Source organism: Carex rostrata, chromosome 19 (assembly GCF_964058835.1).
Source record: "Carex rostrata chromosome 19, lpCarRost1.2, whole genome shotgun sequence".
Taxonomy (NCBI): Eukaryota; Viridiplantae; Streptophyta; class Magnoliopsida; order Poales; family Cyperaceae; genus Carex; species Carex rostrata.
In genome coordinates this window covers 7,561,814-7,633,902 of record NC_135936.1, presented here as the reverse complement: position 1 = coordinate 7,633,902, position 72,089 = coordinate 7,561,814, and the positions used below count along the sequence as shown (strand labels likewise).

General features: G+C 32.8%; 1 protein-coding gene and 1 pseudogene across 1 annotated transcript; both read right to left on the bottom strand.

Annotated features, from left to right (window-relative positions):
- Positions 1-31,529: 31,529 nt before the first annotated feature.
- Positions 31,530-35,150, bottom strand: LOC144571994 (uncharacterized; annotated as a pseudogene).
- Positions 35,151-36,248: 1,098 nt separating this feature from the next.
- LOC144571992 (uncharacterized) lies at positions 36,249-37,850 on the bottom strand. The gene is made up of 5 exons (XM_078321384.1): positions 37,840-37,850; positions 37,455-37,617; positions 37,210-37,320; positions 36,626-37,039; positions 36,249-36,378 (listed from the first exon to the last, which is right to left on the bottom strand). Exons 1-5 carry the CDS (start codon positions 37,848-37,850, stop codon positions 36,322-36,324), a joined length of 756 nt encoding a protein of 251 aa, XP_078177510.1. The 3' UTR covers positions 36,249-36,321.
- Between the last annotated feature and the right edge of the window lie 34,239 nt (positions 37,851-72,089).

Sequence of the window (72,089 nt, the reverse complement as noted above, 5' to 3'; positions counted from 1 at the left end):
GTTTTATTGTAGAGATTACATCTAACGGTTTGGATCGACGATTTGGACTTTGAAAATGTAGAAAATGATTATTGTAACTTGATCCATCCTCTCTCTCTCTATATATATATATACATGTAGTTTTCAAACTTGTATTACCAATATATTTTCTTTGTTTTCAGGATTATGGTGTAAAACTAGAAAATGTACAATAACAAGGATAGAGTTAGGTAGTGGAATAAAATAAGGTACATTTTTAAAATGAGACATAAATTTATAATTATTTTGAATATAAGTATAATTTTAAAATTTATTTTTTAAATATAATAAGCGAAGCATATTTAAAAAAAAAAAAATAGACCTTTGGTGACAAGTGGGGAAATAAATCTGCTGTGATTCCAATGGAATAACAAGGTCCTGTACTGTAGATCATGTATCAAGTATTTTAATATATATGTTGTTGTTTACATTGTTGTAAATTAATGTAGATCTTATCAGATATTACTTTCGAATGCATCCATTGCTTTTGATCTCCTGCTTTTTGAAAGACAATTGCTGTTAGAAATGATGTGAATTTTTGTTTGTCTTTACTCCGTCAAAGGAGAATGCAAGTGCACCTTTTTGACATCGCGAGCTTATTACTTTTTCAAAATGTGCACTAGGAAAAGACATGCTAATTAATTAAGTATACATGGAATCTGGCAAAAATATTATAAGGACTAGCTCGTAAGGAGCAAAATAAACTGATGGCTACTCCCAACTGAATAAAGCCAAGACATTTACATAATTATTGGTGTTGCTGCGGGAAGTACTGAGGACCACTTACAACATCCAGTTAATCATGGAAGGAGCATGCAAGATTTTTATCAGAGCAAGACAAATTATTGATCCGGGTTATTGATTCAGTCTGAAAAATATTGTCTGAATTTTTTTGTTGCAGTTTTTCTAACAAATTAAATTATATAGTATTTCATCTATTTTCAAAAAATATATAAATTTTAAATATTTTAATAAAATAAATAAATAAATCATAATATTAATTAAATAAAAATTATGAATTTATTATAGTTGTCAGACGAAATCATTATATTTGTCAATTTTGTTTTTTCAAAATAGATACAAAATCTTACAAATTAAATGTACTAAAAGGATTACAATATTTTTTATATCTCTCTAGATGTGATTTTTAAACCGGGATCAATAACTTAGATTCAAAGTATTTTTATTTTTTTCCAATAACACAGAAAAATATTTTAATTTTTCTTACAACCTCGAAAAGTCAAGCCTTAAAAATATTGATCCGGATTATTTGTTAGAGTCCTTCTAATAAATCAAATTATATAATATTTTATCTATTTTCAAAGAAATATATAAAATATTTCTAATATTTCAATAAAAAAATCATAACATTTCCTAAAAAAAATTCCTAATATACTTTGACCGGTTATTTTTTGGCCGCTCCATACCGAACCGACTGTTTTTCTTAGGGAAAATTTCTCCTATGCCAATAGAAAAATTTGAAATAGCCAATCTCCCCATCAAAACAACATAATATTCAATATCCCCATACAAACTTTATATTATTTCTTCTATCCCCTAATTTCCATTTAACCCTTAATTTATTTATTTTAAATATTAATTTGACAATTATACCCTTCCCTCTCCTCTCCTTGGTCTGTCTTAGACTTTGCTGTACTAGTAGGCCAAAAAAATGGAATATGGTGCTCCATCTATTTACTACTTCTCGAGAGTAGAGAGTGTTAAACTTGTTTTTCTTTCTATTTCCTGCCTCCCCTATCAAAGATAGCTAAAGCTTAAGGCATCAAATCAAATAAACTCACAACAAATACTGGGAGTGTTCTACTCCAAAAAGGGCTTGTCGATACTAAACTTCATAGATAAAATGAAATAAGTTTTTCAATTTTGATGTGGGGCCTCTAGTTCGATTATATATTATTCGTGAGTTGACTTCCATCTCCAACAGGCCACGGATCTCTCTATCTAGACCATTAATTAGAATTTTCAAGGATCTTTATTTTAGATGAAGAGTGAAATTATAATGATGCTACACCGACGTCTTGTGGGTTTGCTTCTACTAAATCAACATTTTTTTTTGAGACAGTACTAATTAAATCAACATTTTGAACATACATCTCATTCAGATCCAAATCCATATACAAATATAAGCAATTGTAACAGTCAACAAAAGAACCACTGTGATTAGTATGAAACTTTAATAGTTAATGATATACTTATATATATTCTAAACATTGAACTCGCTCATTCATGTTTCCCATAAGAGGCATGAGGGAGGTGCCTAGGGGTCGTTGCAATGCAATTTTGTTAGAAATATTCCAGACACGTTGATATCTTAATTTAATTAAATCAATTCCTTGATGCCTTCTTGTGTCTTAAAGAGCAATAATGAACTCCTCTAATCTGGAAACAAAATGAGAGAGAGAGAGAGAGAGAGAGAGAGCAGCGTGAGAGATTTAGAAGGAAGGGTATATTTGTCAAAATAATATTTAGAATAATGAAATAAAGGATTAAATAGAAATTAGGAAATAGAAGAAATAATGTAAAGTTTGTACGGACATATTGGATATTATGTTGTTTTGATACGGAGATTGACTATTTCAAATTTTTCTATGGACATAGGAGAAATTTTCCCTTTTTCTTATTGTATTATTACTTGTAATATTTGCTATTATTTACTTTATATTCTTTTTTCTTACTTTGTAAACCTGTTTAGCTAAGGGTGTAAACGGATATGGATAATCCGCTCCGTATCCGGAGATTATCCGAATTCGGATTAAACGGATACAGATACGGATAATTTTTGCATATGGTAAAAAAATGACTAAATTGGTTTTAGTCATTGTTTCAAGACAACAACAAGTTACTCTTTTGTATTTTAAATAATTATACATAACTCAATTATCCGACAATTATTCGTTTCATATCCATAGATTATCCGCCCCGTATCCATATCCGTTTAAGGCGGATATGGTTTTAAATTTTAATATCCATTTACTATCTGTATTCGTCTTCGCTCATTAAAAGATAGATACGAATATGCATGATATTAGCATTATCCGCTCCGTTTACACCCCTATGTGTAACACATGACACTACTTGTGTTATTTATAATGAAATTGGAATCTGAGGTATGACCCTCGTCTTTCTCTAAAAATAATTAAATAAATACAATGAAAAGTATTGGACTACATCCATGTACCATAAAATAAGAGCCTATTTTTTTTACGCAACAAATGCAAAAACAAAATATGATTTAAATCTCAAACATAAAATAAAAAAATATAAAAAGAAAGATAAAATCCATTTTATCTAATTTTCTTGTTGGTTCTTGTCGCTTGAATATATGATTTCCTTATTACACAATCATTGCACTTCTTTCTCTGCATATAAAAAAATAAATTCGAGATAGTTTAAAAAATATATAACAATTTATATTTATTAATTTAAACACAAATTTAAAAATTAACATCGATTGTTTATCATCAATATTAAGGAAGATCAATTCGATCGCTTCTCAAATAAAATATGCTCCTACACATTGCTAGAGTAGTAGAGTAACAAGCACACATCAAACAATGGACAACATTAAGCCACGTTACCAGTTACCATTATAAATTCCTAAACCATTCTAACAATTTCCATAATTCCATAAGTTTCATTAACACACCAGTCAACATGTCTAGCTCCAAGCACAGAAACAGATCCATGTATCTAAAATCAACCATCATAGCTGCAAATCTTATTAGAACATCATCCTTTGTGCTAGCTAAGATGGCTCTTGGCTCACCACAAGACAAATCTGGCATTAGCAGAAGAGCTCCTGCTCATAGCCCGGTTCCGGTTTCGGTTGGGGGACCGACAAATATGTTATACTCAGAGGCAAGAGGACCTCAGGTTACATCCTATGTAAAGGAGTCTGAGGAAGGCAAAGGTGTCGATGCACGGGCCAAGAAATACATAGAGAAGGTTCGCTTGAAGAACCGTTCGGATCTATCGGCCAAGGACAAGGATTACATGGTGAACTGTATTCCTCCGCCGCCAGTCGGAAAGTCGGCTGCTAATTACTATGTGTACCGTCCATAATTAGCTTTTAGAAGGTTAATACTTATTAATTAAACAATAAATTTTGCTAATAAAATAAATAAGAAGTTGGTTTGTTCAGAATTAATTAGTGTGGGAGTGTAGAATGTGTGATATAATTAATTAATTATATATATTCTGTTACAACTGGGATGATCACTTGTTCCATTCCTTGTATGAGGTCCTTCAAATCCGGAGAATGAATGGATTTGTTTATCTTAGATTTTTTTGGCCCTTATCGGATTTTTCAATTATATTACTGATGAAAGGGGTGGCAACGAGCTAGGCCCTAGCTCAGTTTGTTAATTTTGGACCAAGATACAGTCGAGCGAACTGGACTTAGGGCATCCGAGCTAAAATCTCAGTTTGAAATTGTGACAAGCTAGTCCGAGCTAGCTCGCGAGCTAACAAGCTGGCTCGCTGGATTTGAGTGGATCTTGTTTTAATAAGAAAATAAATACTACGAACTTTTTGAATCGAGTTGAACCGAGTTAGACAATATCAAATGCACACAAATTCAAACAAATTCAGAAATTGATGCCTAACCGAGCTTGCTCGCGAACTTGCGAGCTACTTTCAACTGTACATGACTGTTTGACTTGATTAGTTTAGAGGGTTAACCGAAAAATGTTTAAAAAGTTTCTGAAACTCTAATTAACCGCCCTCTAAGTATTGTTAGGGACTACATGTACTAACTTTACACTAGTCATAAATTAGTGAATCTCTAACAAGATGTAGAAATTTTTTTTATTTAGTTCAAGGTAAACACTTAGAGGTAACGATGTAAAAGTTTCTAAAAAACTTAGAAAAAATTAACTTTTTCTAACCGTCAAATTGATATTTGATCTTAAATCTTAATTTAGATGTATTTGCATAAATATAAATTATTGTTTGTAGTCTTGTTTGCAAACATTTTAATTAAATGCTTAAATAGAATTAACGTAAAAGAGACATTTCATTTTAAATTATTCACCCGGCCATGTAACGATCATCATGAAATCCCTACACAATCATGATGGTCAATATATCTAAGCCAAGAGGACGTACTCATTTCAAGTAGAGTTCTAATAATACTCGTTAAGGGTATACCCTATCCTGTCCGCCCATGCCCGCCGCCCAAGGTATCCGTGCCTGAGCCCGGGTATGGGTCGGGTACCCGGGTATGGGTCGGGTACCCGGGTATGGGTCGGGTACTCGGGTACGCGGGTACGGGCAAAAAACAGACCGGACTGATTTTTTTGGACAAATACCAAACCATACCCTACCCGACCATACCCGTACCCGACCATACCCGTACCCGACCATACCCGTACCCGACCATACCCGTACCCGACCATACCCGTACCCGACTACCCGATACCCTTCTTTAATTAATTCAAAATTCAAAAACCCAAATTCAAAAACCATTTCCCACCCGGTGCCATCCCATCCGGACCCGACCGGCCGGACCCACCCGGATCGGACCAGACCGACCGGATGGGATGTTTTTTTTTTCTGTTATTCTTTAAAAATTTAAAAATTAAACAACAAAAAAAAACAGAAAAAACAGAAACAAAACAAACCAACAAAAAAACAGAAACAAAAAAACCAGAAAAAAAAAGCAAAAAAAACCCAACAAAAAAACAGAAACAAAAAAACCAGCAAAAAAAACAGCAAAAAAAAAACAGAAAAAAAAACCAACAAAAAAACTGAAACAAAAAAACCAGAAAAAAAAACAGCAAAAAAAAATAAAAATACCCGTACCCGGAACGCCCTACCCGTCAAGGGTACAACGGGTACGGGTATAGGACGGGTAGGGTATGGTTTTTGAAAAAAATACCCGACATACCCGTACCCGTATACCCTAGTACCCGTCATACCCGTACCCGAGATGTACCCGTACCCGCCCGCCCATTAAACCACTAATTTCAAGCATTTCAGATTTTGTTATTTGGGGCTGAAAAAAATTAATTAAATTTTATAATCTTGTTTGATCTAAAAACATATGAAACGTGCGTGTTCGAGTTCAGATCCAATGAAGTAACACAATCTTTAGGTTTTAAATCAGAATCGTTTGATTTGAATCCGTAATAATCTTTTCGAAGTGAAGTGTACATATCCCGAGAGATGAATTGGAATAACGAAGCAATCTCGAACGACAAATTCGAATCGAACGGTCTCAATTCAAAACCCAAATATTGAGTTACTTTAGACTGTGCTCTGATCAGGGGAGAGAAATCCTTCATTAAAGAGAAAGAAGGGGACAAGCTCTCAGATCAGAGCTACCCACCACATTTACTCGCTCCAGAAACAAGGAATTCAGAGAGAAGAGGAAGGAAAACGGCACTATGCCAGGAAAAAATCAACGTACAAAGTTTTGAAATTCATCCCTTTCGATTCAGAGTGTAAAAGGAGTAACACGTACTCTGTGTTCCTTCGTCTTCCATTTCCTTTCTCTGCAGTCTGCACGAGTGGTTTTTGGAGCAGATCCGGACCCAAAGTGTTCTGGGTCCCGTCGTTCTATCCTTTTTTTTTGTTTTTTTCCGAATCATCCGGAAAGTGCGATCTGAACACTAGACTTAATTTTTTATATTCATGGTCCGTAGGAAAAGAACTAAATAAGACTAAAATACCATCCCACTTGCTTTCTGGCCGAACCTTTAATTTGTTTAAGAAAAGAATAAATTATAATTATATTTTTACAAAAATGTAAGGAAAAGATGAGATATTGGACGACCAAAAAAATTTATTCTGACCCGAACTCCACGTTTTCTGACATGTGGAAATCTTTTAAAAAAAATAATATTTTTCTTTCTGACAAAAAAATACAACACGAGCCGGAATAATATTTCCTATATCTTAATTTTTTTTTTTTTTTACATTTTCCAATTCTAATTTATATTTTCTTAAATGAAAAAATTCGGGCTTTCATGTATTTGAATTTAGAAGAGAAACGGGAGATAAAAGCCACATATCAAGGAAGGGTCTAATTATGTATTTGACCAGTACCATGACATTCTCAAAATTTTAGTATGATTATCTCTCGGAATATTTAATTTTTACGATCACCTATCAAAAGTGAATATTTTTTTTTCAAATTACAAATTTGTTCCAGCGTAGATATATAATTACATAAAAATAATATTTTATACAATGAACTACTTGTAAAATCTCTCACTATTAAAAATTAAAGAGAAGAGAAAAAAATAAAACCAGTAGTTGTGAAATACTTAGTTCACGCCAGATTAGCAAGTCAAAGAGCATATTTATTCTCTACTCTTGGTATGCAGCTGTAGCAGTCAAGCGAGTGTGACTACACCTTGTCGACACTGCCTAGAAGAATGTGCAGCTGCGAGGCACTAAATCAAACTGGATCAGAAGTTGAATCAACCGGACTAGGACAGTCACCACTCAGCCGAGGGGGCACTGAATCAAAACCGACAGAGAACTGAATCAATCAGACCATAATAGTCACAACTCAATCGAAAAGGCACTGAATCGAACTAGCCCAGAAACTGAATCAGCTGGACTATGACAGTCACCTCACAGTAGTCACATCGGAAGAGAGAAGAAGGATAGGAGGAAGAGGGAAAGAGGGAGAAAAGATGAAGGAGACAACATATTCATCACCATCACCACAACCATAACAACGTGTACCTTATTCATATATATATAGTTATATTAGATACTACGGGGTGATCAAATGAATTTACATCACTCTCAGTCGAACCCGGAGAATTGAGGCAGATTGAAGAGTGATGACGAGATCCGTTGGACGGAAGCACCTGCTTGGTTAGAGTGAGGCAAGATGAAATGACGAGCGGTTGCCAGATCCATTCGACGGAAGCACATGCTCGGATGGGGAGAAGTATAGCTTCGAGCGGCAATCAGATTCATCAGATATAATCATCCACTCAAATGAAGCAAAGTGAAGTGGACCGGGTGAATGAGGATGGAGATAAAGGTGGCGAGATGGAGACTCGAAATGACCGGCCGACTCTCAAAACTTTGACTTGATATTCTTTTCTGATAACATTGGAGTAGAAAGCGGAGGTCCCTAGGAAAGGTGCGGACTCTCCAAAGTTAAAACTGTAAACATAAATGTGAATGTCAATACTATGAAATTTTCAAACTCCATATTGATGTTAATTTTACAATAGTCATAATCAGAAACAAATTCAGAATTTTAATTAGAAATAGATACAAAATAATAACAAGAGTATATATTTTTTTTTCTATTAATGAATCAAATCGGAGTAGTGGATAGAGATCTAAAAACATCATTGTACAATCAGATACGTCACGACACAACACGATACGTGTGCCGGTCACGTGTCCCATGATGTGACCATTCAAGTGATGTTAATTTTACAATACTCATAATTAGAAATAAATTCAGAATTTTAATCAGAAATAGATACAAAATAATAACAAGAGTATATCTTTTTTTCTATTAGCGAATCGAATCGGAGTAGTAGATAGAGATCTAAAACCATCACTATACGATCAGATACGTCGTGACAAGTGTGCCGGTCACATGCTGTGACTCACGTGTCCCATGATGTGACCATTCAAGTGATGTGATCATCTTTCAAAAATTTGACACGACACGACACGTCACGTAAAAGATTTGGTCATAGTACGGTACTTGATCACGTGTAATTAGAAATGTTAGTTCTTGATCGAATGGTGAATCTTGAATAAACTAAAATCTTGAAGAGTTAAACATGACCAAACACGACAAACGTGACTGGTCATGTGTGGTCATGGCGTGAATAACTTGTGATCATTCACGTATGATGATCATCCTTTCAAATTTATCACGACACGGCACATACAAATCTGACTTTGTCACGGCACGACACATGATTCAAGTCACAGCATGACTAGTCACTGCACAGTAAATATTTAGATCTCTAGTAGCATGCCTCTCTTTTTTATTTTGGTGAATCAATGATTTTTCTGAGGGGAGTAGCGAATTGAACCATGTACTTCATTTTTTTCCTTTTTTTTTTTTTTATGCAAATCAGACTAAGCTGACTTTCTTTCCGTGCACTTTCTTCTACCGAACCGTGAATTAAATTCAGTGATTGACATTATTTTTATCCTGAGATAGACACAAATATAAATTACCACTTGGTCTAAAAATAATTTCAAATCTCATGATAAGAAAATCTCTACCTTTGGACATGAGATTTGCTTATCTCTAAACTATATAAAAAATCAATTCTATTTAGGTAGACATTTGATTCTATTTTTAGTCTAAAAATAATTACCACTTGTCATAACATTTTATTTTAAACTATATAAAAAATCAATTCTAATTACAATTTTTTTTTTAAATAAATGAGGTGAATTGAACACACATTTCAACATGACATTTACAAAATTTTAGTATAATTATCCCTCCGAATATTTAATTTTAACGATCACCTCTCAAAATTTTCAACTAGCGATTAATATTATGAATTTTATGTAGTATTCTCAGTTTCTTTTTTAAATAATTATATCATGTTTCTAAAAATATCAGAATTAAAATTTAAAGAATAAACTTTTGTTGACTTGACTTCAGTATTTCCAGCGAAATTGCAGGTGCTGACGTCATATTTATAGTCGTAATTATTCATAGTCATCATATTCTGTTCCCTACTACCGACACCAAAATAAAAGCATTATCATCGCCAACACTGCCTAGAGCAGTTGGATTCTCTCACGAGAGAACATGAGTTCGAATCGTGTGAATGTGTTGTGTGAGTGCCTATAAGAGCTTTAATCAAAAAAAAAAAAAAAAAAAGCATTATCACCAAAACGAAGCCGACGGGCAGTTAAATCACCAAGAAAAAGAAAAAAAGTAATAATAATTGCTAAAACCGACAAGGAAGTCAAAAGGTAAAATTTGGTATTCCGATTCCACCAACAAGATTGTGAAACGACGCGTTCCTCTAGCATCTGTACACGTGGCTTTGCACTGCAAGTTCCTATATATAGGAAGACATATGCTCCGACGAGAATAGATAAATACACCTACAAAACAAGGTTGATGAGAAAAGGTTTCAAACAAGAATCCGGCATTAACTATTGGAAGACATGCTCCGACGAGAAGACTAAAGAAGTGGCGATCATATCAACTTGATGTTAAATCGGAATTTCAAAATAACTACCTTGGTAAAGAAATTTACGTGAAGGAGCTACACAGAATTTTAAATCAAGGAGGAGAGTATAGAGGATACAGAAAATCAATCGACAAATTAAAATTTGAAGAGAATCAAGTCGGTGTTGAGGGAGAGTGTGGAAGATAAACACCGAAGGCCCAAGGCCCAAATACATTTCTAGATTGTTCAAGAAAAATAAATTGAAGTCGGTAGTGCATACTTTATAGCCATCCTAAAAATGTCTAGAATTGTATAAAGTATTAGAATATAGGATCCAAAGTGACATTAGTCAAAATCGGTAGAAACAATATGAATTATCTAGATAATTGTATAACCGACATAGATCTAAGTATAAATAGGTTAGTGGTCTATGTGTGATACTGTGACTGAAAAAATAGAATCATAGAATCAGATAGTATATATATATAGTGAGGCGTGAGTTATCAGAGCCTTGTAAAATTCTTGTATACTCCATTAAATAAGAGAAGTCAAGTTATATAAACTCCTCTCCTATACCATCTACAATCCAGAGTATTATTTCTAACATAACTGTAATTGATCACAATAGTTGATCTTTTTGTAGTGCCTTAGGACATTGAGTGCCAAATCCAGAAAGCATATTTTTCTCTCAACATTATTTAATTGTTCTTACTTTTATCCCTGCAGTCTTTGAAATGATATTAATTTTTTTTTTACAGCACAATAATCATTCAATGTAGATTCTTTTTGCAAGTGGGATACCAATTATTTTCCTTTTTCAATTTTCAGTAGTTTGTTTAAAGAAAAAAGGAAGTAAGGTTTAAATAAGCTATTGAAAGAATGCTTGTAATGTACTAGTACCTCAAACTTGGTTCTAGTCTTCTAGACGATCAATTTGTTAATTAAGCTCTCGGTTTTGGTGAGTTTTTTATTGGAACTATATTGCTTCATAATTCTGCTTTGGTCACCATTTTATATATATTAATTAAGATTCCAGCTCTGCATATTCTTAAGAAAAAGGATGTTCTAAAGAGTTAAGAAAAACATACTGGTGTGTATTGAGATATTTCAGAAATAAATTTTGGAAGCTTCATATATATTCCCTGTTCCATTATGCATGTGCTTCTAATTCTAGGTATTATAAGAAAAAACAAAGAATATTTTCTTTTATAAGAGAAAGGACATTCTCTTTTATATTTGTTTGGGTTAAAATTTGTCCAGATGATCGAGTTAGGCATCAACCATAATGGAACATAAAGAGTATATGTAGTAGCTAGCCTAGAGTGGAAAATAATTTGCTATTGAGCACTACAGCAGAATAAAATATGAATAATGAAAAACCACTTCCAGATTCTCCATGTGTGAAAAGGATGTAAAGAGAAACATTGCACAGCGCATGAGAGCTGATTCAGAGAGTAAAGAGTAATCCATAATTTGTTGATTAAGTCCATTAGTTCATCAACTTGATGTTTAGCTTTCTTTCTTCTTATCATTTTTGTTTTCATTTGGATAGTTTATTTGATAACTTGTATCCCACAAATATGTCAACTTTTTTTTTTACCTATAGAGCAGAGATAAGAGATTGCGGGTAGGGGTTTTTTTACCTCTCAAATATGTCACCTTTTATTTGAATATATTTTTTTTACCTATATCATATATTATTACTCAAGTAGAACAGTCACTAACCTCTCAAACAGTACAGGTGGTAATTATTTCATTAGCATCAGCATAAATATGAAGGATATATATTCCAAATACAGTAGGTAATAATGTAACTAATCAGAAATACAATGCAAATGAACTCAAAACATCTAGTCTTCTCCTGCACTACTAGAAAAGGAATCGTACATCCTACTGATATACGCCTCAGCTCTCAACTTAAGTTGTACATCCTCCTGATATACGGCTCTTCCGTCAACCCCGTCTTCAATATTGATCACACGAACAGAAGAAGTCGGATTCTGGCTCCTCGCATCAGCGAACAGCATAGATGTTTTGGTTGTCTGAATTTGCGGTGTTTTTTTTGCCGGTGCAATTTTGGTGGCTCTATCAAATTTGGGATCATAGTTTCTCCATGTCACCTCGGCAGAACTCATGTTTGGTTGTTGAATAATTGTTTTGCGGATGCTAAGGTTGGTTGGTTAGGGTTTGATGGGAAACAGCAAAGGGTTTCTATTTATACCCTATAATTGATTATTTTATTTTATTTTTTAAGTTAAATGATTGATTCATTGCTTAATATGGCTGGAGGAACTTTTGTGGGGTCTAGAATGTGGTGGGGCTGTTTTTTTTTTTGAAAGACTTGTGGTAGAATGTGTGGTAGGGCTTGTTGATGAGACCTTTTGTTGTTTTATCTTAAGATTCTTAACATTTGTGTTTCGCATTATGGTATCGTTGTCGTTCTCATCTTTAATTACCTCGAAATTTCATTGTTGATGTATTGTTTCTATTGTTCTTTTAATTGTAAGGAGATTTTTTAATTTTTTTTAGCACTTCGCGTACCGGCGTTGTCTAAATCTGTTTGGAGCTGTTTCATAAGTAGAGATTAAATATCCTTAAATCTTAATTTCGCTTTATTTATTTGTTTAGCCGCTTAATTATGCTAAATACGAACTCTTTAGCATGGCTTAAGATAACCTCCTTTAGTCTCATTTTATCCGGATCTTAATCCTCTGTCCTGAATCCAGGATTTTCGTCTGGGGGAGGGGGGGGGGGGGTGGCAAAAAAAAAAATCGAATCGGACTTTAATAACTAATCGGATTTAAATCCATTAACTAATTGGGTATTCGATAAAAAAAATGCTTTGAGTTATATTTTTCAATGTTCTGACTTGTAAATTATGATATTTTAATTTGTAATTCTAATTATAAATCATAATTCAAAAAAATTATTCTGATTTTAATACTAAATTTAACTCGAATTACGAAACACGAAGTAAATGCTGAGTGCGCCCATCTATCCACCTTAAGGAATCTCCACTCCTTTTAATTTTCTTTGCTTTTATTCATGAATTAATACAACTAAACATCGATTTCTTAGCGCTCCTTAAGTTTTTAATCCTTCACTCTTAATCTCTTGTTTTCGAACTGCTCTTTTGAGATGTATATATAGAGCAAAGCTAAGGTGTGATGTGCTCACCAAGAGAGTTTGGTGAGCACAACTCTAAAAGTATATCGGATCGAAGTCAAATGTCGAATCTAAACCGTTGAAATCTATGTACTTCATGAGTGATGCATATACATACAAAATTTTAAAAGTTTCAAATTTATTTGCTACAAGGTCAAGCGGTCAAAAAAATAATAAAAATTGAATATACAAAATAACTTATAAATTAACTTAATAAAATGTTCATTTCTTTGACCGCTTGACCGTGTAGCAAATAAACTCGAAACTTTCAAAATTTTGCATGCACATGCATCACTCATGAAACACATGGATTTCAACGGTTTGAATTCGGCGTTTGAAGTCGATCCGGTGACCTTTTGGAGTTGTGCTCACCAAAATCTCTTGGTGAGCACATCACACCCTAGCTTTACTCGTATATATATTTGTTAATTACTTAATTTTCAAATTATATGTATTCTTTCACGAATTGGTCTGGTCAACATTGGGGTGCAAGTAAATGTGCAAGGGTTCTTTCTTCCTTTTCACATTTAAATCATCCAAATTGGGATTTCCTCAAAATTTGCTGTAACAAGGCATGTTTCCTAGGAAAAGATCCAGAATGCACAAGCGTTTTCATACCCAGAATTTCCCATAAGTTGCTCCGTAGCTTTTTTTTTCTTTTTTTTCAAAGTAAAAATTAGGCGGGAATAATTCTAGGTGTTTCACGTGTTACTAAATATTATTATATTAGTGGATTGGCTATGTTTCGAAACAGAGTACCGGTTAATACGGATCCGTATCCTCTCCCAGTACCTTACTCAACACAATTGAAAAGGACGACTTAGATTTAATTTCATCCGGTTCTGGCTAGGATGACTGAGGGGGCAGTATCATTTGTGCTTTGAGATTCGTGCCAAGATAAAAATAACAATTTTGGACCATCCGATTCAATTGTACTCAGTCCGGTAACATGAGAGGATGTGAATTCGGTTAATACTGATATAAGCTTAGAGATAAATAGATAATTAAATGATGACGAAGAAAAGTATATTATAAGGACATAGTAAAAATTAATTATTCTAATATGATGTGACAGTTTCTAATTCATTTTCAGATATGTTGGCCAAATAATTGGCTCAAATTGTTTCGCCTTTTTAGTTTGTTGTTGATGTGGCTTAATAGAAACTCTAAAATTAGTTTTAGGTATGTGAGAGTTAGAAACTTTAGAGAATTTAATTTCTAAAAAGTGATTAACAGCTATTAAGAAACTCATTTGGGTTGCTGAGATGTAGATGCCGTAGTTAGATAAATTGACAGGATTTATTTTTAATTGGGTGCCTATAACAAAAATAAATTATCATTGAAAATTTTCTGGCCACATATACCTGATTTACATTTGTCATTTATGTTGGATGAGCACAGTAACAAGATTTGTTAATAATTTACGGTATTTATTTTCTGCATCTTTCTAGTTGAATTTAATATGTAGTATTCTCAGTTTCTTTTTAAAATAATTTTATTATGTTTCTAAAAATATCAGAATTAAAACTTAAATAAACTTTTCTTGACTGCACTTCAGTAGTTCCAGCGAAATTGCAGGTGCTGACGTCATATCTATAGCCTTAATTATTCATAGTCTTAATTATTAATAGTCATCATATTCTGTTCCCCACCAACCGCTCCAAGATAATGCCTACGGGTTTCACAACCCCCGCCATAAAATAAAAAAAAATAAAAAAAAAAAAAAACGACTCCAAAATAAAGAGACACGTAAGTCAAAAAGTAAATTTGGTAGTACGATTCCACCAACGCGTTCACTTTGCAGTGCAAGTTCCTGTACTACGATTCCACCAGCAAGTTGCAAGGTGTACACCAGTGTTGTAAGGTTACTGTCAACTGATTAATTGAGAATAGTTAATCGATTAGTTGAAAAAATTCATAATTAATTGATTAGTTGAAAAACTTCATAACAGTTTAGTGACGGTCAATGTCTAATCGGCCGACTACACTAGTGTACACAGGACAAAGCCACACTCAAGAAATAAATGTTAATTAATTTTTATATTTATATCTTATAACCATTCACAATGCTACTTGCAAGCTTTTAAAACTCTATTTACAAGCATTTATATTCTAAATCTGAATACTTTTTAACTCCAAACTACTTTTGTTTTTAAGCCAAAAAAAAAAAAGATTAATTTCACCAACTTTTATTTTTTTTTCCACTGATCATTCTCATCTATTTTTCTAACAATCTATGATGAATTTTGCAAATCTAAAAATACGAATGTTTTATACTTATTTTTTTTCTTTCAAATGAGATCCATAAAGAAATATTTTTGAGTTATTTTTAAGTATGTCGTTTCTTTTAAAGTAAAGCCCAGGAATACTTTCAATTCTTAAGCATTTAAACCTATGAATTCTACCATTTAATCTACTATATTGAAATATTAAACCTAAAATATAAGTTAATTTTTTTTTTTACAGCTGACACTTTTGACACTTTTAATTATAATAGGAAACTAGTTAAACCGTTATTCAGCAATAAAAACTGAAAATTATCGACAGTTATTCGTTATCCAAAATTAGAAAAATTTCAGTTGAACTAGTTTGGGGACTAAATGGGATAGCAGAACATTTCACTTATTATTGTTGACTATTCTATTAATAAAAAGGAGCTTGATAATTGACCCCCAAACAAAATCCTGAACGCGTCCCCCAAGTATATAATGTCTAAGTTCCTTTTTCAGTGCCCATATCCAAGCTTTTAAAACTTTGTTCATAGGGGTGTAAATGGATCAGATAATATCCGATTTCGTCCAAATCTAAATCCAAAAATTTGCCTAAATTATCTGATATGTATCCGTATCCGAGACTATCCGTATCTGTATCCAAAAAATTATAACGCATAAGGATACGGTAAGACTTTTAACTATCCGTATTCGACTGTTTACACTTTTAAACCATAATAAATGTGCTATATGTTCTTAAATTGATATGTTAAATTGTATATTGTACCAATAATTTATTAAATTGCATATAAATATATATTTTGATGAATAATATAACGCTATGACATAATTAGTGACTAAGAGCATCTCCAATCCAGCAATTGAAATTAATTGCTAAATTAGCAATTATGAAAATTTTAAAAATTAAGCAATCCACTCTTACATTAGTGCAATCAACCAAACAATTGAGAATTAAACATTTGACCAATAAGAATTAAACATTTGGCCAACTCATCTTTAGAAAAGGATTTCTTATTAAGCAATTCTTTTCAACAATTGCTAAATAAGCAATAGCTATACAATCCAGCAATTACAAAAATAATTGATACATCAGCATAAGCAATCCATAAGCAATCACCGTTGGAGATGCTCTAATATTTTAATAATATAATTGATGATTTGTAACCAACAATCTAATTATGAAAAATATCCGTATCCGTCTGATATCCGATCCGTATCCGTAACGTTTAATATCTGATCTGTATCTGAAAAATTATAATGGATACGGATACGGTAAGACCACTATCCGATCCGTACCCGACCGTTTACATCCTATCTATTCATAACCTTTTACAATGCTACTCACAAGCATTTAAACCTCTATTTACAAGAATTAAAATCCTAAATCTTGATAGTTTTAACTCCTAACTATTTTTGTCTTCAAGCCAAAAAACCAAATTTCAAGATACAACAACATTGCAATCAAGAATTTAAACCTATAATTTGGCGCGTTTAAAGTAGTACACTTGAGCATTTAAAACACTACAATCAAGTTTTTAAAATTAAATGAAAAAATTAACACAAGTAAAAATTAATAACATATAGAGCTCATGTACAAAGAAAATAAACCTTATGTACAAAGCATGTTAGTTAACAGTTAAAAATTAACTAAATGAAAAAATTAAAACAAAATGAAAGTACATAACGCAATTCCCCAACAAATTGCAGCAAAAAAAAAAAATGAATTGACAAATATTAAACAAAGATAGAACATAACTTTCTTTTTTAACGCAAGTAAGCTTGGCTTACCAATATTTTCATTAACTAAGAAAAAAGTTTACAACTCAAATATTTACATCACATGAGGATAATAAAAAAAAATTACCTCCAACTCCTGTGTAATTAATCCATACTACCATATATTACAATGCAGAAAGTATCTCAATTAGTTTGCAAACTCTGTTAGTCTAGTCTCTGAATGTAAACCCCACGCATTTACATTGCCAGATGCTACTGTTTGATCTATGATACCACTTCATTTACCAGTCATGTCTTTCTATAGTTTAAGAACAGTTGCATCCCGTATGAAGCTAGAGCATGTCTTTTTATCTCCTTTCTTTTTATGAATTTTTGAAGATACCAGTTGTATTTCAATCCATGAAGCTTATCCTTAAGTAGTCTAATATGCAAATTTGCAACTATAAATTAGCTCACATTTTTTTTTATGATCCAGCTAGTTAGTAACCAACTTAATTAAAACTGTAATGGGTGCTAGTCAGGGACCCAAGTTAAATTGTAATTAAGAAGCCTAGAAATAATCAAAAGAATCTTACCATAGCAAATTTAAATCCTTGTGTGCTGGTCAGTGACTCAAGCAACCATTTTGGACCTACAGCAGTAGAGACATCAAGTGAATCAAACCAAAAATTTCCTACATAAGCCGAGCTGATTGTAGGGACTAAAAAAATCAAACATAAATTCTTATCCAATTCAAGCATCAAGTATAACTATTTCATGTGCATCCCAGCTTCTTTTTTTTTGTTTTGTTTTGCATAAAGCATTCTCGCAGACAATTTCTGTATTAAACCTTCAAAAACTAAAATTACATCTTAACCCCTTGTAAGTAAACTGTTTTAACTCTTTTACCAGACCGACATATTATAACAAAATAATCCCTGACATTAACCCCTTACCAGTAAACTGAAACAATTAAGAATTTTGGTGTGGGCCTAGAGTCCCAAATTAAAGAGTGGTAAAATAAACATTAGTACAGTGTATTTCCAACTATAAGAAGCAAAGAGTAAATGAGAGAGGTCATTTGTACTAACGAATCAATGGACTGGTATAGTGATTTGTACAAGTGGCTATCATATATTTTCAATTTTGCTTTTAAATTAAAACAAAAAAAAACCTTGAAAGGCGATATGAAGTATATCAATTAATTATGTGTGTTGCAGAATAATGGCACCAAACTGCTCTTGCAAGCAAGAAAAAATATCAATCAAAAACCTTGAAAATTATATGGTATCAATCCTTGAAACAGGGATATCTTGCTCTCTTTTTTTTATAAATTTTTGAAACAGTAAAAGATCTACATTTCTTGATAGTATTAGTCATTGTCAGTCAACCAGAACCTAAGTGCTAAAGATGTCAGCACAGAAATGAAGGATTTAATATGAATAGCATGGATTGGTCCGTACTATGGATCAATATATATCTCCATTTTTTTAAGTAAAAATAGTTGATTTGAACTGCTCAACATAATATCTTATAAAAATATACTTGTTGATTTGAACTACTCAACATAATTTTTACAGTAACACTTCAATTTGCATATCACCATAATTAAAAAGAGAAATGAAAAGAGACAAATTTGCATAAGGGAAAATATAAAACTTCTGACCTTTATTCTCCATTAGGAACATAGCTCTAGTATCGCTGATCATCAATTTCGTAATTACAAGGGCTAGTGAAGTGGCGTATAAACCTCATGTAATCATCTTTAAAGTACTCGTGTTATAAACCTCATTTATCAAGCATTTAAACCTAACGATCAACTAAACAATAAACATGCAATTTATTTAGAGTGAGATCTAATATTTAAATCTCAATGATCAAGCATTCAAAAGAAAAGAATGAAGCATTTAAACCTAACGATCAACTAAACAATAAACATGCAATTTATTTAGAGTGAGATCTAATATTTAAATCTCAATGATCAAGCATTCAAAAGAAAAGAATGAAGCATTTAAACCTAACGATCAACTAAAAAAAATGAAATATACAACGATCTAACCTTTAAACCTCAACAAATAAAGCGTATAAACCTCATATAAAAAACATTTGAACATCAAAATCAAGATCTACTGCACATAGCTACCGAGATCGCTTACCATCATGCAATATCAGCTACCAGTTAAATACCACATATGTAACAAGAATGTCTTGATTAAGGGCATTTCTCGCTGGTTCCGTTACTAAACCATACATCTCCGACAAGAACTGGTACGAGCATCCTCTAAATACTATAAACATAACAATTAATTAAACCAGCAATTGACCTCATCCATCATATATCTCAAAATGGTCCTAAACAACAAACTAATATAATTGCATCATACTTTCAGTTTAAATCAGTAATATTATACAATGTGACATAACATGAGAACCGGTAAATGGTTCTATAATTGCAACTCTTGCATTTTGTGCTGTTGGATTATTTGATGATGTTTTGAGAGGTTCTGGGAGGCATGTTGGTTTCCCAGGATGGCTAAAGCTAACAATACAAGTAAGAACTCTTGATGTAACATTTAGGTCAAGTTTGTTGACCTCTGCAAAGTGCGGATCGGCCCGTACTATGGATTCATATCTATTTTTTTGAAATTCAAACAGTTGATCCGAATTGTTCAACATGATCTCTATATGAAAATGTAGCTGCAGTTCGAATTTTACTTTTTTTAAAATATTTTTACTATTTTTTTAGATAGGTTGAAAATCACTAATTTTGGATGGTCCAGAATATTTAAATTAGGTGATATTATACTTATCTTAAAAAATAAAAAAATAGTTAAAAAATTCTAAAAAATATAAAATTTGATCTCCAAGTACATTTTCATTATGAAGATCTATTTGAATGGTTCGGATCGACGGCTACTTGGTCTCTAAAAATGAAGATATGGATCCATAGTATGAATTGATGCGTGCTTTGCAAAGTACCATACCTCACTCCCTAATTATTTTAAAGAGAATTTTTTGCTCTCTCGATTTCTGATAATATGTACCTACATGTATGGTATTGGTTTCTGATATGGCAATTCTTTGTGATACTACTAAATTTCGTTTCCAATTTGGCGAACAGCTAGGCAGTTGTAGGATTGTGTTTCTGCCATTGGTTTGATTCTGCAAGTATGTTGACTCCATACACAATATACATCTCATAATTTGTATGATGATAATATTTAAAATAGTTGAAAAATAATGAATGCACTGTTTCTGATATTGTTTACCATGGTGAAAAATTTAAGGATGTTAACTTAAGATCTGTGTTTCCTGTTGTGAATTACACCAAGCTTTTGCTTGTTTGTATGCAACATCAGCATTTTTCGTACCTGTACCCAACTTGTAACATGCTTCTTGTTTTTTAGACAATGATTGTTTGAATCAAGCCTGGATTATCTAAACTGTTCCCAACTGTTTAAAAATCATGGATGCAAAATGTAAGCATTCAAAATGTCAGCTGTTTTTTTTTGCAAAAGAATACAGAATGTGTATATAGTAGTGATTTCATAATTCTAACATGTATTTAGTTCTTTATGATTTATGATTGAGGGAAATATTTGATTCCTCTGCCTTCTCCATTTGGGCTTCAGTACCTCGGAGGCTCGGAAGCTTCTATTTCATTGCAACAATATTGTGTTTTCTTGCAATGTCTAACGGGGTTACTGTGACGGATGACATTGACGGTTTAGCCCTCGGAATTGCTGCTCTTGCCTTTTTAATTGGGAATGTCTGGGGCTGTCCTTGCTTTGTCTCCTGGTTAGTTTTCTTTTCCTTTACAAACACAAGCATCTTAGATCGACTGTTTGGATGTTTAAAGAGGAGATATTGATCCATAGTACGGACCAATCCTTACTATGCATAGCACCATAGCCTCATTCTTTCAATGCCAGAATCATAACATATTGTCCGTTTTGCTCTTGTTTTCCATTTTCTCTTAATGATACCCAAAGTGCGTTACTTTGTGTAAAGAAATGGCGAGAAAGGCATATTTTGGGAAGGGTTACATATGTGATTTGCATTTTTGTAGGAGCAGAACAGTCCAAGAAATTGGAAGCAAATTCTTACGAAAGCATGTCAGTATTATTTTATTTTCATTTGGTCTTGCAGAGTTAGCTGTTTTTGGATCATCAATGGCTGGAGGGTGCATAGGTTTTCTCTTTCACAACAGGTACAAGGCCTCTGTTGTTCGGTCAAACTGGGTCAATGGCACTAGGAGAAGAACTCGCTGCTATGGCTTCTTGTTCTGGAATGTTCTTTCCTCTCTTCGTTGCTACTGGCCTTTTTGTTATTGGATTAATTTCAATAGTATTTCAGGTACTTTTATTTATTAATTGGTAATGCTCTTTATTTTTCGTCGTTATTTGCTAAAAAATCACTGCTTTCTCAAGAAATTAAGCAAATCCCTTATTTATTTAGATATATGAAACGGTTGCTATTTTACTTTCATGTTGTTGACTACGAGAAAGTCCCATAAATTTGTCTTGTAAAAGGTGAATTAAATTAATGCCTTCTCACAATGCTTCAAATGACGATCAATTTCTTGAGTTTGAGGTCATATTTTAATATTCCGTACAAAAATTCTTATGCTAACATGTAGACCAACATTCAAACAAATATAAAGCTTTATGTCGAGTGGGAATTTTTGCAAGTAATGAATTTAAAAAGATGGTTTTTCAGCACTGTCATGTAACTTGGGGGTTTCCTTTTTTTTTGTTGCTAACTACCGACAGTGTAACTGGGTTGCATAGCATATAGGTTTACCAGATCTTAATTTTCATAGGTGGCAAACTGGTGGATCTGTTCAGTCAGATCAAATTGGATTGTTTGAACTTTAAGCTCTTGCTTCATTTATTTCCATTTTTTAGGTCATTTTCTTGGGCTATTAGAGTTTTATGCTGGATGGTTGATTGTTGTTATAGTCATGTTGGGTCTTTCAATTATTATCCTGACTAAATTTGTTCAGAGTTACAGCTGAGGTCTTATTGGATTGGGTTTAGGTTGCTGTTCATATGTAGTTAAGGTTCTACGCCAGGTTCAATTCATCGGATCCGGCTTGAGTCTGGTCCTGTTTTAAGCTGCTAGATTCACATATGACATGATATGAGTGAGGCTATGGTACTAGACTAAATTTAACATTTTTTAGAATTTTTTTTACTATTTTTTAGATAGGTAGAAAATCACTACTCTTTAAAAAATCTGATTATTTCCTAATTTTATAAGAACTTTTCTAAACATGTTTCATAACAAAATCAATCCACCGAGTTGGCTTGTGAGAATGATTTTCTTAAAAAGTTGTTACTTGGATGGAAATTAAAATGTTGTTGACTTATTCAATATTAGTACTAATGGTCTTGTCTTGAGATACTTTTTTTTAAAATTGACTCCTGCTTTATAGTTAAATGCACAAGTATAGAAAAAAGTTGGTTCATAATGGTACCAGAATCTAACAGTATCAAATAACTGAACAAGACCAGAGAACATACACTTACCACTGGTAAACCAAAACCCGAACCCGGCTCACTGGTTAACACCAACTTGTGAAACCAATTAAGTTCTATTCCTAATGCAATTGAAGTAGTTAATTTGGTAGGTTCTTGTGACTCCATAATCCATCAATCTGCTATTTTTGCTCATTAAATGCGGTGCGATATAAAGCCAAAATGGCATGCCATCCAAGATTCGGTGCTATGAAATAGCTTATTACAGGTCAGACCATTGTTTACTGGGAAACTCACATTAACCATTGAGAAAACTGGCCGTGCATGCTCGACAGTGAATTACTCATGATGAATGGTTAAATGACATTTCATCAACTAAATACTCATGATTTTTATCACAACTAATTGAGAGGAACCATGATAAGTGTTCTTTATATGGATGGGATCAGTAAATGTGAACTTTATACCTGTTGAATATGAAGTTTTTATATAGTGCATAGATATGATGAACATGTGTATTCCTCAAGAGTATGTATTTACAATTAATTATCTCCACAAATAATATATATGCTGACTAATGTATTTACAATTAATTATCTCCACACATAGTATAGTATTAAGCTCTAAGGTTATCATTTGCTTTTATTATTGACGAACACATAAAGAAGAAATTAATTAAAAATTAATCACGTTTAAAGAAAGTGATCAAAATAATATTTCAATCACCGTTGCAACGCACGGGCACTTGATTAGTAATCCTAAAACGGTGCATAAAGACCAAATACATGTACAAAATAAATAAATCCAGGTTGAGAAAAAAAGAACCTGAGTAAAACGGAAAATATTGTCGATAAAGAGAAGCACATCTTGACCTTCAGCATCACGGAAGTGCTCAGCGAGGCTCCTTCATCTGACCGTACAGAAGTGCACACTTTCTTTCAACCTGTGTGCCAATACGTGTAGCGAGTACATTTTTAACTAAATTAAGACTTCTACACATATAGAAGATATATCTAATCAAAAGGAGACATTATTTGATTAGAGGGTTCAGATTCAGTTCGAATTTAATTCAATTTTAGAGATGCTAGCCAAATAATTGGCTCAAATTGTTTTTCCTTTTTAATTTGCTGCTAACGTGGCTTAATAGAAACTCTAAAATTAAATTTAGGGATGTGAGAGTTGAAAACTTTAGAGACTTTAATTTCTAAAAAGTTGTTAATAGTTATTTAGAAACTCATTTGAGTTGCTGGGAGGTAGATGCTTGTAGTCAAATAAATTGACAGGATTTATTTTTAATTTGATGCCTATAACAAAAAAATAAATTATCATTTAAAATTTTTTGGCCACATATACCTGATTTACATTTGTCATTTGTATTGGATGAGCATAGTAACAAGATTTGTGAATAATTTGTGATATTTATTTTATGTATCTTTCTAGTTGAATTAAATAAATTTGCTAATTATTTGATAATTATTCGAGAATTTTATGTAGTATTCTCAGTTTCTTTTTAAAATAATTTTATTATGTTTCTAAAAATATGAGAATTAAAATTTTCTTGACTGCAGTTGAGTATTTCCAGCGAAATTGCAGGTGCTGACGTCATATCTATAGCCTCAATTATTCAGTCAGGTGCTGACGTCATATCTATAGCCTCAATTATTCAGTCTTAATAGTCATCATATTCTGTTCCCCACCACCGACTCCAAAATAAAGCATTATCAGGAAAACGAAGCCGACGGGGAGTTAAATCACCAAAAAAGAAAAAGAAAAAAAAATAATAATAGCTAAAACCGACACGGAAGTCAAAAAAGTAAAATTTGGTATTACGATTCCACCAACAAGATTTGTGAACCGACGCGTTCCTCTAGCATCTCTACACGCGACTTTACCCTGCGAGTTCCTATACTACGATTCCACCAGCAAGTTGCAAGCTGTACGCCAGTGTAGAGGTGCTATCGGGTCGGATCGGATTCGGATACTATTATATTTGGATCCTCACTTTAAAAGCGTTCGAGTCCAAATTTCGATCCATATACTTATTTGTTTCAAATCGGGTCATTGGGTTCGGATACTATTATATTTGGATCTGTACTTTAAAAGCGTTCGGGTCCAAATTTTGATCATATACTTATTTGTTTCAAATCGGGTCGGATCCAGATACCTATCTACCCGAAGATATTTCGGGTCTAGTCTTTCAGTTCCGGGTAGATAGATACCCATAACTTGTTTGTAGATTATCGGGCCCGATTTGAATATGGGGCGGTTCCGAATCCAAAGCGGATATATGTCACAACTCCAAAGCATTTGAAAAATCATTTACAATTAAATATAATAATTTCTTAAACATCTCATATCATAAATCATTATAATATAGATTAAAAAACCACTGCAAAATAAAAATTATACTATTAATCTTGTTCATAAATAATAAAATATATCATCCTACATAACACAATAAAAATAACAACTCTATGGTTGAAGAAGAGATATAATTTTTAGAAAGTAAAATATTGGAGATGATGATTTCATTTTCTATGGTTCAAAAAATCTATGAATGAAATACTAATAATTTGTAGAAATGACATATCAATGAGAGCAATAAATTTTCATTATTATGCAGAGGATATTAAGGCAAATATTGAAGGATGTATTCATAGCAATAAATTTTATTTAAAAAATTAATGCGGATGTTATGGAAGGAATAAATTTGACATCCATCTGTCTGTATAAACATAGCGAATATGTGACTACATTATATTTTCTCACATTCAAGTTGTGAAAAAGTACTGGGCTCAGCTCACCACGGCTTATGCAAAAATTAATATGCAAAGTTGTATTTTTATATATTAATAGTTATTAATATATGTTTTATCGGATATTTATACGGGTATTGGGTCAGGTTCGGTTATGGGTCGGATAATTAAATGAAACACATATCCTACCCATTACAGTATCGGATCCGGATTGGATATTAAATTACTAATTTTGTAACTGTACCCATAATTTAACCGGTTATAGTTTTTAAACCATATCCTATCCAAATTAATCGGATTCGGGTCGGATCCAGTTTGGTTCCGGATTGGATCCGAGTAATCGGGTAAAATTAGCACCTCTACGCCAGTGTTGTAAATAACGCTATGCGGTTGTCAGACGGATAAGGTAAGGTTAATTAATTAATTAGAAATAATTAAAAATAATTGACCGATTAGTCAGAAAAATCTATGATAAGTTAGTTGTTGTTAATTGACTAATCGGCTGATTAGTCAACCAAAACGGACGTTTTTTACAACAATGGTGTACACAAGACAAAGCTACATTCAAGAAATAAAGGTTAATTAATTTTTAAAAATTTATATTTATATTTTATATTTTATATTTTATATGGTTAAGAGTAAAATATTATAGATTATCTAAAATTGATTCTTATTCACAATATAAATGTTTAAGTGAGTCTATAGTACTATGTATAGTAAGATTTGTTTCGTAATACGGATTAATATTTTCATTTTCAAAATCCTAACGGTTGATCGGAACTGTTCAATATGATTTTCATATGAATATATACTTGCATATCAAATTTTTTTTTTTTTTTTTTAACAATTTTTAAATATAGGTAGAAAATCACTATTTTTGGATGATTCAAAATTTTCAGATCAAATGATTTTCTACTTATCTTAAAAAATAGTAAAAAAATTCTAAAAAATATAAATTCGATCTGCATGTACATATTTATATGGGAATTATGGTGAACGGTTCGAATCAATTGTTAGTATTTTAAAAATAAAAATATTAACCCATATATATGCACAGTACCATAGACTCACTCTAAATTTTTTATATATTTGATTCTAGTTATGTTTAACTTCCATAATTTAAAAATCTGATTCCTCATCTCTTGTCTGGACTTGATTGTATGTATTTGCATAAACATTACTATCGATTTCTGTTTATCTTTATCATATTTTCAAACGTAATTTGTTAGTGGACTTCTTATAATGCACCATCTTTCTTGTCCATCCATTTTTCACCACTTTTTTTTTCTATTAATTTACTTATTTGTGAATTGAATTGCATATATAGAACGGTTATATATTAAACAAAATTATTTATTTGTATAGAATTACATAAATTCATAATATTTTTATTGTGACTAACATATAATTTTAGCCGGGACGGATTCATTCATATTGAATTTATGTATATATTAATTACAAGTAAAAAATTATATTTATATATAATTTTCTATATAATTTAGAATAAAATATTATGGATATTATAAAATTAAATATTATTTAAATATAAAAATTTTATATGATTAATTAGCATTGTGTGTTTGACCTACATTGTTCGAAAGGATTGCTCTTGATTTTAGCTAATAAAGAGACAACTATGATTAAAATAAAAAGAGTAAAAAAAATGGACGTCTATGATTAAAACAAAAGAGTAAAAAAAATGGACGTCTATTATTTTAGCTAATAAAGAGACAATTCTTGATTTTACCTGACTGAGTACAATTGAATTGCACGGTCTCAAATTGAAATCTTTAACTTCGCACGAATCTCAAAGCACAAATAATACTGCCTCGGTGCCTCCATAGTCCATACCCCATTCGGAACAGGCACCGGCTGAAATTAAATCTAGACCGTACATTTCAATTGTGTTGAGTCATTACCTGGGAGGATACGGACCCTTGCATAGTGGCTATCAAAGTAATCTGTTATAGGATTGCTAACGTGTTAGATTGTCAGTCTCAACTGCCTTTATTTCTCAGAAATTCCTCATTTGACCTTATAAAGCCAATTTATGGTATAAGCCAGGTTAGCCTAGAACGGAATAGTATCCTCTGCGGAGTCGTTCCGTGTGGAGCTTTTAATCTAATCCGTTCATTTCGGATTGGACGGGACAGATCAGATCTTACTTGAATTGAAAAAAAAAATTCTCAAAATTTGCAAAGTTTTTAATCTGGTCCGTCTGATCTGAAACGAACGGACCAGATTACAAGTTCCGCATAGCTCCGCAGAGGATACGCTTCCAGCCTAGAACTGGGTCTAAATTAAAATAGTAATTGAAAACTCTGGGTCTAAATTAAAACAGTAATTGCATGCACCACATTTGAACTTTTTAGAGTTAATTAATTTTTTTAGTTGGCAAACTTTGACTAAATTAAAAGGAGTTTATGAGTAAAAATTAAATTCTAAAAAAAAAGAAAAAGATACAATATTCACTTTACATTCATTTAAATTAAAAAAAAAATCATTGAACCCCAATCAAACGAAATTAGAAGATGTCTTAATTGTGTTGCCTGTTTCATCAATCAATAATAATAATAATAAAATCTTGTCATTCCACTAGGGGTGTATGTATGGCTTAGCTAAGAATAGTATGCACTTTTATAATTTTAAAATTTAAATTATGTATATTGAATTTTTTTTTTAAGTTTATAAATATATTAGTTTCTCTTATAAAATAACAAATCTTGTAGTTTAGTGGTTATAATTTTATTTGATGTTTGAAAGGTATTAGGTTCAACCTCTAGTGATCACATTATTTTTTACTTTTCACAAATTATGTATTTTATAATTTAGCCTTTTCTATTCAAATTTTTTAGTTTCATCCCTACATTCCACACATTATATGTTTTATAATTTAGTCTCTCATATTCAAATTTTCTAGTTCTGTGGCTATCACCCTGTTTGGATGGAGAGTAGAGGAAGGGGAGGTGAATAATAGAAGAGAATGAAATAGAATAGAAAGAAATATTAACATATTTAACATCTTTGTGTTTAGATGATTAATGAGAAAATAAATTTAACTTTCTTTTTCGTCTTATTTATTGTTTGGTTGATTAAAATTTAGAAAGTTAATGAAAAATTTAGTGATTGTTGTAGAATTATAACAAAAAACTTATATGAGAGTTATATAGGTAAGATATAAAATTGGCATTTATGTTATTTTTTTAGAGATGGGCTACGGTGAGTTGCGAAGTAAAGCGACTATTTTACTTCACGCTCATATTTTGCGATTTTAAAGTTCAAAACGTCGATCCGAACCGTTCATCTTGTTCTCCATATTGAAATGTGCTTGGAGACCAAATTTTACATTTTTTGGAATTTGTTTACTATTTATTAAGCAATTTTGAAAGTCGCTGATCTGATGGTCCAGAAAATTTTACTGTTTTTTTACTGTTCACAGCAAAACAGAAATTTAAAATAATGCTTAATAAATAGTAAAAAAATTTCAAAAAATGTAAAATTTGGTCTCCAAGTACATTTAAATATGGATTAAACATCTAACAGTTTGGATCGGTCGTTTGGAATTTCAAAATAAAAATACGGCGTGAAGTAGAAATGCATTTTACTTCGCAACTCACCGTAGCCCATCTAATTTTTTTTAAATATTTACAACAAAATTTCTTTCCATATGTTACATTAAATTGGAAAAAAAAAAACTGATTCTATTAATTACAATAATACAAAGTAAAACCGTTCATCTTCTATACTCTTCATTTCTAACATAATTTTGTCAACGAAACACAATTTCACAGATTTTTTTTTTTTTTTTTTTTTTCTATTCCCTCCCTTCCTCTACTCTCCATCCAAACAAGGTGTGCATTTCACAATCAATTGCTCAGTCGAAACACAATTGCCTAGAAGTCAAAAAGAGGAACCGCTGACCCACTTCTTACCTGACTACATCGATTGTTATTGTATCCGATGCATCAAATTCATCCACAAAAAAAAAATCCCATGATATGATACTTGATACAAGGATTTGTTTTTTTTTTTTTTAAATATAACTCATTTAAGTAATTTCAAAAAAATAAACATAAGTAATGAAAAAGTTATAAAAATCATCTCCACTTAGGAGGGAGTTACAAAAAAAAAATAATAATATTTGAGTAGAACTAGGGTGTTCCTAAGTTCACCAAGCCTCTTTGTGAACTTAACTCTAAAATATATTGAATTGGTTTCAAACGACATATCTAAACCGTTGTAATCCTTCTACTTTATGAGTAATGCGTTTACATGTGAAAATTTTAAAGTTTCGAATTAATTTGGTATAAAGTCAGGTGGTCAAAATTAAAAAAAATATAAATTAATTATAATGCATTCATTTTTTGGACACCTTTTGACCATTTGACTCTATATATAATTAATTTAAAATTTTAAAATGTTTGCATAAATGTAGACACATCACTTGTGAGGTAGAAGGATTTTAACAGTATGAATTCATCGTTTGAAATCAATATAATAGATTTTAAAGTTGAATTCACAAAGAAACTTGCACTACTAGAATTCCCAGTAATGGCAACGGTACTAAGGGGTTTTAGCAAGCGTAATAAGAGCCCTTGCAATAAAAATTGAGATTCTGATTTTTTCCAAATAAATTAATATAGTTGCAACGGCAGCCCTTGCTAATAAACACGCTTGCTAATGTCTTATACTTACCCTTGCTAATGTCTCCTATTACGCTTGCTAATGAGTACCAGACGGTCAGCACACACTAGTTGCAAGGGGCACCGTTGCAAATAAAATGAAGGGTTATGTTTGCATTATTTTATTGTGCAGGTCTTTATTATTTGCAAGCGGCACCGTTGCTATTGTTTTTAGTGTAGAATTTTATATTATTTTATTCGAGTCCAACTTATCATTTGCAAGAGCCACCGTTGCAAATGCTGTCTATAATATTTTAGTGCCAAGGACCTATCTATTTGCAAGTGCCACCGTTGCAAATGCTTTTATGATTTGTATTTATATTATTCAATTATTAAAGTCTAAACTATTTGCAAGGGACACCGTTGCAAATGCCATACGGGTTCCGTTCATATTATTTTATTTCGAATGTTGTAGCTATTTGCAAGGGCGGCCGTTGCAATTGTTTTGGAGTATCCATTTATATTTTTTAATTGTGAAGGTCCTAACTTTTTGCAAGAGGCACCCTTGCTAATGTTTTCTAAGTTGCGTTTCATATTACTTTATTGTAAAAGACGTTAATTATTATTATCCAGAGATACATCCTTGTAGAGACATCCCAAAAATTAGTATTATCCTATAACTCATGAGACAATTTGATTAAAATTGCACAAGGGTATATAACAAAATAATGTTCCTTCATTGCTCAATTTGGCGACTTGTGCCTTGTCAATAACTCCATGTAACTTTCAATTTGTACCAGTAATAACTCATATCAGTCTAGTATAGTTATTTCTCCACCTTTGTAAAATTTTTTTTTACCAATGATACAATAACACAACATACAAATAAATCAAAATCATAACAACATACAAGAACACAACATACTAGATTTGATCTGACAAATATATTAGTTAGTTAAAATTGAGTCTATATTATAAAAAACAAATTTATAGAATCAAAACCATCATACAAGAACGCAACAGATTTCCCTTTAGTTTTGCACAAAAACTGACAGGAGGAATGTGCAAATTACAAACAGACCCTGATAAATTTGTTTATTCATTAAATTAGCCATTTTATATCTTTGCACCTGTAAATTAAAGAACAGAGAAATTATGATTAGTTTCAAAGAATTAAGTTTTGTGAAAAACAAAAATATCTTATGTATCATATATACCAGCCAAACTCATGAATTTGTCATGATTCATGACCAATTAAATTAATGATTTCCCCTCTAGATGGATTTATCTTGAACTTATAATAGAAGAAAAAATAAAGTATAGATGGATTTATCTTGAACTCTACATAATCAAAATATATTCAATTATAAAAAATGTGACTACTTACCAATTAAAAACCATCTTCCTCAGATTCATAAAATTGCCCCCAAAAAGCTTCTTGCTGAGCCTGATCCATTTGATCCATGTCATTCTCTTCCTCACCTTCCTCTACCGGATTGCTGTCATTCGTCTCGCGTGGTTGTGTGACCTCCATGATGTCGTCCACTAGGTCGAACTCATCTTCTTGTATGACAGTATTAGCCCAATCAAAACTTGGTTCGTCAGGAACCTCGATGTGATTTTCTGGCATTTCCTCTTGATAAAATTCAAGGTTTGCATCATCTTCCTCATCACGAAATTGTCCTCTCGGCGTTGTTTTGAATACAACCCACCATTTTTGTCTTTCTTTGCCCAGAGAAGCATAAGGAAGGTAGCTCGCTTGAACTGCTTGACATGCCAATACAAATGGCTCATAAGTTTTTAGCCGAGATTCATGTTTAACCTCGACAATCCCATGTTGGCGGTCGACCCTTACGCCCTTTGTTATGTCAAACCAATAACACCTAAAGAGAACCACCTTGTTGCCTCCTTCATATGATAGCTCAATGACCTCTTTGAGGACTCCATAGTAGTCGTGTTGGGTGCCACCTGATTCCGACTCTCCTTTGATGCAAACACCGCTATTTCTTGATGATTTATTTTGCCCATGTGTTTCAGTGTGAAAACGATATCCATTGATTTCATACCCATCGTACCAACTTGCCCGTTTGAGTGGTTTGATTGCTGCCTTTCGAACATATGGGTCGCAGTCACGGTCGATTATTAGCCTTTGTCGTAACCAATCTGCGAAAAGATCTTGACGTGCTTTTGCAAGTCGATGTGGGGCTGTACCACTGTTGAGCATGTTTGAATCAAACTCCCTACAATTTGTAAGACAGTCGTCAAATTATATTTTGGTAGGTTTTAGATTTGGTAACTTATGAAATCAAAATCAGTGATAAATAATAATATTGTACCCCAAGTATTTGTCACGTATCTCTGGGCAGTTGAGAACGACATAAGTGTGAGCTGCTTTATATTCATCGTCAGTGAGTGTCCTTCGATGCTCCCTACCAATGGGACGGCCAGTTCTGTCAAAAATCGAAAGGTTTCCCCTTGAAGTTTTACCTGTTTCAGCTCCTTTTGGGCCATTTAGTGATAAATCTTCAAAATAGAATCTGGAAGTGGTGGAAATCTCTTTGACTATCGTAGCCTCGACGATTGAACCCTCCACACGTGCTTTGTTGGTAACTCGCAACCGTTGTTCTTTGTTACGCCTTTAATAGAAACAATTAATTGAGTTATGTAATATACTACTATTTAATTTTGGTAATTTAATTAAAAAGACAATTGAGAAAACAACGCACCTTTCACATGGAAACATCCATCGGGACCCTACTGGCCCACCCAGTCTAGCCTCATGTGCCAAATGAACCACAAGATGCTGCATAGAATTGAAGAAACCAGGGGGGAAGATTTTCTCCATTTTGCAAATTGTGACGATAATATCCCTTTCTAATTGGTCGATACGGGATGGATCAAGTTCCTTGGCACAAATCTCTCTAAAGAAGCTTGAAACCTCACACAGCACATCCCATACGGGTTCAGGGACAAAATCTCGAAATGCAACGGGTAATAGGCGCTCCATGAACACATGCCAATCATGACTCTTCATCCCCGTTAGGGTGTTAGTTGTTAGGTTAACACACCTTGACCAATTTGATCCGTGGCCATCAGGGAACTTTACTTTATCTTTTAACCAAGTTAGAACTAGCTTCTTGTCACCTTGTGAAACTGCGAATGGTGCCTTTGGTTTTTTCATCTTTCCCGGGTTTATTGTACATGGGGTTAGGTGTTGTTTGGGTCGATTGCAAAGAAGAGCCAAATCTTTCCGAGCTTTTTCATTATCCTTGGTTTTAATTCCCATGCTTAAAAGTGTATTAACCAAAGATTCCGTGAAATTCTTCTCCGTATGCATCAAATCAATGTTGTGTGGCAAGAGATTGTCTTTCCAATATGGCAAACTCCAAAAGATACTCTTCTTTTGCCAATGGTGAGTCACACCATAACCACCAAACTGTGGTAAACCAACATTTTTACCCCATTTCGTATCACCTAATTTGTTCACTACCTCGAGTATTTGTTCTCCCGTCAATCTTGGTGGTGGCCCATCCCACTCTTCTCTTCCTTTAATGAAATTTGTTTTATCTCGACGAAATGGATGATCCATAGGCAACATGCACCTATGACAATCGAACCAGCATGCTTTACCACCATATTCCAGTTGGAAAGCCTTTGTTGCACCTTGGCAATAATAACAGCCCAAAAAACCTTTCGTACCCCACCCGCATAGCATCTCATAAGCCGGGTAGTCACTCACCGTCCAAAGAAGCATGGCTTTCATGTTGAAATTTTCTGATCTAGATGCATCCCATGTCATTGCACCGTCCCTCCACAACTTTTTCAATTCTTCGATTAAAGGTTATAACAGGATGTCAATGTCCCGACCCGGATGCTTCGGTCCCGGTATAACTAGCGCGAGAAACATGCTTTCCTCTTTCATTATCATCCCTGGTGGTAGGTTATATGGAAAGACAAATACCGGCCAACAAGAATATGGAGTTGCACTCGAGTTGAATGGCATGAAACCATCCGTCGTTAACCCCAATACAACATTCCTAGCCTCTTTAGCAAACTCTGGGTACTTTTTTAAGAAATGCTTCCAAGCCTCACCGTCAGCTGGGTGCGACATAACCCCGGGTCTATCACGCTTACCATTCTTATGCCACTTCATATTTACTGCATTAGACTTGGTCATGTAAAGCCTTTGCAATCTTGGCGTGATAGGTAGATAGCGGAGTTGCTTTTGTGGGACTGGTTTTGCCTTAGGATTAGGTCCAGGTGGCTTGTACCTTGGTTCACTGCAAACATCACATTTTGTCTTTTCCCCTCTCACCGGTCCGTAATATAGCATGCAAAAGTTCGGGCATACGTCTATTTTTTCATGTTCCATGCCCATTCCCTCAATCAAACGCTTTGCTTGGTAGAAATTATCCGGCATATTTTCACTAGCAGGTAGTGTGCTCTTAATAAAGGCCAACATCCCATTGAAGCATTTCTGACTTAGTTGGTTTTCCGACTTCAACGCCAATGCTTGTGTCACTAAAGACAATACGGTTTGTCCTTCACATTGGAGTTCACCTGTTGCGTTGACCTTCCAAAGCGGCGTTTTATTAGCCTCTATCATGTCAAAGAACTTCTTAGCCGCTCCAGTTGGTGACTGGTCATCCCAATTGAAATCTGAACCAGCTACTGCCCTTACCATCTCCTCCCCTGGATCAATGCTTTGGTTGTCTAAATCAGGTTCAACTAGTGTTTGCCCCTCCCCATGCCTGTGCCACACACTATATAGGGCGCAAAAGCCCGACTTATAAAGATGTACAGCAACGGTATCCACATCTCTCCGCTGCCCGTTTCCACATTTTTTGCACGGACAAGGGATACATTTCTCTCCATCGCCGTCATAGGTCACAACATGTGGTTTGGACAATGCCGCCTCAAGGAAAAATTCAACCCCATCAACAAAATCTTTGTGCAGACCACCACCAGAATCGTGTCTATTGTTGTACATCCATTGATGACTTTCCTGCATTGTCCTATTAAACAATTCAATTACTGGTTCAATAGTAGAAGCAAAAATTGTCCAAGTAGGCTAGTGGATAAATTGAAAAATGTTACTTTAATAAACAAAAGCTGTAACTTTCTTGTTCAAATGCCTGATAACTTGTTTTATATTCAATGTTTGTTTCAGTTACTATGTGCTGGGCAAATAAAACATTCTCACCAAAGCACAATCCAGTGGCTTTTACAATTCCATGTAATTAACCTGTTTAAGTTGACTGTTTCCTAACTAAATTGCAAATAAACAAACCTAATTAATGACTTTGCAAATAAACAAACCTAATTGCAAAAAAAAACTGAAGAGAGGGAGAGACAGAGAGATAGATCACCCAAACCCGAGAGAGAGAGTTACAAACCTCTTTCAGTGAGATCACCCAAACCCGAGAGAGAGAGGCACGGGAGAGAGGGAGGGATAGAGAGAGAGCGAGAGAGGGAGGGATAGAGAGGAGGGATTAATTTCAGGTCATGGTTTATTTGATTGCGGCGCGTCGTGTGGGAACTGGTTTTGAAAGAATTAATGTGAAAGAGGAATTCAATGCTTCTCGATTAACACTATTGTGGGAATATTTTATAAGTTTCACATCCAAATCGTTCTTAAATTCCTTTGCACGAATCTCAAAGCCTAATAATAAGTAAAGTGATTGTAATCCGTTCTACAATACCTGGGAGGATACGAATCAAACTAAAAGATAATAAGTGAAGTGAGTGTAGGGATATTTATTTCGGAATTGCGTAACAAATACTTACACATCCCTATGTAGAACTCATCAATTTTTTGTTGCGTACCATCCTTGGATACCAATCTATACTGGATGTACCTACCAATAACACCACTGAATATAGATGGGTAGTAAACACAAAACAAGAACAAATGACAATAGACATTAAACATAGTTTCACATCCTACTTTAGAATAACATAGTTTCACATCCTACTTTAGAATTACATAGTTTCACATCCTACTTTACTGTTCAGTACAATAAAGATTCACATCCTACTTACGAAGTACTGACCTTGGAATCACATCCTACTTAAAAATACATGCATTAAACAACATTAACTAGATGTAATTGTACTTCCTACTTAAAACAACTAAATATTAACTGCTCATCCACTTTATGTCCTAGACACGCTGAACGCCTTCATGCATTGCCACCACCAATGTTGTCTCCCCCACCATGTTGGCCATTCAACGACTCCTACAAAACAATAAAATAAATTGAAGATTACATTAAAGAGGAGGGTTTGAATATTTAGTTTAAAAATGTTAGTAACTTAAACCCTAAACCTTAAAACTTAAACCCTAAACCTTAAATGAAAGGTGTACATAAACCTCATGGTTTGAATATTTATTTTGTTATATAACAAAACAAGGTGTACATAACAAAACATGGTGTTATATAATTTATTTAAAATGTATAAATTGAAAGAGGAATGAGGACTTACACCAAAAACTGGAGGCTTTGTTCCTACCCGTCTGAAGAGCTCCTCAATTTGTTTATTGGTCCATTCATTTTGTTTTTTGACTTCTGCCATTTCAGCTTTGTGTCGTTCCTCTTGGGCAGCTATATCCTTAACACATGCACGACGTTCGGCCGATACGGCATCAGCAACTAACTTAGCCACCTGTGCTTCTGTAAAGGATTTATTCACATCCTCAGCAGAGGTGGCCGTGCTCCTCGTTGGATCTGTTCGGGATGCCTCCATGGCCTCCAGTTCTTTGTTGGCTTTGCATATCCTACCCTTGTTGCCAAAGCCAAACAACCTTCCACGTCGGTCCTCCCCGTCAGCAGCCAGCTCCCACAACGTATCATCAGGCAATTGCCCACCGTATTTCTTCTTCAAGTCATTATACTTTTTCTGCATTGGTCATAACATTGTGTCAACTATATTGAATTATGAAAACAACATATATAAAATGAAAACAGCATATTTAAAAGTGTCAATAACAACATGAGTGTATACTGACCTATTTTTTTTACCACTGTTTGGATGTGTGATAAATTGCAACAAAGGAATGATTCTCTTACCACTGTTTTTTCCGCCCTCTTGTTGACGTAGATCTTGCCTACTTTTGTTTTGCGGGAGTGAAGTCGATCGAATAATTCCATCTTTTCAATGTAAGGACCCTTTTCAGCCATCTGAAATTCAGAAATAATAGAATTGTGAAGTAGGCAAGTAAAAAATTCCAACTTCACAATAAACAACATGCAAAATCTACGAGAATTTTCAATCCAATAAAAAGATAAATTAAAAAGCAAAGTTTGGGGAATACCATTGCCTCCTTGTGCCTGTATGCGCTTCTCGAACCTCCCACATGGTGGCACACCTTGTCTTTCTTGTTATCTGCATTGGTGAACGACTGTTTGACCCACTTCTCCTTAGAGGCAGAATCATCAATTAGTGAATGGTTCGGGCAAGTCAACTCCAACACCAACCTGCATTAGTAGTGTGGGTATTGACGACCTTTTACATATAACTACAGATTTTTGGATTTTCATGTTAACATCATAGGGGATGTTTCTTTTTTGTAACTTTTTGGTGGGTTGTGTTTATGGTATTTAGTAAAGGTAAATGCTCCATATTATACTGTGGTTGTAATGTTATAATATAGTTGGTCTTTTGGTAAAATCCATGCTTGGTACATGTGATTCTCTTACAATACTTTCATTAATGCTAATTTCAAGGTTTCATCTCTATTATCAAATTGTTATGTTATGGTTATTTATTTGAATGGGAAATGTATCAGATTGATGGGTCGGTACTAGGCTGGTACTGGGCCAGTAATGGGAGGATTTTTGAATTTGGTACTAATATGATACCATTAATTATAATTATTTGTATCGGAATATCAATACATTTATGATGAAACTATGGAGCATGCAAAATAATCGGGTGGGACCCACAAAACATACCCTTGCAAAAATTATGGTGGGACCCACACTCGTTACCATTGCAATTAATCAGGTGGGGTCCACTAACACTAACCTTGCTAATAAAACGGTGGGACCCACGTCAAATATCCTTGCTAATAATCAGGTGGGGTCCCTCACGCTAGCCTTGCTAATAATCTGGTGGAACCCACATGTGACATCCTTGCAAATAGTTAGGTGGGGTCCACACATGATATCCTTGCTAAAAACAAGGTGGGACCCATGAGGGACATCCTTGCAAATACTAAGTGGGGCCTACGATACATATGCTTGCTAATACTCAATTGCCCACACGGGATAGTTTTTGCAAGCGTCCATTTTTGCAACGGTTACCCTTGCGGAAAGTCTGGGGAATTGTTTTAGCAAGCGTAGGCGCTTGCAAAAAGTTAGAAATTGAGCATTTGCATGGAGGTTTAAAGCAATGGTAGTTATTGCAAGCGTAACTCTTGCAAATGGCGTTTTTGGGGCCTATAGCAAGGGTAAGCCGTTGCAACAAGCCCAATCCCACCGTTGCCATTACTGGGAATTCTAGTAGTGTTGGTCAACTTAGAAACACCCTAATTCTACTCATAATAATATTTAGTCACACGGAAACACCTAGGAATTATTCCCGCCTAATTTTTACTTTAAATAAAAAGCTACGGAGCAACTTATGGGAAATTATGGGTATGAAAACGCTTGTGCATTCTGGATCTTTTCCTAGGAAACATGCCTTCTTACCGCAAATTTTGAGGAAATCCCAATTTGGATGATTTAAATGTGAAAAGGAAGAATAAATATAATTTGAAAATTAAGTAATTAACAAATATATATACATCTCAAAAGAGCCGTTCAATAACAAGAGATTAAGAGTGAAGGATTAAGAAATTAAGGAGAGCTAAGAAATTGATGTTTGATGTATTAATTCGTGGATAAAAGTTAAGAAAGTTAAAAAGAAAGAAGTGGAGGTGTATTAAGGTGGACAGAGGATTAAGATCCGGATAAAATGAGATCAAAAGAGATGATCTTAATTCACGCTAAAGAATATGTATTTAGCAGGATTAAGCGGCTAAAAAAACTAAATAAAGTGAATTAAGACTTAAGGAGAGATTTAATCTCTTATTGTCAAACATCTCCGAACAGATTTAAACAACCCCGTACGCAAAGTGCTAAAAAAAATAATTTCTCCTTGCATGCAAAATAAATAATTTAAAAGAACAATAGAAACAATGCATCAACAATGAAGTTTCGAGGTAATTTAAGTTGAGAGCGACAGCGATACCATAATGCGAAACAAAAATATTAAGATAAAACAACAAAAGGTCTCATCAACAAGCTCCACCACACATTCTACCAAGTCTTTCAAACAAAAAATAGCCCCACCACATTCTAGACCCCTCAAAGGTTCCTCCAGGCTCCAACCAAGTTAAGCAATGAATCAATCATTTAACTAAAAAATAAAATAAAATAATCAATCATTGGGTATAAATAGAAACCCTTTGCTATCGTTTCCCATCAGACCCTAACTTACCAACCTTAGCATCCGCAAAACAATTCTTTAACAACCAAGCATGAGCGCTGCCAAGGTGACATCGAGAAACTATGTTCCCAATTATGATAGAGCCACCAAAATTGCACCCTCGAAAAAAACACCGCAAATTCAGACAACCAAAACATCTATGCTGTTCGCTGATGCGAGGAGCCAGAATCCAACTTCTTCTGTTCGTGCGATCAATATTGAAGACGGAGTTGACGGAAGAGCCGTATATCAGGAGGATGTACAATTTAAGTTGAGAATTGAGGCGTATATCAGCAAGATGTATAATTCCTTCTCTAGTGCAAAAGAAGACTAGATGTTTTGAGTTCATTTGCATTACATTTCTGACTAGTTACGCTATTGCCTACTGTATTTGGAATATCCTTCATATTTATGCTGGTGCTAATTTCCATAACATAATAGATATACTTATGAAATAATTACAACCTGTTTGAGAGGTTAGTGACTGTTCTACTTGAGTAATAATGTGTGATATATAGGTAAAAAAAATATATCCAAATAAAAGGTGACATATTTGAGAGATAAAAAAAAACCCTACCCGCAATCTCTTATCTCTGCTCTATAGGTAAAAATAAAAAGTTGACATTTTTGATAAAATTGACTTAACACCACTGATTTCATTATCCGAACAAAACCTACAAAGTTAAAATATTTGATATACCAAGCTGATACTAGTCAACAACCCAACAGTACACAAGCAAATGAACAACCATATATCTCATTTTCCTATGAATATCTATAAAAAAAAACTACTTAACATCAAACAACCAACTAAACACCACTAACAACCAGCCGATTTTTTTTATTTATATCCAAAAAATAAATAAAATTAAAAAAATATATCCTAATCCCGACTGAAATTCGAAAATTACTCAAACCAGTTATCCAATAACCGGATTTGGAACAAATGTCCGGTCAGTGGATTCCCGAACTCAACAAATGTAACCGGTTAATCACTAACCGGAAAGTTGTGTGTGTGTTTTTTTTAAACAAAAATTTCTAATTTTTTTATTTTTTTATTAAAATATTAGAAATGTTGAGTATATTTCTTTGAAAATAGATGGAATACAATATAATTTGATTTATTAGAAAGACTGCAACAAATAACCCGGATCAATATTTTTTAGGTCGGATTTTTCGCGGCTGTAAGAAAAAAATTTAATATATATTTATTTATGTATTATTCGAAAAAAATAAAAATGTTTAGATTCTGAGTTATTGATCCCGGTTCAAAAGTCACTTCTAGGTAATCCAGAAAATATTGTGATCTTTCTAGGACATTTAATTTATAAAAAGTTGTATCTATTTTTGAAAAAAAACAAAAACTAACTGGTTACATTTGTTGAGTTCGGGAATCCACTGACCGGACATTTGTTCCAAATCCGGTTATTGGATAACCGGTTTGGGTAATTTTTGAATTTCAATCGAGATTTGGATATTTTTTAATTTTTATTTATTTTTTGGATATAAATAAAAAAAATCGGAACAACCAACCTATTAGTAGCTGTTGAACTTCTTGGCTCTAACCCACTTATTTTCTGGAAACTATCGACATCAAGCTAATGCTCTAAACCACTTGTTCCAACTACTCTCTCCTCCTGCAATAGAAAATTATCCAATAAACTATCCAAATGAAAAAAAAAATGATAAGAAGAAAGAAAGCTTAACATCAAGCTGATGAACTAATGTACTCAATCAACAAATTGTCGATGACTCGTTACTCTCTGAATCAGCTCTCATGCGCTGTGCAATGTATCTCTTTACATACTTTTCACACATGGAGAATCTGGAACTGGTTTTTCATTACTTATATTTTATTCTGCTGTAGTGCTCAATAGCAAATTATTTTCCACTCTAGACTAGCTACTACATATGTACGTCATTTATATACTCTTTATGTGATCTAAGAAAATGTGCGCTTTCTAGTTAAATAGGCTTTATTTAGGAAAACAATAAGCATGTATGGTTGATGCCTAACTCGATCTGGACCAATTTTAACCCAAAATGACATAAAAGACTATTCTTTGTTTTTTCTTATAATGACATAAAAGAGAATATCCTTAGTGTTTTCCAGCATGACACTTGGACAACCATCATTGGCTGCACAGAGAATGCCAGAAAATGCTGCACAGCATACTAATGCTGACAACTGTTATTATGTGGTCGACTCGGATGGATTAAACGAGCCCATCAATACCCGTGCTTCTGCGTACATCAAGAAAGTTCACGACTGGAACCTGTCAGAACATTTGGTAAGTGGTATATTAGAAGATTGTATTCCTCCACCTCCACCCTCAAAATTTGCTATGTACTATGATTAATAGTTCATAATTAGATAATAAGCTGCTTCAAAACAGCTTTGGAAACTTTGTTACATGTTAAGATATTGTCCTTGTAGTAAATAAGAATCTGTAAAACACATGGCATTACTGACACAAGGGTTGTACCAGTATATGGAACTACATTTTTTTACTCTTAATAGAATCTATTTGTGCAAAAATATTTATATTTGGTTTTTTAATTAGATTTGTTAATGCACATCTGCAATTTGGCAAGGACTTTTCACCTGATATGACTCCGACATGGATCTTCAAGATTTGCACAGTAAAATATTAAGGAAGGAAATTGTCTTGCATAAGTACCTTACCAAAGATTTTCTCCATTGTCTAGTACGAATTAGTACAATTAGGCAGCTTAAACGGGAGCTGATATTCACACTACTAAATTTGTTATTACCACAACACAACATAAAATTTAAAATTAATTGATAAATATGCCCCTAATTAAAAACTTAATCTAGCAATTATTGCCATCTCATACCAAATTAGCACAGCTATAGTTTCCTTTTATTCAATCTAACAAAATAAATATAACTCCTGATACTATTTTCATTTTGATTATTTTTTATTAAACATTTAATTCTCCAAGTTAATATGCACCAAAAAAAAGAATAACGCGACTCACACGACAAATAAAAAGTTGTATCGCAGTGGAATATAAAATTAAATAAAAGAACTAGTTAATGAAAAGTATAATGGTTATGGAATAATAAAATCAACTGGACCAAAATCAAGTTCAATTCATGAATTGAATTTGAATATAATCAATGAAAATAATATAAAATGAATTAAAATTTATGTTTTGTGCAACGAATTAATCAGTATATTTGAGTGAGTCTATGATACTATGCATATTACGATTTGTTACCGTGCTACGGCTCTATATTCGAGTTTTCAAATCCTAACGGTCGATCCGAACCGTTCATCTTGTTCTTCATATTAATATGTGTTTGGAGACCAAATTTTACATTTTTTGAAATTTTTTTACTATTTTTTTAGATTTATTGAAAATCACTGTTTTTGGATGGTCCAGAATTTTCAGATCAAGTGATTTTCTAAATATATAAAAAAATAGTAAAAAATTTTCAAAAAATGTAAAATTTGGTCTCCAAACACATATTAATATGGAGAACAAGATGAACGGTTCGGATTGACCGTTAGGATTTGAAAACTCGAATATAGAGCCGTAGCACGGCAACAACCCGTGATATGCATAGTACCATAGACTCACTCAGTATATTTTGTAAAAGTTTTTTTTTCCCTATTCCATCTTACATTTGAGGTTTGAATTTTTTTTTTGTGGAAATGAGAATAAAACATAATCAAATTAATTACTCAACTTAAAAGGAATCGCTTAGAAATTTTATTGATTAAAGAAAAAATAACTATAATTGTTGCAAAAAATATTTCTCTTTTCTTATTATTATAAATTGTGTAGTTTACTTGATTTTTGCCCAGCTGATATCATTGTTAGATAACTATTATATTGTGCATCAGTTAGTTCTTCTTCTTTTTTTTAATTTGATATTTCACTACCATGCAATTTTGTTTTGTGCATATTAACTAGGAAAACTAAAATACTTAATAAAAAAAATCAAAAGGATCTAATTACAATTAAAACAGTCTAAAAGTTCTCTTTATTTTATTTGATTGAAATAAAAGGAAACATAAGCAAAAGAAAAAATAAATAAAAAGAAAACTAAAGATGTATTAATTTAGTATGACAAACGTCATAATTGCTGGACTAATAAGTAAGGGCATACTTGTCAATCAATATTAAATTTTAAGTTTTGTTGTGTTAATTACAAATCCAGTAGTGTGAATATCATCTCCCAGCTTAAACTATTGCACAGGGGTAAATTAGAGACTTAATTTTTCTTTCATGAATCCAATTAAATAGTAACCAGAGAATTATTAGAGATGTTTTAAATCATATATAGACTTATTTGGAAACTGATGATTGACATCCATAAACTTATTTGAAGATATATATACGCGTTCAATTTGATCGATAATCACATGATTCTCAACTTGTTCGTTTGATAACAAGATTAAGAACAAACAATTAATATAAATAAAATATAGATTATTGTATATGTAAAGACCTAAGTAACAGAGATATCTTTCGTAGGACGCTATTGAAACGTTCTATGAACATTACTTTTGATAAATAAGGTCCTTAATTAGTAGTCTGTTAAATTGACAGGATCGATTTCTATAACAAAAAATAAATTACCATTTAAAATTTTCCGGCCACATATACCTGATTTACATTTGTCATTTGTGTTGGATGAGCATAATATTAAGATTTGCGAATAATTTGCAATATTTATTTTCTGCATCTTTCTAGTTGAATTAAATAAATTTCCTAATTATTCGAGAATTTATGAACTTTATGTAGTATTCTTAGTTTCTTTTTTTAAATAAGTTTATCATGTTTCTAAAAATATCAGAATTAAAATTTAAAGAATAAAATTTTGTTGACTTCACTTCAGTATTTCCAGCGAAATTGCATGTGCTGACGTCATATTTATAGTCTTATTGACCAACGACTCCAAAATAAACCATTATCACAAAAACGAAGCCGACGGGCAGTTAAATCTCGTCAAATAATAATAATAATAATAATAATAATTGCTAAAACCGACACGGAAGTCAAAAAGAAAATTTTGGTATTACGATTCCACCAACAAGATTTGAGAAACGACGCTTTCCTCTAGCATCTCTACACGCGACTTTGCAGTGCAAGTTCCTGTACTGCGATTCCACCAGCAAGTTGCAAGCTGTACGTACGCCAGTGTTGTAAATAGCGCTATGCGGTTGTCAGACGGATAATTAAGGTACCGTCAAGTGATTAATTAGAAATAATTAAAAATAATTGACTATAATTAGAAATAATTAATTGATTAGTCGGAAAAATTTATGACAGTTTAGTCGTTGTTGGTTGACTAATCGGCCGATTAATCTGCCAAAACGGACGTTTTTACAACAATGATGTACACATGATAGAGCCACATTCAAGAAATAAAGGTTAATTAATTTTTAAAAATTTATATTTATATATTATATTTTATATTGTTAAGAGTAAAATGTTATAGATTATCTAAAATTGATTCTTATTCACAATATAAATTTTGAAGTGTCTATAGTACTATGCATAGTAAGATTTGGTTCGTAATACGGATTAATACTTTCATTTTTAAAATCCTAATGGTTGATTCAAACCGTTCAATATGATTTTCATATGAATATATAATTGCATATTAAATTTTATATTTTATATTTATTTTTACAATTTTTAAATGTTGGTAGAAAATCACTTTTTTTTTATGATTCAGAATTTTCAAATCAAATTATTTTCTACCTATCTTAAAAAATAATAAAAAAATTATAAGAAATATAAATTCGGTCTGCATGTACATATTCATATGAGAATCACGGTGAACGGTTCGAATTGACTGTTAGTATTTTAAAAATAAAAATATTAACCCGTATTACACACTAATCCGTGATATATATGCATAGTACCATAGACTCACTCTAAATTTTTTATATATTTGATTCTAGTTATGTTTAACTTCCATAATTTAAAAATCTGATTCCTCATCTCTTGTCTGGACTTGATTGTATGTATTTGCATAAATATTAGTATCGATTCCTGTTTATCTTTATCATATTTTCAAACGGAATTTGTTAGTGGACTTCCTATAATGCACCATTTTTCTTGTCCATCCATTTTTCACCGCTTTTTTTTCTATTAATTTACTTATTTGTGAATTGAATTGCATGTATATAGAACGGTTATATATTAAACAAAATTATTTATTTGTATAGAATAACATAAATTCATAATATTTTTATTGTGACTAACATATAATTTTAGCCGGGACGGATTCATTCATATTGAATTTATATATATATTAATTACAAATAAAAATTATATTTATATATAATTTTTTATATAATTTAGAATAAAATGTTATGAATATTGTAAAATTAAATATTTTTTAAAATATAAAAATTTTATATGATTAATTCGTATTATGTGTTTGACGTACATAGTTCGAAAGGATTGCACTTGGTTTTAGCTAATAATTAAAGAGACAACTATGATTAAAATAAAAGAGTAAAACAAATGGACGTCTATGATTTCTCTATCTGTTATAGGATTGCTTTTTTTTTTTTTTGAGAAAGAGCTTGATAGTGGAATTCACATCCCCTTCAGGTTACCTGCCTGAGTCCAATTGAATCGCACGGTCTGAAATTGAAATTTTTAACTTCGCACGAATCTCAAAGCACAAATAATACTGCCTCCATATCCTATTCGGAACATGCACCGGCTGAAATTAAATCTGGACCATCCATTTCAATTGTGTTAGAGTCATTAATTACCTGGGAGGATACGTACCTTTGCATAGTGGCTATCAAAGTAACTGTTATAGGATTACTAACGTGTTGAGGAGATTTAATTTCTCCTTACATGCAAAATAAATAAATTAAAAGAACAATAGAAAACAATGCATCATGAAGTTTCGAGGTAATTTAAGTTGAGAGCGACAGCGATACCATAATGTGAAACAAAAATGTAAAGATAAAACAACAAAAGGTCTCATCAACAAGGTCCACCACACATTCTACCAAGTCTTTCAAAAAAAAAAAAGCCCCACCACATTCTAGACCCCTCAAAAGTTCCTCCAGGCTCCAACCAAGTTAAGCAATGAATCAATCATTTAACTAAAAAATAAAATAAAATAATCAATCATAGGGTATAAATATAACCCTTTGCTATCGTTTCCCATCAAACCCTAACCAACCAACCTTAGCATCCGCAAAACAATTCTTTAACAACCAAGCATGAGCACTGCCAAGGTGACATCGAGAAACTATGTTCCCAATTATGATAGAGCTACCAAAATTGCACCCGCGAAAAAAACACCGCAAATTCAGACAACCAAAACATCTATGCAGCTGTTCGCTGATGCGAGGAGCCAGAATCCGACTTCTTCTGTTTATGTGATCAATATTGTAGACGAGGTTGACTGGAGAGCTGAGGAGTATATCAGGAAGATATACAATTCCTTCTCTAGTGCACGAGAAGACTAGATGCATGTTTTGAGTTAATTTGCATTGCATTTCTGATTAGTTACATTATTGCCTGCTGTATTTGGAATTACCTTTCATATCTATGCTGATGCTAATTGCCATAACATAATAGATATACTTATGAAATAATTACCTGTTTGAGAGGTTAATTAGTAACTGCTCTACTTGAGTAACAAATTATGGATGACTCTTTACTCTCTGAATCAGCTCTCATGCATGCGCTGTGCAATGTTTCTCTTAATTTACATCCTTTTCACGCATGGAGAATCTGGAACTTGTTTTTCATTATATTTATTTTATTCTTCTGTAGTTCTCAATAGCAAATTATTTTCCAATCTAGGCTAGCTACATATGTCATTTATATACTCTTTATGTGATCTGAGAAAATGTGTGCTTCCTAGTTAAATAGGCTTTCTTTACGAAAACAATAAGCATGTATGGTTGATGCCTAACTCGATCTGGACCAATTTTAACCCAAACAGACATAAAAGAGAATGTCCTACTATTCTTTGTTTTTTTTAATAATACCTAGAGATGAAGCATTAGGAATTAAAAGCACATGCATAATAGTAAAGTAAGGTTTTGCGCGTTGTATCGAATTAAACCACACATATACACACCAGTATATTCTTCTTTATTTAGAACATCCTTTTTCTTAAGAATATGTAGAGCTGGAATCTTAATAGATATAAAGTGGTGACCAAAGCAGAATTATGAAGCAATATAATTCCAATAAAAAAACCACTCCAAAACTGAGAGCTTAATTAACAAATTGATCGTCTAGAAGACTAGAACCCAGTTTGAGGTACTAGTACATTACAAGCATTCTTTCAATAGCTTATTTAAACCTTAATTACTTCCTTTTTTTTAAAACAAACTACTGAAAATTGAAAAAGGAAAATAATTGGTATCCCACTTGCAAAAAGAAGCTACATTGAATGATAATGTGCTTTCTGGATTTGGGACTCAATGTCCTAAGGCACTGCAAAAAGAACTATTGTGATCAATTACAGTTAGGTTTTGTATTGAAAATTATTCCTAGCAGTCTCTAGCTTGGTTAATTTACCTAATGCTTGTCACATGGAAGCCAAAAGCCAAATTTGAAAATTTGGCTATATATGTGACATTAATTCTTCAAACATACATTCATCTTAACCCAAATAGCTCCTTCCAAAGCTGCAGAACAAAAGACCAATTCATCCTTCTGTGAAAAATCTGCCAAGGTAGTAGTGAACTTAATCAGGATGTCATCCTTAGTGGTTTCCAGCATGACACTTGGACAACCATCATTGGCTGCACGGAGAATGCCAGAAAACGCTGCACAGCATACTAATGCTGACAACTGTTCTTATGTGGTCGACTCAGATGGATTAAACGAGCCCATCAATACCCGCGCTTCCGCTTACATCAAGAAAGTTCATGATAGGAACCTGTCAGAACATTAGGTAAGTGGTAAATTAGAAGATTGTATTCCTCCGCCTCCACCCTCAAAATTTGTTATGTACTATGATTAATAGTTCATAATTAGATAATAAGCTGCTTCAAAACAGCTTTGGAAACTTTGTTACATGTTAAGATATTGTCCTTGTAGTAAATAAGAATCTGGAAAACACTTGGCATAACTGACACAAGGGTTGTACCAGTATGGAACTGCATTTTTTTACTCTTAATGGAATCTATTTGTTGCAAAAGTTTATATTTGGGTTTTTAATTGGATTTGTGAATGCACATCTGCAATTTGGCAAGGACTTTTCACCTGATATGGCACCGCCATGGATCTTCAAGATTTGCACAATAAAAAATTAAGGAAATTGTCTTGCACAAGTACCTTACCAAAGATTTTATCCATTGTCTAGTACGAATTAGTACAATTAGGCAGCTTGAACTATTGCACAGGGGTAAATTAGACTCTTAATTTTTCTTTCATGAATCCAATTAAATAGTAACCAGAGAATTATTATAGAGGTTTTAAATCATAGACTTATTTGGAAACTGATTGGCATCCATAAATTTATTTGAAGATATACCCGTTCAATTTGATCGGTTTTTGATCGATAATCACATGATACTCAAATTGCACCAAATTTCTTACACCATCTCTTTAAATGATGAAGGAAGCATGTACTATTTTTATTTTTTTTTAATAAATTTGTGCAAATGTAGCCCTTCCATTCCAAAACTTCATAATAATCCTAACCTGCTATTGTCCTTTTGGAATGATTTACAAAGTCCACCGTGTTACCAGAATGTAAACCAAATCCACAATGAAATTTCAAATATCCCCATGGTTGACATTAGTGAATTAGTAAGGTTCGTCCATCAGTAGTAAGAGGACATATATATAAATATAAGAGTAAGGCTTGGGTGCTCTGGATAGCATAAGGCCATCCGTGCTACGGCCTCAAAACTTATCGTATAAATTTCAAATTTCGATTTAAGTAACTCACTAAATTGGTTATATAATGAACTTGTAGAATACTAATTTTTACTATTTTTTATAATTTATGAAAAATGGCAAAAAAATAACTCAAAATATTGATAATTTTCTTTTATTTTTAAATCATTTTTACCATCTTTCATAAATCATAAAAAATAGTAATAAAATTTTAAAAATAATAAAAATTAGTATTCTACAAGTTCATTATATAACTAATTTATTGAGCTACTTAAATCAAAGTTTGAAGTTTATATGATAGGTTTTTGAGACCGTAAAAAATAAAACCTTATGCTATCTAAATATAATACAACCATTTACAAGTAGCCTCAAAAACCCAAATAAAACCATTAATTACAGAAAATAACAACATCAAATATCCAATAGATGATCCTTACCTCATCTATCGTTACATATATATATATATATGAGATGAGTTACGGTGAGTTGCGAAGTAAAACGCGTTTCTACTTCACGCTGTATTTTTATTTTTAAAGTCCAAACGACCGATCCGAACAGTTAGATGTTTAATCCATATTGAAATATGCTTGGAGACCAAATTTTACATTTTTTAGAATTTTTTTACTATTTATTAAGCATTTGTTAAAATTGCTGTTTTGCTGTGAACAGTAAAAAACAGTAAAATTTTATGGACCATCAGATCAGCGACTTTCAAAATTGCTTAATAAATAGTAAAAAAATATCAAAAAAATGTAAAATTTGGTCTCCAAGCACATTTCAATATGGAGAACAAGATGAACGGTTCGGATTGACGTTTTGAACTTTAAAATCGCAAAAAATGAGCGTGAAGTAAAATAGTCGCTTTACTTCGCAACTCACCGTAGCCCATCTATATATATATATATATATTGGTCTCCAAATCTGTGTCTCAAATGAGGGGTGAGTAAATTGCTCATAACTCTCTTAAACTTGCTTATTATCAACTCACTCGTTAACTTAATGAGCCGAGCATGAGCATATCCCAACTTGCTCATAACTCGCTCATTAAGAATTTGCCACATCCAATCCCAAATAAATAAATAAATCAAGTTTCTACCGCATTAAATTAAGTTTTGCTACCTCATTTCACTTAAAATTTTGGGTATATGATACGTCAAAATCACCAAAACCTAAAAGTCGGCAGACGAAATCACCAAAACCTAAAGCACTCAATATGTACCAAAATCTTCTTTTTTTGAGAAACTTTCTGAGCTTTTGCCTCTATGCTACTACAGGTTTTTATTGTAAAAAAAAATTAATTATGACAATTTGTTAAATTATGTAACTCATAACTCGTGACTCGCTTATTAAAAGTTCATGAACAACTCGCTTAAACTCACTCATTAACTTAATGAGCCGAGCATCAACATACCCCAACTCGCTCATGCTCGCTCATTAATCACCCCTCCGTCAAACACATAATGAAAATTAATCATATAAAATTTTCATATTTAAAATGATAACTAATTTTACAATATCCATAATATTTTACTCTAAATTATATAAAAAAATATATATAAATATAATTTTTACTTGTAAATATATACATAAATTCAATATGAATTAATCCGTCCCCGACTAAAATTATATGTTAGTCACAATAAAAATATTATGAAATTATGTAATTCTATACAAATAAATAATTTTATTTAGTATATAACCGTTATATATTTATATATATATATATATATATATAGAGTTAGGCTGGGGTGCTATGGATAGCATAGTGGCCTCTATGCTACGGCTCAATATTCGAGTTTTCAAAATCCAAACGGTCGATCCGAACCGTTCATCTTATTCTCCATATTAATATCTGCTTGGAGACCAAATTTTACATTTTTCTGAATTTTTTTACTATTTATTAAGTATTTTACAAAATTGTTGATCCAACGGTGGCTGCACAAAACAGTAAAACCGTTGGATTAGCGATTTTCAAAGTGGCTTAATAAATAGTAAAAAAATTCAGAAAATTATAAAATTTGGTCTCCAAGCAGATATTAATATGGAGAATAAGATGAACGGTTCGGATCGACCGTTTGAACTTTGAAAATGATGGAGAGGGATGGAGGCACAAAAACATGGAGGCATTTGAACCCTCCTCATATATATATATATATATATATATATATATATATATAGAGTAAGGCTACGCTACTTCGCGAATTAAACAGGCTGTTTTAATTCGCGCTCATATCTCTAGTTTCGAAGTTGAAATAGCCGATCCAAACCGTTAGATGTTTAATCTATATTAAAATGTGCTTAGAGACCAAATTTTACATTTTTTGAAATTTTTTTACTATTTATTAAGATGGTTTGAAAATCGCTGTTTTTTAATGGTGCGAAATTTTAATAAAAACAGCAATTTTCAAACCATCTTAATAAATAGTAAAAAAATTCCAAAAAATGTAAAATTTGGTCTCCAAGCACATTTTAATATAGATTAAACATATAACGGTTTGGATCGGCTATTTGGCCTTCAAAACTAGAGATATGAGCGCGAATTAAAACAACACTTTTAATTCGCGAAGTAGCGTAGCATTACTCTATATATATATATGCAATTTAATTCACAAATAAGCAAATTAATAGAAAAGGTGGTGAAAAATGGATGGACAAGAAAGACGGTGCATTAATTATAAGAAGCTTACTAACAAATTCCGTTTGAAAATATGATAAAGAGAAATTGGAATTAATACCAAGGTTTATGCAAATACATGCAATCAAGTCTAGGTCAAGAGGTGAGTCAGATTTTTAAACTATGAAAGAACTAGAATCAAATATATAAAACTTTTAGACTGAGTCTATAGTATTATGCCTATTATAGATTGGTCCGTAATACGAATCTAAATTTTTGTTTTTCTAATAGTCGATCAAAATCGTTTACTATGATTCTCATATAAATATGTACTTGCAGACCAACTTATATTTTTTTACTATTTTTTAAGATAGGTAGAAAATCATTTGATCTAAAAATTATGAACCATCTAAATATAATGATTTTCGACCTATATTTAAAAATAGTAAAAGAAATCTAAAAGAAATCTAAAATTTAATCTTCAAATACATATTATTATGAAAATTATATTGAACGGTTCGGATCAACCGTTAAGATTTTGAAAACGAAAATATTAACCCATATTACAAATCAAATCTTACTATGCATAGTACTATAGACTCAAAACTTTATATTATAAATGAGAATTAATTTTACATAATCTGTAATATTTTCCTCTTAACCATATAAAATATCAGATATAAATATAAATTTTTAAAAATAAATAAAAGTTAATTAACCTTTATTTTTTGAATGTGGCTCTGTCCTATGTACACCAGTATTGTAAAAAAAGTCTGTTTAGGCTGATTAATCGACCGATTAGTCAACCAACAACGACTAAACTGTTATGGATTTTTCCGACTAATTGACTGATTATTCTCAATTATAACTAATTATTTTTTATTATTACCAATTAATTATTTGACAGTACCATTGCCGTCGGACGACCACATAACATTATTTACAACATTGGTGTACAGCTTGCAACTTGCTGGTGGAAACGTAGTATAGGAAGTAGGAACTTGCAGTGCTATAAGTCACCTGTACAGCTGTAATACAGATGCCAGAGAAACCCGTCGTTCTCGTTTCACAAATATTTGTTGGTGGAATCTTACCACCAAATTTTACTTTTTTGACTTCATGTCGGTTTTAGGCTCTTAGCTATTATTATATTATTATTATTTTCTTTTCTTTTTCTTTTTTTGTTGATTTAACTACCCGTCGGCCCGAGATTTTTATATTTATCCAAAAAAAATATTATTTATTAAAAATAACCACAGTTTGACGAAATTTTTAAAAATACTCAACCCGCGGAAAAAATTCGCGGCCTGGAAATTTTAAATTTAATTTTTTTTTGGAGATTATGTTGTTCAGTTTATTTGGAATTTAGATTAGTTTGAATTGTTAAGTTGGAGTTTTGTATGAATTGTCAAGTCAGAGTGCTTCTGAATTCAATTTTACACCTCTGGTTAACATAGCAAAATATTTTCAAAAATCATGAAAATTGACCGACATGCAGTCTTGACATCGTAGAACAAAACTGTGAAGTTTCATAAAAAATCTCAAAACAGATCCCGAGATATTATCTCTCAAAAATTGCCCGAACTGCTGAAGGAGTGCTTCTGAGCCCAATTTTGCACCTCTGGTTAACATACGAAAGCATCTTCCAAAATTATGAAAATTGACCAACATGCAATCTTGATATCGTAGAACATGACTATGAAGTTTCACCAAAAATCTCAAAACAGATCGCGAGATATCATATCTCAAAAATTGCCCGAACTGCGGAAGGAGTGCTTCTGAGCCCAACTTTGCACCTCTGGTTAACATAGCAAAGCGTCTTAAAAAATAATGAAAATTGACCAACATGCAGTCTTGACATCGTAGAACAAGACTGAAGTTTTATGCAAAATCTCAAAACAGATCGCGAGATATATATCTCAAAAATTGCCCGAACTACTGAAGAAGTGTTTCTGAGCCCAACTTTGCACCTCTGGTTAAGATACTAAAGCATCTTCAAAAATCATGAAAATTGACCGACATACAGTTTTGATATCGTAGAACATGACTGTGAAGTTTCACAAAAAATCTCAAAACAGATCGCGAGATATTATCTTTCAAAAATTGCCCGAACTGCTGAAGGAGTGCTTCTGAGCCTAACTTTGCTCCTCTGGTTAACATAGGTAAACATCTTCCAAAATCATGAAAATTGACCGACATGCAGTCTTGACATCATAGAACATGACTGTGAAGTTTCACAAAAATTCTCAAAACATATCACGAGATATCATATCTCAAAAATTGCCTGAACTGCTGAAGGAGTGCTCTGAGCCCAACTTTGCACCTCTGGTTAACATAGCAAAGCATCTTCAAAAATTATGAAAATTGATCGACATGCAGTCTTAACATCATAGAACATGATTGTGAAGTTTCACAAAAAATTCCAAAACAGATCGCGAGATATTATCTTTCAAAAATTGCCCGAACTGTTGAAGGAGTGCTTCTGAGCCTAACTTTGCACATCTGGTTAACATAAGTAAACATCTTCCAAAATCATGAAAATTGACCGACATGCAGTCCTGTTCTACGATGTCAAGACTGTATATCAGTCAATTTTTATGATTTTTGAAGATGTTTTGCTATGTTAACCAGAGGTGCAAAGTTGGGCTTAGAAGTACTCCTTCAGCAGTTCGGGCAATTTTTGAGATATGATATCTCGCGATCTGTTTTGAGATTTTTTGTGAAACTTCACAGTCATGTTCTACGATGTCAAGATTGCATGTCGGTCAATTTTCATGATTTTGGAAGATGCTTTCGTATATTAACCAAAGGTGCAAAGTTGGGCTCAGAAGCACTCCTTCAGCAGTTCGGGCAATTTTTGAGAAGCACTCCTTCAGCATTCCTTCAAACTAATCTAAATTTCAAATAAACTGAACAACATAATCTCCAAATATATATATATATATATATATATATATAGAGAGAGAGAGAGAGAGAGAGAGTGGCTAATATGCATCCGGTTGCATACGGACCGAAGTGCTTACGGTCCAAATTTAATTTTTCAAAATCCAAACGGTCGATCTAAACCATTCATCTTGTTCTCCATATTAATATGTGCTTGGAAACCAAATTTTATATTTTTCTGAATTTTTTTACTATTTATTAAGTATTTTAAAAAATTGTTGATCCAACAGTAGCTGCTGATTTTACTGTTTTGTTAAGCTACCGTTGGATCAACAATTTTGTAAAATACTTAATAAATAGTAAAAAAATTCAGAAAAATATAAAATTTGGTCTCCAAGCACATATTAATATGGAGAACAAGATGAACGGTTCAGATCGACCGTTTGGATTTTAAAAAATCAAATTTGGACCGTAAGCACTTCGGTCCATATGCAACCGAATGCATATTAGCCTCTCTCTCTCTCTCTCTCTCTCTATATATATATATATTAAAATTTCCGGGCTGCGGATATTTTCCACGGGGCGGAATAAAAAACCCCTGGCCGCGGATTTTTTTTCACGAGTTGGGTATTTTTAAAAATTTCGCCGAACCGTGGTTATTTTTAATAAAAAAAAAAAAAAATTGGGTAAATATAAAAATCTCGGCCCGTCGGCCGTCGGCTTCGGTTTCGTGATAATGCTTAATTTTGGAGTCGTTGGTGGGGAACAGAATATGATGACAATGAATAATTAAGACTATAAATATGACGTCAGCACCTGACTATGAATATTTAAGGCTATAGATATGTCGTCAGCACCTGCAATTTCGCTTGAAATACTGAAGTGAAATCAACCAAAATTTTAATTCTGAAACTTTTAGAAACATAATAAAATTACTTAAAAAATAAACTGAGAGTACTACATAAAATTCTGGAATTATTAAAAATTTTATATAATTCGTAATGTAATATCGCAAATTTCACAAATTATTCACAAATCTTGTTATTATAGAAAGTAATACAAAAAGTAATATCTCAAATTATTCACAAATCTTGTTATTATGCTCATCCAACACAAAAATGACAAATGTAAATCAGATATATGTGGCCGGAAAATTTTAAATGATAATTTATTTTTGTTATAGGCACCCAATTAAAAATAAATCATGTCAATTTATCAGACAACTATGAACCTTAATTAGGACGAAAGCTATCTCTGTTAGTTAACGAAAATAATTTTCCTGCTATATATATTCCATTGATTATTGAAAAAGGATGGATTCCAAAGGAGAATATGAAAGTTGTTAAAAAGAAAAATGAATTGTTGAATTCTCCTTTAAGAATTTGAAAAAAAAAAAACTAGTATTTTAAAATTTGAAACAGAATTGTGGAATTCAAACTATTAATATTTTTCATTTTTCATAAGATATGCTTGTAAATAAAATTTTATGATTTGCTTATGTAAATATTTTTCTTAATTAATGAAAATCGTTGGTTGGCTACTGGCCGACTAACCCTAAAAAAATAATTTATGATTTGCTATTTATTGATACATCATACATGTACATCTATTTACTGTAGGAAGGTCTAATTGATATCTTTTTTCAAAATAAAAATTTATACTTTCAAATTGACATGAAATAGTAAATTACGATTACATCCTATTTTTAATTTCATTTTTTTTAAATAAAATTATAACTATACTTGATTTTTTATATAGTTTAGAATAAAATGTTATTAGCAAGGACATACCTAAATAAAATCAGAGGAATTTTTTTTTAAATAGAATCAAATTTAAATATTTCAACGAAACAAGCACAGTGAATTTTATTTTTATGAAAAACAGCTCCACCAATTATGTGGATCGATGGACGAAAAAAAAAAGTAAGCATAGCAAGCATGCACAGTAAGCATAGTAGCTGCTTCCACTGCTCCACATGATCAGTGGAACTATTTTTCATAAAAATTCAATCCAGCTTGCTTGTTCCATTGAAATATTTAAATTTGATTCTATTTAAAAAAAAAAATCAGAATCAGAGGTAGGTACTTGTCTATCATGAGATTTGAAATTATTTTTAGATCTGTTATGGATATGGATTGTGAAACACTATCATAAGTAACAAACTCTAAATTATCCCTAATCAAGGTAATTAGCAAAGAACTCTAATTGCACGTAAGATCAATGTGAGGATTAAATTAGGATGATCAAATTTCACAGATCATAGCGACCAGGTTGTCGATTTAATCTCACGGATGCATATAAGTGTTTATATGGCATTGTATTGACCATACATGAACATTATCTGGATTATGTGTTTGTGTCATTAATAGTTCATGTGATGTTGGTCTTATGCATGAGACATTTGGTATTTTTTGCTTAAGGAATGCACATCGGTGGTTGGTGTCTATCGCTCTCTGTAACAAAGAGCTATAAGGACATCCTCTCTGTGTAGTACTTATGTCAAGAAGACAAATATTCCTTATGTACATGTAGTACATAAATGATGATATATGTTGGACCCCTTGATAAAGTGCATTATATATGCCCACCATGATCACCAATGGATCGTGGATATAATAGCACTCGCAGATCAAGAAACATATATAATCAATAAGATGGCAAGAACGACACTTTCTTATCATGCGCTTATTATTATAGATATCATGCGATATTAGACACAACACATGCAGTGTGTAATGCGTTGGTTATATTGGATCACGATACTGTCTATTACATATCGTCTGTATAATTGAATAGTCAAGGCATGTTGCTAGACGCTGACCTTGATCAACTAGAAACTGGATGTTCCAAATTGCCAATATAATACTGATCCAAACTGGTCACACCTACAAGGTCCTTGGTCTAGATGTCATACGAGTTTATGACACCGTGCACATATGTTGGAAACAAAATGCATATCGAATGATATAATACGAGTTATTATACTGTTCAACACTAAACCTTGTAGGTGTTTGGCCAATCACGGGATTGACCAAAGGATGAGAGTTATGTTGACCTGGTCAATATAATGAAGAGATGAGAGTTATGTTGACCTGGTCAAGTTTGACTTTCGTCAATTTTCCTTCTTTTGGCCAAAAGAAGGAAAATTGACGAAAGTCAAACTTGGTCAATCACGGGATTGACCAAAGGATGAGAGTTATGTTGACCTGGTCAATATAATGAAGAGATGAGAGGTTGCTTGAAGGGCAAGTCATAAGCGGGGATCATGAGGAACACATTAGATTCCATTTAAATTAGATTTAAATGAACTCATGGTCCATACACCACTTTAATTTGAATGATATTACTTTTAGAGTGAGTCTATGGTACTATGCATATTACGATTTGGCACCGTGCTACGGCTCTATATTTGAGTTTTCAAATTCTAATGGTCGATTCGAACCGCTTATCTTGTTCTCCATATTAATATGTGTTTGGAGACCAAATTTTACATTTTTTGAAATTTTTTTACTATTTTTTTAGATTTATTAAAAATCACTGTTTTTGGATGGTCCGGAATTTTCAGATCAAGTGATTTTCTAAATATCTAAAAAAATAGTACAAAAATTTCAAAAAATATAAAATTTGGTCTCCAAACACATATTAATATGGAGAACAAGATGAACAGTTCGGATCGACCGTTAGGATTTGAAAACTCAAATATAGAGCTGTAGCACGGTAACAACCCGTGATATGCATAGTACCATAGACTCACTCTTACTTTTATGTCTATTTAATTAATATTATTTTCTAATTAATTGAAGGGGTATGATCATAATATTTCGTGTCTATTTAAATACATGCATCCCTCCATCCAGGCAAGCCAATTCATTCTAGCAAGATCTATTTTTTCTCTCTTCAATGAAATCACAAGTTAGATCTAATGCTCTTTCTCATTCTTCTCATTTCCTCTTTCAAGCAAAAGAAGAAATCTGCTACAGTAATGGGTCGCTGCTACAGTGTGCGTTTGTTACAGTAACTGTGAATAGTGTTTTCAATCACGTGAAGAGTTTCATCTCTCTTTTGATCATTATTTTGACACCGCTCCAAGCGCCGACTGTCGTCGCTTCATCTAAGCCGATCCGCCATGTGTTGATCGCCTTAAAGTTGAGCCACACTGAGATTCGATCAGATCTGATCCGTGTGCCTATATCCGATCTAAGCTTGATCGGATGAGAGGGCGAGCCACCATCGCACCTAGGTCGCGCCGCCGAGCCGCCTATGCGTTGCGCTGCTCCTCCCAAGTCGTGCAGATCTGGATCCAAGCTCATAGCCGAGCCATGCCACTACGCCATGGGTGTGCTCCTCAGGCTGAGCCTCCTCCTTCCTCCTTGCACTGTCGTGTGAGCTCCGCCTCCGGCCGGCCGCCACCTCAAATAGCCACCTCCGGCCGACCGCTTGATCTATTTCTCCTTATCTTCTTGTCTTCTAGTTAAGATTGATCTAGATCTATTAGATCAAGATCTTGATCTTCTAGATCACATTCTTCTCATCTCATTCCGCGATTTATTCCCTTGATTTGAGATTCGAGTTTAGAATTGAGTAGAAGATTATGATATTGTGTTGATAGCTTTTCAAGATCAATTCAAAGTGTTTTGAAGTTGTGAGATTGGTGATGAGCTTGTGTTAGATCGATTCAACTAGCTGTGAAGTCATGAGATAAGCTCGAGGATTCGCAAGGGAAGAGGACTGTAGAACTAGCATTCGATCTCCTCTTTTCTCGACTAAACCTTGGTATGCAAAGTTTGATGTTTCTTATTTTGGAAACTAGCGAGGCGACTAATCAAGGATGACTATGGAGCTACCAACCTATCTCCCTCCACTTGTTGGAGAGATATTTATTATAACACTTTGCTAGATCGTGCGTGTGACACAATCCATAAACTGCGTAGGATTGATTGCATGTTCTATCGTAAGATCGTCTCTAGATGCTAGAAAATGTTGAAAATGTACCTAGAAAATGTTGAAAATGTTGAAAATGTCTCTAGATGCTTAGAAAATTTCCCAACAGAAAGTTGCACGGAAAAGAAAGTCAGCTCAGACTGATTCGCGTAAAAGAAAGAAAGGAAAAAAAAAAAGTGCATGGTTCGATTTGCTACTCCACTCAGAAGAATCATTAATTCACTAGGATAAAAAAAAAGAGGTATGCTACTAGAGATCTAAATATGTACCGTGCGGTGACTAGCCACACTGTGAATTTAATTCACTTGTTGTGCCGTGATCAAGTCAGATTTGTATATGTCATGTCATGATAAATTTGGAAGGATGGTCATCGCACGTGAATGGTCACAACAAGTTATTCACACAGTGACCACACATGACTAGTCACGTTTGTTGCGTTTGGTCACGTTTAACTCTTCCTCTTTTTTCATAATTTATATTACTTTTCAAGATTCATCATTCGATTAAGAACTAACAGTTTTAATTACACATGACCAAGTAACGTACTATGACCAAATCTTTTGCATGACGTTCCGTGTCGTGTCAAATTTTCGAAAGATGGTCATGTCACTTGAATTGTCACATCATGGGACACATGAATCACGGTACGTGACCGGCACACATGTCGTGTCATGCCATGTCGTGATATATCCGATCATACCGTGATGGCTTTAGATCCCTAGCTACTACTCTGTTTCAATTCGTCAAGAGAAAAAAATATATATACACTCTTGTCACTATTTTGTATCTATTTCTGATAAAAATTCTAAATTTGTTTCTAATTATAAGCACTGTAAAATTAACATCAATATGCAGCTTGAAAATTTCATAGTATTGACATTCCATTTGATAGGTGATCGTCAAAATTAAATATTCGGAGAGAGAATCGTACTAAAAATTTGAGAAAGTCATATATACCATGGTACTGGTCAAATACATAATTAGAACCTTCCTGAATATTTGGCTTTTTTTTCTCCCGTTTCTCTTTTAAATTCAAATACATGAAAGCCCGACTTTTTTTCATTTAAGAAAATATAAATTAGAATTGATATTACAGGAAAATGTAAAAAAAAAAAAAAAAAAAAAACTTAAGATATAGGAAATATTATTCCGTTTCGTGTTGCATTTTTCTGTCAGAAAGAAAAATATTATTTTTTTAAAAAGATTTGCACGTGTCAGAAAACGTGGAGTTCAGATCAGAATAAATTTTTATTGGTCGTCCAATATCTCAACTTTTCCTAGACATTTTTGTAAAAATATAATTATAATTTATTCTTTTCTTAAACAAATTAAAGGTTCGGCCTGAAAGCAAGTGGGATGGTATTTTGACTACTAGTCTTCTTTAATTCTTTTCGGACCATGAATATAAAAATTAAGTCTAGTGTTCAGATCGCACTTTTCGGATAGTTCGGATAAAAAAAAAATAATAAAAAAATAAAAAAAATAGAACGATGGGATCCAGAACAAGTTGGTCCGGATCCTCTAAGGACATGCTCCAAAAACCACTCGCGGAGAAAGAGAACGGAAGGCGAAGGATGGAACACAGAGCATGTGTTATCCCCTCTATACTTTGAATTGGAGGGAACGGATTTCATAACTTTGTATGTTGATTTCTTCATGGCACAGTGCCGTTCGTTTTCCTTCCTCTTCTCTTCGATCTCTTCGTTTCTAGAGCGAATAAACGTGACGGGCAGCTCCGGTCTGAGAGCGTGTCCCCTTCCTTTCCTTTAATGATGGATTTCTCCCCCTGATTAGAGCACAACCTAAAGGAACCCAATCTTTGGATTTTGGATTGAGACCATTCGATTCGAATCCGTCGCTCGAGATTAATTTGTGATTCGAATTCATATTTCAAAATGTGTGCACTTCACTTTGAATAAATTATCACGAATTCGAATCGGACTATCTCGATTTAAAACCTAAAAATTGGGTTAATTAAATCTGAACTCAAACACGTTTCATATGTTTTTAGATCAGACAAGATTATATGTTTTTAGAAAATGGACGGTCCAGATTAACTCAACTGGGCCAAGCTCAATTCGGAGCCAGTTAAGGCTTTAGGAGGTCTGCTTTGAGATTCGTGCCACATAAAAAAGAATGGTCCAGATTTATAACTTGCACCTCAGGTACCTGGGGTGATACGGATTTCTATTCTCCCCTCTTCTCTTCTCGTCATTCACCTTCTCTACTACGACTCAGAAGCATATCCTTGCTGATAAGAAGGTTCAAGCATTACATACATATATACTATAGTTTTCCAAATATAAATTTCAGCAATACTCGTATAACTAATTAAAACTATATTAATTTGTATTATGTCCTTGTAATATAATTTTCTTCGTCATGATTTAATTATCTATTTATCTCCGAGCTTATATCAGTATTAACCGAATTCACATCCTCTTAGGTTACCGGACTAATTACAATTGAATCGAATGGTCCAAAATTGTTATTTTTAACTTAGCACGAATCTCAAAGCTCAAATAATACTGCCCCCTCAGTCATCCCGAGCAAGAACCGGATGAAATTAAATCTAAGCCGTCCTTTTCAATTGTGTTGAGTAAGGTACTGGGAGAGGATACGGATCCGTATTAACTGGTACTCTGTTTTTCAAAACATAGCCAATCCACTAATATAATAATATTTAGTCACATGTGAAACACCTAGAATTATTCCCGCCTAATTTTTTTTGGTTAAAATTCCCGTCTAATTTTTACTTTTGAAAAAAAAAAGGTACTGAGCAACTTTTGGGAAATTCTGGGTATCAAAACGCTTATGCATTCTGGATCTTTTCCTAGAAAACATGCCTTCTTAACGCAAATTTTGAGGAAATCCCAATTTGGATGCTTTAAATGTAAAAAGGAAGAAAGAACCCTTGCACCCAATGTTGACCAATTCGTGAATAATAAATATAATTTGAAAATTAAGTAATTAACAAATATACTAGGATCGTGTCCGTGTGTTGCAACAGAGACATATTATAAGATTGAATAGAATATGAAACGATTTTTTGGTTTGACATTCACACAAAATAATATATATATATATATATATATATATATATAGGACTTGGCTACGGTGCTATGGGTAGCTAAGAGGCCTCCCGTGCTACGGCTCAATATTCGACTTTTCAAAATTCTAACGGTCGATCCGAACCGTTCATCTTGTTCTCCATATTAATATGTGCTCGGAGACCAAATTTTACATTTTTTGGAAATTGTTTACTATTTTTTTAGATTTATTGAAAATCGCTGTTTTTCAGACAAATCTGGACCATAAAAAACAGCGATATTCAATAAATCTAAAAAAATAGTAAAAAATTTCCAAAAAATGTAAAATTTGGTCTCCAAACACATATTAATATGGAGAACAAGATGAACGGTTCGGATCGAATGTTAGGAGTTTGAAAAGTCGAATATTGAGCCGTAGCATGGGAGGCCTCTTAGCTACCCATAGCATATTAGCCAAATCCTATATATATATATTTAAATGAAAATAAAAGACAAATGAAAAAAGAAAACACAAATAATAAATAATAATAAAAGAAACAACAACAAATGAAAAAAAATATATATATATATAACATGAAAAAAATACTTAAAGTATCATTGCGATTTAATATCTAATTTTCTCTACAAGCAAGATAGATCATTAAACGATTTAGAGGAGAAATAATTTGTAAATAAACAAAATTAGAAAAGATATAATTAAATGATTCAAATAAGGATGTTCTCTACATATATATTCTTGATAGAAATTATTTTAACAATGAAAATTTCTCTATATATCATTTCTCTACACAAAAGTTCTAGATATTCTTCATTTTCTCTCCAAATCAAAAAGATATATTGTTTCCATCAACAAAAGATCTACTATTCATCTATTCGTAAAGATACATTTGCTCTAAGTAAAATCCGAAAAGATATGTTTTTTTTTTCCATTTTCATTGTTGAAACTATAGAGGAAGATGAGAAATGAAAAAGATGAAATGGAGAAATAAGAAAATAATTTAATTACAAGAATCGAAGATAGCTGTAAGGAGAAATAAGGAAACGGATCGCTAGGGATTTATTCAATTTTAATGTGATAAACTATGTAGCAGTCTATGTGGCGAGTATGTTTTTAACTAATTTAAAGTTCTACACATAAGATAGATGTATTTAATCAAAAGAAGACCAATTATGTGATTTAATGGTTGATATTCAATTCGAAAATTCATCTTTCAATCTCAGCCGTTGGCAGATCAAGACAACTACATGCATAATATAAGAATGGAGATATATATATATATATATAGAGATGGACTTGGGTGAGACGCGGTGTATACGCGTTTATACTTCACGCCGTATTTTCATTTTGAAAGTCCAAACGACCGATCCGAACCGTTAGATGTTTAATCCATATTAAAATGTGCTTGGAGACTAAATTTTACATTTTTTGAAAAATTTTTACTATTTATTAAGCATTTTTGAAAATCTGAAAATCCGGGTGAACAGTAAAAAACAGTAAAAATTTCTGAACCACCGGATCAGCGATTTTCAAAGTGGCTTAATAAATAGTAAAAAAATTTCAAAAAATGTAAAATTTGGTCTCCAAGCACATTTCAATATGGAGATCGTGTTGAGCGGTTCGGATCGGTTGTTTGAATTTTCATAATGGCTAAACTGTACCATGGAGCACCAAACGCGTATACTCCGCGTCTCACCCAAGTCCATCTCTCTCTCTCTCTCTCTATATATATATATATATATGATAGATATATGATGAGGGTTCAAATGCCTCCATGTTTTTGTGCCTCCATCTCCCTCCATTATTTTCAAAGTTCAAACAGTCGATTCGAACCGCTCAACCTAACTTCCATACTAAAATATGTTTGGAGACCAAATTTTATATTTTTAGGAGTTTTTTTTACTATTTTTTTAGATATGTACAAAATCAGTAAATCTGAACCATCTAAAAACAGTATTTTTCTACCTATCTAAAAAAATAGTAAAAAAATTCCTAAAAATATAAAATTTGGTCTCCAAACATATTTTAGTATGGAGTTTAGGTTGAGCGGTTCGGATCGACTGTTTGAACTTTGAAAATGATGGAGGGAGATGGAGGCATGATGGAGGCACAAAAACTTGGAGGCATTTGAACCTTCCTCTAGATATATTTAATCAAAGGAAGACAAATTATGTGATTTAATAATTGATATTCAATTCAAAAATTCATCTTTCAATCTCAGCTATTGGCAAATCAAAACAACTACGTGCATAATATAAGAATGGAGATATATACTTCCCAAACAGATTTAACCCCGGTACGCGTAGTGCTAAAAAAATAAGGGACCGACTAATAGTCCCCCTATTTCAGTCCCCTATCTGTCCCCCGCACTAAAAGACAAAAAAAATAGTTAAAACGTGCTAACTACCACCAAAAAGCAAAATTAATGCTATTTTATTAATAGTCAAAACGTATAGTATTCATACCTATGAATTTATAGTATTCATACTTATTATCAGAACCATTCGTCATATGTAAACACAAGTTGGAGGGGACCAGTAATGACCAGGGGGACCGCTGACGTCTTGTGACAACCTGGATTGGGGACCGCAATCGTCTAAAAGCGACATTTGCCAAGATTGGGGACCAATAAAGCGAATCTATATATTATTCATATCTAAATAAAGAAATATTCATATCTAAACAAATGAAGTATTCATACTGACGATTATGAAGTATTAATACATGTTTGAAATAATTTATACAATTCAAAATTCAAAGTCAGATTTATCTCTCTCACCCCACCTCTTCCAAGAAGTATTCATACTGACGATTACGAAGTATTCATACATGTTCGAAATAATTTATACAATTCAAAATTCATTGTCAAATTCATCTCTCTCACCCACCTCTTCCAAGAAGTATTCATATCTAACATGAAGTATGCATATCTAACAAATGAATTATTCATATCTAACTAATGAAGTACTCAATATCTAACAAATGAAATATTCATATATATAACTATTCATATCTAACTAATGAAGTATTCACACATGACACTAACAATATTCACATCTGACACTAATAATATTCACACCTGCCTATATTAGGACCAAGAAATATTCTCAACAAACTAGTATGCATATCTAAAACAATGAAGTATTCATATCTAACTAAAGAATTATTCATACTGACAATTACGAAGTATTCATACATGTTCGAAATAATTTATACAATTCAAAATTCAAAGTCAGATAAATCTCTCTTATCCCACCTCTTCTAAGAAGTATTCATATGTAACATGAAGTATGCATATCTAACAATTGAAATATTCATATCTAACTAATAAACTATTCATATGTTGCACTGTGACAACCTTCGCTGGGCTAGCATGAACCCCCTCCAATGGTGCACCACGCTCTCCCCGCCGAATCTCGACGGTGCACCACTCTCTCCTTGCCGGATCTCGATCGTGCACCATGCTCTCCTCGTCGAATCTCGACGGTGCACCACGCTCTCCTCGCCGGATCTCGACGATGCACCACCCTCTACTCGCCGGATCTCGACGATGCACCACGCTCCCCTCGTCGGATCTCGACCGCCATCACAACCATCGGCGTGGGTAGGTGGTGGCGAGCAGTAGAGCAGAAGAACAGAGTGAGTTTTGAGTTGTGTTGAATTTTTTTTTTTTTTTTTTAAGAGAAAATTGAAAATGGTGGATTTTGACCACATGGGGGAACAAAAAATGAAGGTTGTTAGGGGGACAGATAGGGAACAGATTCAAGGAGGACAACATCTTTACTCAAAAAATAATTTCTCCTTACATGCAAAATAAAAATAGAAACAGTACATCACTAATGAAATTTCGAGGAAAGTAAAGTTGAAAAACAACGTCAAAAGGTCTCATCAACAAGCCCCACATTCTACCAAACCTTTCAAAAAAATCAAAAAAACAGCCCCACCACATTCTAGATCCACAAGAGTTCCTCCAACCAAGTCAAGGAATTAATCAATCATTTAACTAAAAAATAAAATAAAATAATCAATCATAGGGTATAAATAGAAACCCTTTGCTATCGTTTCCCATCAAACCATAACCAACCAACCTTAGCATCCGCAAAACAATTCTTGGACAACCAAGCATGAGCGCTGCCAAGGTGACATCGAGAAACTATGTTCCCAAATTTGATACAGCCACCAAAATTGCACCGGCGAAAAAAACACCGCAAATTCAGACAACCAAAACATCTATGCAGTTCGCTGATGCGAGGAGCCAGAATCCAACTTCTTCTGTTCGTGTGATCAATATTGAAGACGGGGTTGACGGGAGAGCTGAGGCGTATATCAGGAGGATGTACACTTCCTTCTATAGTGCAGAAGAAGACTAGATGTTTTGAGTTCATTTGTATTGCATTTCTGAGTAGTTACATTATTTCCTACTGCATGTATTTAGAATTCCCTTCGTATTTATGCTTATACTAATTGTCATAACATAATAGATGTACTTATTAAATAATTACAACCTGTTTGAGAGATCAATGAGTATTCTACTTGAGTAATAATATGTGATATAGGTAAAAAAAAATATATATCCAAATAAAGGGTAACATATTTGAGAGGTTAAAAAAAAAACCTACCCGCAATCTCTTATCTTTGCTCTATAGGTAAAAAAAAAAGGTTGACATATTTGTGGGATACAAGTTATCAAATAAACTATCCAAATGAAAACAAAAATGATAAGAAGAAAGAAAGCTTAACATCAAGCTAATGAACTAGTGTACTTAATCAGCAAATTATGGATGACTCTTTACTCTCTGAATCAGCTCTCATGCGCTGTGCAATGTTTCTCTTTACATCCTTTTCACACATGGAGAATCTGGAACTTGTTTTTCATTATTTATATTTTATTATTCTGCTGTAGTGCTCAATAGCAAATTATTTTCCATTCTAGGCTAGCTACTACATATGTCATTTATATACTCTTTTATGTGATCTAAGAAAATGTGCGCTTCCTAGTTAAATAGGCTTTCTTTACGAAAACAATAAGCATGTATGGTTGATGCTTTACTCTTTAGAATCACATTTTTCTTGAAATATCTCAATATACCAGTATGTTCTTCTTTACTCTTTAGAACATCCTTTTTCTTAAGAATATGCAGAGCTGGAATCTTAATAGATATAAAATGGTGACCAAAGCAGAATTATAAACCAATATAGTTCCAATAAAAAACCACTCCAAAACTGAGAGCTTAATTAACAAGCATTCTGGACAACCATCATTGGCTACACGGAGAATGCCAGAAAACGCTGCACAGCACACTAATGCTGACAACTGTTCTTCTGTGGTCGACTCAGATGGATTAAACGAGCCCATCAATACCTGCGCTTCCCCATACATCAAGAAAGTTCATGATAGGAACCAGTCAGAACATTTGGCAAGTGGTAAATTAGAAGATTGTATCCCTCCGCCTCCACCCTCAAAATTTGCTATGTACTATGATTAATAGTTCATAATTAGATAATAAGCTGCTTCAAAACAGCTTTGGAAACTTTGTTAAATGTTAAGATATTCTCCTTGTAGTAAATAAGAATCTGGAAAACACTTGGCATAACTGACACAAGGGTTGTACCAGTATATGGAACTGCATTTTTTTACTCTTAATGGAATATATTTGTTGCAAAAATTTATATTTGGGTTTTTAATTGGATTTGTGAATGCACATCTGCAATTTGGGCAAGGACTTTTCACCTGATATGGTACCGACATGGATCTTGAAGATTTGCACAGTAAAAAAATCAAGGAAGAAAATTGTCTTGCATAATTACCTAACCAAATATTTTCTCCATTGTCTAGTACGAATTAGTACAATTAGGCTCTTATTAGTTTTTCTTTCATGAATCCAATTAGTAACGAGAGAATTATTAGACATGTTTTAAATCAGCAATGGAGATTTCATTTCATTTGGTCCAACTTTTACCTACAACTTTCAGTATCGGTCGCAGTTAAAGAAAAATAATAAACACATATATATATATGACTTCATGGTCCTAAGTGAATATTAATTCCCAAGAGACATGAGATTGTAAAAAGAAGTTATGCTATTAGAATATTTTAAATTAGATTAGACACAAAGGGAGTGTAACAAATATCTTTTACATTCTAGTCTGTAGAAAAGGGATGTGCAAGTGTAACAACTGTGACGATCATCACTAGGCCTTTTATCAAACTTAACACGATTTGGAAATTGATTGGCCATCCATAGACTAATTAATTTGAAGAAATACCGGTTTAATTTGATTGGTTTTTATCGATAATCAAATGATTCTCAAATTGCACCAAATTTCTTACACGTACCATCTATTAAATGATGAAGGACGCATATACTATTTTATTTTTTTAATAGATTTATGCAAATTAATGTAGCCCTTCCATTTCAAAACTTCATAATAATCCTAACCCGCTGTTGTTCTTTCTTGAAGTCGCGGATTCGTTTACCAGCTGCCATTGCTTACGATACAACAGTCGTGGCCGTTTCTTTCTCCGGTCATGGCCGGAGTGATGAGGTATCGTCGGATGATGCATGAATGGAGAGAGGAATCATCAGCTGGTTCGAACGTATCTGGACCATCGATCTATCTAAATCCTCCAGTAAACATGGTTTTAATTTCTTAAATCGGTCCATTTGGGTTATTCGGGTTTGAATTGGCGTTTTTTTGGAGAAAGATTTTAACAGAGCTGTTTTCACTCCATGCAGAGCACAAATCAAATAATGAAAATAGCGTTTCATATGTTTCGTGCGCTGCATGAAGCTAAAACTTCTCTGTTAAAATATTTACCCAGTTTTTTTTTTTTCATTTCGGGTTTTTTTCATTTTGGTTTGAACTTCGAACTCTTCAAATTTTAGATCGGACGGGTTTAGTTGTCGAATTCTGAGGTTTGGCTGATTTCTTATTATTCAATTTGAAAATTTTCATTTTGGAGTAACATGTTTTGAATCAGCCAAGTCTAAATAAATTTCAGTTTAGGCCCAGTTGAGTTTGAGCTACAAATTAATTGGATATGGATGAGGTTGAACATTGATTTGTGGCTTCTCAAAATAATTAAGTTAGGATGAGAATCGAATCGAATGATATTTTAAGTCGGCATATATATTTGCCATCTAACGAGTCGGATCTGATCGATTTGACAATCGGAGTATGAATTGAATAAACATAAATTTATATATATTATTCTTTAGTCAAGTTAGATTCGATATGATCTGTCACAAGTTAAAAAGTCCATATTCATACCTGAATGGACTATAAACGAATTAACTCGATTAATTAATTCATATTAACGATAATATTAATGTTTATTGAAAAAAAAAATAAGACAAAATAATTGATAAATATGTTGGCTTTTCAAACTCCATATGAAGAATCCAAGAAAACAATTCAATATATTCTTAAAATAAAATAAATTATACCTTCAGAAAAAAAAAAAAAAAAATCGGTCGGCTGACGGGTAAACCCATTACGACCTGACTTGTTATGAACGGTCATAAACTTTGGATGATACCCAATTCATTCTTTTTGAGAGAATTTCTCTTTTTCTTTATTTTTATTTTTTTCTTTTTTTTGAAAAAGAGCGAGAGAGAGAGAGAGCGATCATATCCAACTCATTTACTCGCGGACATTTCTCAACGAATCGGATCGGGTATGAATTGACATAATTTATGGAGTTATCCATAATCTCTTTTAAGAGATGGGTAACAATATGGGGGTGGCAATCAGACCAGCTGGATCAAGTTTTCTTTAGAGCATCTACATGTCGGTTTACTATTACAGTTTCTAATATAAACGATGTGAAAGTTTCTAATTTCAGAGATGTAAAAAAAAAAAAATTATTTAGAAACTATATAATAAAGTTTCTTATTAAAAAATTATTTATAAATTATATGATAACTAAATAATTGACTCAAATTATTTCTTTTTTTTTTAATTTCGTGCTGATGTAGTTTAATAGAAACTTTAAAATTAATTTCAAAGATATGAGAGTTAAAAACTATCTAAAGTATATCACTTTGAGTGCAACACACTCTGGATAAATTACAGAGATGTGAGAGTTAGAAACTATCCAAATTATCTCACTTTGAGTACAACACAATCTGGATAAATTTCAGAAATGTGAGAGTTAGAAACTATCAAAAGTATCTCACTTTGAGTGCAACACACTCTGGATAAATTTCAGAGATGTGAGAGTTAGAAACTATCCAAAGTATCTCACTTTGAGTACAACACAATCTGGATAAATTTCAGAAATGTGAGAGTTAGAAACTATCAAAAGTATCTCACTTTGAGTGCAACACACTCTGGATAAATTTCAGAGATGTGAGAGTTAGAAACTATCCAAATTATCTCACTTTGAGTACAATACAATCTGGATAAATTTCAGAGATGTGAGAGTTAGAAACTATCCAAAGTATCTCACTTTGAGTGCAACACACTCTGGATAAATTTCAGAGATGTGAGAGTTAGAAACTATCCAAATTATCTCACTTTGAGTACAACACAATCTGGATAAATTTCAGAGATGTGAGAGTTATAAACTATCCAAAGTATCTCACTTTGCATGCAACACACTCTGGAATTTTTTTTTTATTTAGAACTATGCAGTAAAGTTTTCTATTAAGAAATTATTTATAAAATCTATGCTGACTAAATGATTGACTCAAATTATTTCTTTTTTTTTAATTTCATGCTGATGTGGCTTAATAGAAACTCTAAAATTAATTTTCGAGATGTTAGAGTTAGAAACTATTCAAAGTATCTCACTTTGCGTGCAACACACTCTGAAGTGTTCACTCTTTGAATCTCCATATATATTTTTAGGTTAATCTGAAAATTAGTACGTAATATATATATACCTGTTTTGAATTATGTAGAGGAGCTTATGAATTAATCTAAAAAAATTGTCAATCTATCTCTATATATACTACATCCCCTTCCCTCATTTACCCTCTCCTTCCTCTCTTTTCTCTTGTTGAGTCCCACAGATCAATTCTCCTCTCGTAAAAGAGCAACGGTACCAGGTGAGAGTCTCATGTCTCCTCTCTGAGTTTCACTTACTCTCTCTCATTGATTTCTTTCATTATA

What these genes read in the sequence shown, in the direction of transcription:
- LOC144571992 (XM_078321384.1), bottom strand. An exon ending in AGAGGGCGGAAAAAACAGTG is followed by an intron (nt 37,040 to 37,209) that starts GTAAGAGAATCA and finishes TGACCAATGCAG; the next exon opens with AAAAAGTATAATGACTTGAA. An exon ending in CAAAGCCTCCAGTTTTTGGT is followed by an intron (nt 36,379 to 36,625) that starts GTAAGTCCTCAT and finishes ATTGTTTTGTAG; the next exon opens with GAGTCGTTGAATGGCCAACA.